We start from the raw sequence: 72,089 nt of genomic DNA, 5'->3' as shown, positions 1-72,089 counted from the left end.
AGCTCTTGTTGTCATGTTGTACTTATTAAAAAGAAGGAAAAAAGTGAAAAGAAAATTTTGGGTACACCCAATCATAGCCGAATGATTTTCTGTATGAATTTTCTAAGTGTTAATTGGTGAGTTGAGAAGTGATGAACTAAAGTTCTTTAATTATTTTAGAATAATAATGATTGGATTATTTATATAGCGCCGTTTTCACCATGAAAAATCACCTCAAGGGCGCTTAATGGCTTAAGAGAATGTCTATCGCTTCCTTTAACCATCTACTGGAATGAGTTTCAGAGAGCTTAACATATCAAAATACAAAATTGAGAAAGTGCATTTGTCCTGAAGAAAGGCTATCGATATTTTAAAGTAAAAAAACAATAACAACTCAAATATTTTTTATTATGTGTTTATTAAACTAATACGCTCTTCCGTGCATCTCATTAAAGCTTTAAAATTTAAAAAAAGTCAACTAAAAAAATAAAAATAAAAATTTTGATGTACAAAAGTTGTGTACACCAAGTGTTTTGTTTTTATTTAGTTAAAGATAAAATATTACCATACTCTTTCTTCGACCAGTGGTCCCTAGTGGCTGTAGTGGATGTATGGAGCTGTTCACACTTGTCCGACACGATTTGAAAACGGATCCGACATTTTTTGTCGGATGGCTCGCCTACGCAGCGCGTCCGTTTTCAAATCGTGTCGGCACACGCTCGCTCATAGTGTTGTATGGAGCTGTTCACACTTGTCGTCCAGTCGTTCCGGCAGAGTCCCCGCCAAACCCCGACCCCTCCCCGCCCGCTCCCTGTCGCAAGGAAGCAGGCACGCTGCGTGCTTGTATTTGGTTATTTTGTTAAGTAAATAAATCAAAACTACAATAATGGATAAGGAAATAAATCCCGAAAATTTAATACCACTGGTCGAAGAAAGAGTATGGTAATATTTTATCTTTAACTAAATAAAAACAAAACACTTGGTGTACACAACTTTTGTACATCAAAATTTTTATTTTATTTTATTTAAGTTTACTTTTTTTTAAATTTTAAAGCTTTAATGAGATGCACGGAAGAGCGTATTAGTTAAATAAACACATAATAAAAAATATTTGAGTGTTTATTGTTTTCTTACTTTAAAATATCGATAGCCTTTCTTCAGGACAAATGCACTTTCTCAATTTTGTATTTTGATATGTTAAGCTCTCTGAAACTCATTCCAGTAGATGGTTAAAGGAAGTGATAGACATTCTCTTAAGCCATTAAGCGCCCTTGAGGTGATTTTTCATGGTGAAAACGGCGCTATATAAATAATCCATTCATTATTATTCTAAAATAATTAAAGAACTTTAGTTCATCACTTCTTAACTCACCAATTAACACTTGGAAAATTCCTACAGAAAATCATTCGGCTATGATTGGGTGTACTCAAAATTTTCTTTTCACTTTTTTCCTTCTATTTAGTAAGTACCACATGACAACAAGAGCTTCATCGTCGTCCATTGCGCACCATTACTGAATAATGAGCAAATAACATGTTTTTGTTGAATCGACAATTATTTTTTTTCGTAGAGTATGGTCCGTTTTTAAAACGGATCCGTTTTTAAAACGGTAGTGTGAACAGGGCCATTGGCCGTCCGTTTTTAAAACGGGACCCGCCTCCGATTTGAAAACGGAAGTGGGAACGGGCCCTTAGACGCAACAATAGATGGTGCTTACCTAAAACAAAAGAGGACAGAAATTAATTAGAAAAGTTTCGTAAGTCGTTAGTTCATAATTTAAATACATTACTCTATCATCAAATAGTGTTGTAATCAAATGAATGTGTACATCATTAATATAACTTTCTATGTAAAATTCTAAATTAAGCATTTGATAGCTCAGAATTTCTTGGATTGACAAACTTTTGGATTCCACTGCGTAATACAAGAAGTCTGGATATATTTCAGTGCAGAAATTCTGGGATTAACTACCATAATACATTTTTGGGAAAGAAAGAGACACTGTCTGGTAAAATTTGATGGAAGCACCCACCCCAATAAATGCTCCGTTGAAATGCTTGGAGTGAGTATATCAGACCGGCTCAAGTATCGGAGCTCTATAGAAGCCCGAGTAAATCTAACTTCCAAGAAACTGGGCGCCTTACATAGGACTAGCAGACTTTTCAATAGTAACAAGCTGCTAACCCTATACAAATCTCAAATACGCCCAATAATTAAATTTGGGAGCCACCTCTGGGCTGGAGCCCCACAATACTTGATAGACCTACTAGATTCTGTGCAAAGAAGGGCGGTCCGTCTGATTGACAATCCAGTGTTAACAGACCGATTGCCATATCTAGTGCACAGACGCAATGCGGGCATATTGAGTCTGTTCTACAGGTATTTCAATGGAGTCTGCATTTATCAGTGTACGTGCTTGAACCTCGACGTACACGAGCGAAACACCCGTTCACAGTTGATGTTGGCTTCTTGAGAAGAGGCCGCCTCTTCGACTTATTTTTGTTTAAGACTGCTCGTATGTGGAACGAGCTACCGGCATCTGTTTTTCCTCCAGCGTTGTGCGGTGGGTTAAGGTAGGGGCTGTAAGGGCTTTATCAATGCGGGTCTTGAAGAGGCCCGGATTATTATTGGGCGTACTTCATATTTGTACAGGGTTATCAGCTGGTCACAATTGAAGAATGTTTTAGCCCTATACAACACGCCCAGTTTCTTGGAAGCTAGAATTACTCGGGCTTCTATGGAGCTACGATACTTGAGCCGGTCTGATACACTAGTATATGTACAAAATATACAGTAGTAATGCCCCCGACTGTAAATGGGTGAAGAGCGAATCCATTTGACAAGTAGGCCTACAATAGGCTGACGTAACAGCTATTATCAAGGGAGTTTGCCAAATCTTCAATATTTGCAAACCTTAGGAATGAAAATTATATCATACGTTAAAAAAAACAACTTTTCAATATGTATTCATATAATATATAATAATTTTTTCATTAAATTAAATGTGTGAAATCCGTAACTGAATTGTGGAGTATTTCATATAGTAATATTTTAATTTCAGAGAACAATAATGAAATTTCATACAGTAATAATTTAATACGTTGTCTTATTTATGTAAAGTGGTGGACAGTATTTAAGAATTAAATAATGTATTGTAATAATTTAATACATTGCCTTATTTATGTAAAAAAGTGGACAGTATTTAAGAAATAAAGTAGGCAGAGATAACGGACATTCAAAAGTCAATAAGTATGAAGAAATTTCAAGGAAGGCAGACTGGGTCAGCTTAAGTTATGTCTAATACCGGGTGCCGGACAATATCCCGATAGCCGAAATCCCGAGTTCAAGAAGAAATAAATATTTGTAGGTCGTACTCGTAATATACGTTTTTGGTTAGGTACATAAAAATGTGTGGGAGAGTTCTGTTTTTTTTTTCCAAATAATATCTCTTTATTGTTGTTGAGTGGTTATGATCAATATTACTAAAAATAATAATTATTAGATCAGGATCGCTGTATTGTAATTATGTTCTGATGTATTTGAGATTATGGAGAAATTGACATTTTAAATCACTGGCCAAATTTCGAAATACAAAACTGCAACGTTAAAAGTAGGATTTCTTTCAGCAAAATCGCCCTTGAAACGTGTTCGTAGGAAACAAGTTGAGACAGCATTTTGCTCGTTACAATTAGCTGTATCACCAGTTGTTTTAAATTTGAAACAACAAAATAGTGTTAAACTCTGCAGAGCCAGTGGTATCATCTCAATATAGCACTCCTAACTTACGGGATCTTTTGAAATTAAAGGAAAATTAGATTGGGAAAATGGTGACCAGATCTCGTAAGGAACGGCTGTTTTGTCTTTTTCATACAAAACTCAAATTGGGATTTGTCAAAATGCTCAACCAAATTGATTAATTATTTCTTCAATCCAAAGGTTTAGCATAACAAATATCCATAAAATCACAGAAAAATGAGCTAGTCAATTAAACTAATACTATCTTGATACAGGTAACCTTCATCACTGCACTATAATTAGATATAATTAAACTAATACACAATTGATACAGGTAACCTTCATCACTGCACTATAATTAGATACAATTAAACTAATACACAATTGATACAGGTAAACTTCATCATTGCACTATAATTAGATACAATTAAACTAATACACAATTGATACAGGTAACCTTCATCACTAAACTATAATTAGATACAATTAAACTAATACAATCTTCATACAGGTAACCTTCATCCCCACACTATAGATACAATTAAACTAACACAATCTTGATACAGGTAACCTTCATCCCTAGATTATAATTAGATATTCTTTTTTCGGTTAATCTTTACTACAAATCGGATTACAATATGAATATCAAAAAATATGCTTAGGATAAATTACGTTTTAAAAAATATAAGCCAAAAAATAATTTATTTTTTAATTAAAAAATTATGAACGCACATTAGAAACAAGTTGAAAAATACTGTTTTATGGCTAAGATTATTTGTTACTATTTTCTTTGATTTTTTCTTTCTTATATAATTATTCACAAAATAAATTAAAAACACTTTTGCGCTTAAATTCATTATTTCTACTCACCGCTTGTCAAGAGATTTTTTATGCCTATTACCCACATTCATGGTGATTTAAGACACACTAAGGACGGGTTTTTTTTCAGATAATTTGAATAATTTATCAAATTTCACAGTTAATTTTCAAGGACTGTAAAAGTTCTATTCAAGTTCCCTTTTTAATTCAATTCTGTGAAACATCTGGCCCATGTTGATATAATAAAAGCACATCAATAAGACTTTCACGGAACTTAAAAATTAACTTTGCAATTTGATGAATTGTTCAAATTTTCTGAAATAACCCGTCCTAATATTACACTACTTTTGGCTCGTGCATTCTCCTGAAAAGCTTCTTTCATAACGAATAAATGTTACACTTCAATCCACATACCGTTGGTCGTACTAAGCAAGCTACCCGCGGTGGCATCAATGCCTGTATAAACGGTTGCCAACACCATGCCATTCAGATCGTTGCCAAATTAAACTGAATTGCATCGGCCTTCAAAGTTACCTATCAAAATGCATTCATACTCTACTCGATAAAAAGCAATTTGGAGACACCGTAAAAAAGGTAACATTCGAAACAACATTAAATTTTTGAAAAAAAAACAAAACCGTTATTTTATTTTACAGGTAACCTTACTCGATTTTTTTATGACAAACTAAGTCAAGAGGTTATAAAATAAGTCATAAAGTCGTAAAAATTTCGTACAAGTCATTGATGAATTTTCATTTAGATGAGATAAATTCGTACCCAACCCTCGTACCTTTTATTTTCCCAGAACTTTCTCTCATATCTTTCCTTAAAAAGCCCCCCAGACAGCATCCCAAAAGATAACATAGGCCCTGAAGGAAATTATTTTCCTCAGAGCGCCCTGTGCACGGTTAAATTTAAAAAAAAATTGACATTTTCGACCGATTCAACAGATTCAGTAGTTTTGACAGATTTATCGAAATAGACAGAATAATGAAGAAGAAAAGAAAACATTTCAGAACTGGCTTTACGGCTCAGGACAATTTATCTGAATAGAAAACAAGTTCAATAATTAATTCGATGCTTCCATCTGACCACACCCCATGCAACTCTAACAGGTACACTGATCCCCGATATCGTGTGGCAGTCGAGCACCTGCCCTGATTGATACGCGCGCGTGTTGATTGATTCAGCCTGAATAAAAAATTATATTGGTTAGCGCGCTGGCCAAAACCGAAAACGATTCATCAAACCGGCATTATATCATTTGACAGCAACAAAGCGAGGATAATTCTTCGGCTGACAGCAAATTGTGTGAACGAGCCCTTACACGGATCAATATTTAATCCACCGACAATGTGTGTAATCTGGCTGACGGATAGTATAAAGAACGGGATTTTATCATTGAATAAACACCAATTATTACGAAAGATTTTCAAAGACTTTTATCAGCGGCAACCACATCTTGTCGATATTTAAGTCAAAATATAACCGAAAGCATTTTTTTTGTTTGTTTAAAATTATTTTTTCACTGCACCTGCATTCTATTTCGGTAATGTATAATTTACTTTGAGTACCTATGTGGGTAACGGACAGTATACAAAGTGAGATATTTTTCAAAGAAATATTTCTAAAACCGTTTGCGACGTTTTGAATGGCTCTTAAAAAGTGTACAGCGCTCTAATATGTCAACCATACGATACGACACGTTTTTACCACCCCAGCCAAGAGCACTCCTGTCCCAGTGCGACCGGTATACCAGGGGGCACTTATTTGCCAGGACTTGGAACACGTGCTCGGAGCACGGAAGGGAGATTGGAGTTTAATCGACAGGCATTCATGGCAACCTAATAAGTCAATATCGGAATTTAGGATGGGCACAAATACAGTAATAGATTGAGCGTTATTAATACTTATTTAGATCTTCCTACTTCTTGCCTTTTCATACACTTTCTTGTCTCTTTTTTACTCTTCCTGGTTCATATTGTCTTTTCTCGGCTCTTCTTGTCTCCTCTTTCTCCATTCTTTTTTATTCTAGTTTCTCTTAACTCTTCTAGCCTCTTATTACATATTCCTACGTCTAACAGCCCCTTCTGGTCTCTTCTAGTCTTTTCTTGGCTCTTCTTGCTTCTTCTTGGCTCTTTTTGTCTTTTCTTGCATCTTCTCGCCCCTTCCTGGCTCGTCTTTTATCTTGTTACTTCTTATTCAATTCAGTTTATTCATTTTAAAAACATTACAAAATTGTTAATTTTAATGTTTTTCTAAAAATACGTATGATAAAAAGAATTCTTACATTAATATAAACAGTGTGTATATCAACTATACCAGTAATAATAGAACTTGCCTTTTAAAGAAACGGCAAGCTTTTTTTTCGACCCATCTAATCTGTTTCTGTATTTTCTAGCCGACTTTCTTATTCTTGTCTCTTCCTGGCTCTTCTAGTATGATTGAAATAAAAGCTTGTTAGGTTTTTGTTTTATTTGAAATACTTTAATAAATAAAACAAAAACCTAACAAGGATATTAAAAACTCTCTGCACAATGATTGGAAAATAATGTACATAAACAATCAAAGTAAAAACATAAACAATCAAGAAACAGATTTTTTAAAATATGCTCTCTTAATGGCATTATTTGTGTTATTGTGAGATTATATTTTAATATTTTTTGTTTATATTTTAGTTGACAGTTGAATAATCTTCACCATCAACTAAAATATAAACAAAAGTTAATAGATGGAATTTTATCTTGTGACGTGTTTCCTTTGACAAATCCTTTGTGTTCACTATGTTATGAAGGTTTTTATTTTTTGTATTGAATTGAAATAAATTACTGAAAGTTTTCTCAAACGGTTATTTGGAACATTGTAAAATCAATATATTGTGATAAACCAACTATCTAAATACAAACTAATAATTATGCATAGGTACTCATCGATATATGGTCGATGTACATACTATAATTTAAACAAAACAAAATGCATAATTTTACGCATTCCTACTTAGAACGGATTGTTTTGGACAATTTGAACAATTATAACGTTCATTTTCAAGTTCTGTGAAAGATCTTTTCAAGTTCTGTTTTTATTTCAGTTCTATCAAGCAACAAGCATATAATGATATAATAATAGAACTTGAATAGGACTTTCACAGAACCCTAAAATGAACGTTGAAATTTGATAAATTGTTCAAATTCTCCGAAACAACCCGTCCGACTTCAATGCGATACACTGAATAAGTTATTCGATCTGTAAATGTAACAACGAAATGTAATCCTTTATGATAGATTTATTTATTTATTTTAATATTAACGGTATAAAATATACCATATACAGTAAATTATAAACAGTGACATCAGAAAATATACAATTAACAGAAACTCTAGATGGATATAAAAAGTTAGAGATACAAGTACATGCAAAACTTATAGGTAGACTAGGTTAGATTAGTATTGATTCAAATATATAAGGTATAGATACATGAAATAATATATTATAATAGTTTAAATTTATGCATTTATTTTCAGGTTTTGGTTGAAAGTAGGTAAGTGCCAATCAAGCTGTTTGTTCACCGTATTGAATATTATTAGTGACCCAAGTTTCCTCAGTTGCACCAGGCAGTTCATTTTATATACATATTTATTTGACTTTTTACGTAAGTATGAGTAGACATACATTTTATTGGTCATGATTTAAAAGATATGATGTTAAAGCCTTTTTGTACCTAGCTTCTGTGCAGTTAAACAGATCCGCTACATCTGCGTACCTATTACTATTTTCATGTAATCTAGGTACAAACGAGTGTTTGAAATGTTCAGTCTTAGAATTGGTAAGTTTTTAGATTCTCACGGCCAAAAGCATTTTTGTTGTTTGTTTTTGGGGTGTTATGCCGTGTTGCGCTAACTCCTTCTTTAGCCGACGTTTCGGACAGCGTTGCAGTGTCCATCATCAGGGCAGATCCGGTAGATCCGAAGATGTGTAAATTTTGGCTGTCGAGTTTGTGCTTATTTATTTTTACACTGCAACGCTGTCCGAAACGTCGGCTAAAGAAGGAGTTAGCGCAACACGGCATAACACCCCAAAAACAAACAACAAAAAAAGTCTTAGAATTGTTACAATTAAAGAGGGTTTTATACATTATGAATCAATAATTTAATTCGCAATTTTGTGTAAGAATTAGTGAGGTAATTAAATAAAAAAATTTGTACGTAAGTAGAGCTTAGATCAAATATTTAAAAAAAAACCGCATAAGAAATGCCTTATGGTCATGTTTCGTGATACAAATATTTGCCCAACTGGAGCTTAAATTTCCAATAAAAATGCGTTTACGAAATTCAAATGCGATGAAGATCTACGATGTCAGGCCGAGTGTAAGTGAGACAGACCGAAGAGCTATTGGGCTAAATGGAACATTTTTTAAACAAGGCACTTCTAGTTTTCTTCTTTATTCAGATCGCTATTCGATATACACGATCTGCAGCACAGTTTTGTGATGATTTCTTCCATGAAAACCACCCAATAGCTACTTGACGCTATCGATAACGACTGCTTGTATTGACAGTGTATTCTCTGTCTTATATTTTTCCGGAAAAATATTTTTTTAAATTTTTAAATTTGTAAACATGAATTATGATTTATGTCTTGAAACATGTTTAAGTACATACCTGCTCCATTTTACCATAAGTGACTAATTATTGCAATTATTATTTATCTAATACTAACATAAACATGCACTGCTATCAAATAACGGATAGCTTCACTTATTATACATTTAATTGACGCATTCGTGTTTTAAATACAAACGTTTTGTAGACATGACGTATTATTATTGCTTGTATTTTATAATCAAAACTGATAAAATCTTATCATAAATAATAGTAAGATGTGCATTACTGTATTTTTCCATCGATCAAAAACACTTTTATCGCATTAGCATAATAAATTATTTATAAAATAGTTTTATGAATCGATTCACATCAGCGCAATAAAATCGGAGTAAAAATTTTATACCAGTGAATAATTCAGGTATTGAGAAACAAAATTTGCCGTATCCGAGTTTTTTTTACGATTGCCAATTATCGGCAAACAGAGATAACTTTTATTCAATGAAAGTGATATGGAATTTAAAATGATTTCGGAAATAATTAGGATTTATTCAAAATTATTTGAAAATTGTCTGAAACAGTAAACTGATTGACGTAATTCTGTCAGTTTGACGTTTTGTTGTAATTTGACACTGAGGGGGCTTAAACAAAAACTCCTAGATGACAAGGTCGGGACACTCATTCAAAGCAGCCTCCTACCTTGTATGGGATTTTACAAAAATTGTGTTTTCATTTTTTTTTTTCAATTTATTATTATTTATTTAAACATCTGAAGATGGTTTAGTTAATTTAAAAAATACATTTTTAAGGTTACCGTACAAATTAGGAGGCTGATTTAATTCAGTGTCCCAGCCTTGTGATCTAGGAGGTTTTGGTTTAAAGGGGTAGGTAGGTACCTAAAATTATGGTATTTAGGATTCATTGAAATTATTTTGAAGTGTTCAGTTGAATGATAGAGTATACTCAAGAACATACAGATGTAACCAGATTGCTTGCGCAGTCGTGGTGACGTTACTGTACTAGGTATTGCGGATGCATATTTTAAAATAATAAGTTGTTTGCTCAAATCTGCTTCGCGGGCATGCAGAGAAGACAGACCGCCAAACAACTCGGTCTTTGCACTCACTTCTTGCCTAATTCACATTCATACATCGTATCATGCATACTCTTGTTATTCTGACTCTTCATGATCCGACTCAATATTTGGTTATATTGATCGTGCCATGTCTTCCCCGACCTTTCCTATCATTTACATTCTCTTCATATATTCTACTTCCACTCCTTTCTTTGCTCTATATGCCCAAGCCATCTAAGCGTCCCTTTCTTAATCTTAATCATTCTGGACATTTTTTGTTTTTAATGAGTTTTATTATTCACAATGTACATTTGTTACGTATAAATTTTATTGATTAACGACCGGTTTCGACAGGTCCGTGTCATTAACTAGCTATTTTAAAAAAGATAGCTAGTTAATGACACGGACAATTTTTTTTTTTAAATAGCTAGTTAATGACACGGACGTGTCGAAACCGGTCGCTAATTAATAAAATTTATACGTAACAAATGTACATTGTGAATAATAAAACTCATTAGAAACAAAAAATGTCTAGAAATTGTTACATAGTGAATGCCAAAGAAATACAAAAAAATAATCATTATGCTTACATCAGCCTTGCAATCTTAGCGAATCTCCGCATTTTTCACACGGTCAGACGTAGTTTTACACACATGTGCCTCAGGGATCTCATATCCACAGTATTCAGTCTACTTTCATCCTTCCTCTGCCAATTCGATGCCAATTCCATTCCTCACTGCCATACATCAAAACTGTACTTTTGCTAATAATTGCAAATATCTACCTAATGTTTAGCAAAACGAATGGATGGAATAAATACGCTATCAATAACGTGATATGATATGAAGGAGTAACATAATTACGGCTGAAGTGCTAATTGTTATTATTTATTACGAAACCTAGCATAAAGCCGGATAAGGTTATCCAGTCACCTATGCTAAACGAATATGTAATGCATCAAATTTATTAAAGTTATAGTAAAATTGCGAGTTTTTGAGTGGTTCTATAAACATGTTCACTATCCCACTGTTACTCTTCACCTAATATGACACAACAGAGAGAACGTATGTGGGATCGACCAAATGGGTCAGTAAAAAAGAAGAGGAATTCATACACCGACAACAACACCAACCATTTCAAGAATAATTAATCAAAAATATTTCAATGTTCACCCAACACAAGATTTGACAAGAGTTCAATTATAATTCCTGTTCTCTAATGCACAATAATGCACGATTTTTTTGCTGTTCCCAAACGTCTGGAGCCAGTGATTCTATGGGGTGTTGTGAGGCTGAAGGTAGTGGAGAGAGGAAGGGGATGGGAAAGAGGAAGGTGGTGAAGTATCTGGTTATTCAGACCTGATCACCAAATTAAATGCTTAATAAATTTGTTTCCATTTTTCATTTTAGTTTATAATATTATTTATACTAATATTTCTTTATATGTTTTTAAAATACAGGGTTTTCCAATAAGAGGTGTTATTTTGATATTCAATCGTAAAAGATCAATGGTTTCGTTGCTTGTGTGGCACGTAGCGCCGTTTTGTTGAAAGTAAACGTTATCCAGATTAATATCATCCAATTTCGGCCATAAAAAATCATTAATCATCTCTCGATAGCGCAATCCATTCACCGTAACTGTTGCTCCAGCCTCATTTTCGAAAAATTAAGGTCCATTGACTCCGCCGGACCATAAACCGCACCAAACAGTCACACGTTGAGGATAAGAGGCCTTTCAACAATAACTCTTGGGATTTCCGAGCCCCAGATGCTACAATTTTGCTCGTTGACGAAGCCACCGTGGTGGAAATGGGCCTCATCACTCAAGATGATTTGCATTTGATTCACTCAAGTGAATTTTAATAATTTTAATGAATTGTTGAAGCATGTATCGTTCCATTTTTATTAATGGCATAGTTTTTACTTGTCAAATGTTAAAAAATGACAGCTTCAAAGTAACATCTACTGAAATAACGTGGTATTTAAAATAACACCTCTTATTGGAAAACCCTGTATCTCTCCGACACTTACTTCACTTTCTTGAATATCAGAATCTTTTATGTTACAGTAGGTAAGTATGTAGATATTAATTTAAGCTCACTAAAATGAATGTTGATGAAAGAGAAGAAAGAAGGGTCCTGAAAACGTTTAAATTCGCTTTAATTGACAACACATATGGTTCAAAGGTAAAAATATGAAACTTTTTAAAACGACCGAATAGGCGACTTTGGTACAGGACCATTCGCATTCATTCTCTATAGCTGTAGAAAATAGGTCAACATCGCATCAAGCCATCCGTTCCATCGCATCGGTTGGATACATGAATTATAATAGTACCTAGTTGAATGTTCTTTGTGCGTGCATGAAATATTCTTTCTATTTATAGCCGCTAATAAAGAGATATTACTGAAGCTGAAACTGAGGGAAGCGGCAGATCAACGGACGATATGGACTTGCCGAATCACAACACATGAGAAAAATCACTATATTCACTGAGCAATATATACTTGGGAAATTGTTACATTATTCTTATGTTAGAATACTCTTGTCTCTACGGTGTAAAGACAGTGGCACTATATCACCATCGGGTTGGGCAGTGTTGCGAGGAGAGTTAAGGTAGGGACTATAGGTTTAGGATTTAATAATGCGGATATTGAAGAGGCACGGATTACACGAAGGTGGAAAAGCAGACGCCGTTAGCTCGTTCCACATGTGAGCCGAGTTACACAAAAACGAGTTGAAGAGGCGGCCCGTTCTCATGAAGCCAAATCAACAATCATTGAAATATCTGTAGGACAGACTCAGCATGCCTTAAGGCAGGGGTGCTCAAACGGTCGATCGCGATCGACCAGTCGATCGCGAGTGCTTTTTGAGTCGATCTCGAGAAAAATTTCCCATTTTTCATGTCTTCTTTTTTTATTATTTATTTGTAGTTTGTAGAATTCAAAATATCGCAATCGACTAACTGACGAACATATGTCATCGTGCTTGCGATTAGCACTCGGTAATTACGTACCATCGTATGAAAAGTATGCTGAGGACATGCAGTGCCACGCTTCAACATCCAAAGTCATTATTCAGTTAAGTTTAGAAACTAGAACTCGTTTGTTTTTTGTAAGAACCAATAAACTTGCAATTTTGAATAAATATAAACTTTTTTATTGACTTTTTAGTGCAGACCTCCACCTACCTTGACTAAAAAAATGCATATTGCCAACTAATTTCTATCGTTCCTCCAAATTCTATGTGGAAACGTGGCCATGCAATTATGCAACGTCCCTATATATACACTTATACCTGCGCCACGATACACCCTACCTACATAGATGACAATCCTGCATCACACATACTCGCAGCCTCTCAGAGTCGATCGATTGGAATCTAATAATATTGAGGTAGATCGCCAGCAGTTCCAGTTTGAGCACCCCTGCCTTAAGCAGATGGGGCTCTAGATACAACATTGACATGCAAAATGCACACATTCGATATCACTTTGACCTCAGCAAAAACAATCATAATTCAATAGTCTCCCATCAAAACACGACACAACACAGGTACATACAAAAATTTTCCTCCTTTATAATAACCTTATCAAAAGCAAACAATAACAACAACTTATGGGGTGGTAACCCTTTACTATAGTATTAATTTATTTATTAATGTAATGGGCTAAAATAATGAATGAATGAATTAAATATATAGTAGACATAAATTTTCATTTGAATGTTAATTTTAAAAATGATGTTTTTTTAACACATCATTGTCAAAACTTCTTTTAACTTAAGATTGCACCAAAAACGCTGGCGGGCTGCAGGTTCCCTACCCCTACTTTATAATGTCAAGCTATACGTTTCATTCAACAATAAATTAACGCTTACAAAGAAATTAACGCTTTTTAAATAATATTCCGCCGCAAAGATGCAAATCATCATGCTATTAGTAATCATTTCCAACACCAAGACCAAATGTTCAAAACAACAATAGGGTGCGCTGTACAAGAGGAGGTTAAATAATCATGTATATTATTATATTTAATATCCTCGGTTGTGTATAACTATATTTCAGAAACACGTGTAGATATTCAAGTCACTCTGTGCACTGAAGAGATAAGCCATTAAAAGTCCGTTGGGGGCGTGTCCGTACGCCCGAAGTTATTAAATGATATTATTCCAAATATCGAAATTCAATATTTTTATGTGAACTCGATACAGAGCCCTAAATGCTCAAAACTCCGGAGCCAGTGATACTATGTCACACCCATTTTGGGTGTATTGTAAGTCTTAAAGGAGTGGAGAAGCGAAGGATACGGGAACGAGGACATTTGGAAAGTATATGTCTACGCAGAACTAGTCACCAAACAAGCCATTTCAAATAATGATTCGATATTGAATTGTACACGAAGAAAAATGAGTATTGCTTATTTATTAAGAATCTTATCAAATTGTTGGTAATCCGGTTAAAAACGTGATTGCATGCCCTTAGCGAATAAGTTTATATTATTTTGATGTCGAAACACGTTTTCATAAAAATTCTTATATTTTCGCATTTCATTATTGTATATTATCAAGGCAAATACAGGCACAAACACGTGTTTCAATATATCAGAAATTTACTAAAAGTTTATCAGAAACGGCATGCAATCCCGTTTTAAATCGGATTACCAATAATTTGAAGAGATTCTTAATAAATTAGAGTAGGTACTCATTTTTCTCCATGTGGGCTTTAACCTTTGCGATACTGGTAGTATCAACCATTCTGAAACGGATAATCAAATTTATTGGCTTGCTTAAAGCAAAGGAGTTTAAATGTTTAATGTAAATAGATAATAGGCGAAATCAGTTTGCTTTCAAGTCGATGTAAACTTACAGATCACGCCACTAGGGATTGTATACAATCGGTGAGTCTTTGTATGCATGTGACTAGCAGTTTTATAAATACATTATATTGGGTCAACGAAACATCGATTGCTCGACGATATTGCGGCACGATTGCATCGAACCGATCAATGTTTCTATTTACGTTCCGGTTTCGCCGCCTTCTAAATAGATTCTGGAATCGATATAACTCCTCTCCTGACCCGTGCCATTCTTCGGTCCAATGGCGGAGACAGCATATCCCAGACTTCTTGTTTAATCTCGATTTAGCTCGAATTCACGCCCAAGTGCACATGCAAATCAAGAGAAAGGAGACATCTGATCCTCTCGAACTTATTTAGGAATTTAAGAAAGGCTAAGTGCGATTTCCGTTTGTCTGACTTGAAATTAGCTTCAACTGGACCCTTTGAAGATAATTCAGTTTCAATTTGGGGTTTATTATCACAAAATAACTAGTATTTAAGAAATAAATCAGTAGAATTTATTTGCATTTTTGGATACTTAAATGAAATGCACAATTTGATTCTTAAATACATCTATTTGAATTCAGATTTTGTTTTCATGATTATATGAATTAATTATTGATATGTTATCTTGGAAGTGGGAATTAACCCATCTCCCGACATCCGATCGAGCTGAAACTCGGCGGATAGACTCGTTGTCGATGACAAATTAATTATATGAACTTTTGGTGGCACTCGTGCGCACATACGCATTTTTCGAAAATTGGGTGACGTCACATTAAATAATTTACAGAAGTAAATAAATGCCAGTACTATCCAATTCGGATTTGGCTTAGGTGTTAACGGTGTTGACTCCAGTCCCTGGGGAGGAATATTCAATCCTCAGTGAAACCAATCCAAGAGATGGCGCAACTAAGTCGGAAATCGAAAATAAATCTACTATAGTAAAATACTTAGTGTTTTATGGGTCGATTGTTTTACTAAGCTGCCGGATAAATATTAATATAGGATCAGTTGACTTTTTACTAATCTGCCCGATAAATACGTGAATTTATTTATTTATTTATTTCTATACATACATTACAGTGTCTACATAATATTTACATTTGTATATAATTCATAAATTTAGAACTGTTGTTAAGATGGTGTTTTTTTTTATGCTGAGTGTGAGGTAGGTTTGAGTAGGTGACACTGTGGTGGGTAATGTTACTTGTTTCGTGAACACCTCTCTGGGAGAACCTGTCCTGAGGTGTTTACGTGGTTATGATTAAATGGTACATGTATTTATGTGTATTGGTTATCGGATAATACAGGATTGAATATAGGATAAGTTGACTTTTTACTAATCTGCCCGATAAATACGTGAAAATAGGATCAGTTGACTTTTTATTAAATCGGCCCGATAAATACGTGAATATAGGATCAGTTGACTTTTTACTAATCTGCCCGATAAATACGTGAATATAGGATCAGTTGACTTTTTACTAATCTGCCCGATAAATACGTGAATATAGGATTACTTGACTTTTTACTAATCTGCCCGATAAATACGTGAAAATAGGATCAGTTGACTTTTTACTAATCTGCCCGATAAATACGTGAATATAGGATCAGTTGACTTTTTACTAATCTGCCCGATAAATACGTGAATATAGGATTACTTGACTTTTTACTAATCTGCCCGATAAATACGTGAATATAGGAGCAGTTAATTTTTTACAAGTAGTTACACTGATTGGTTTAATTTAAATAAAGTGGATTTAGTGTGGGTTGTTTCAGAGGATTTGAACAATTCATCAAATTTCGAAGTTAGATTTTCAAGTTCTGTGAAGGTGTGTTCCAATTTTGTTATTATATCATTATTGGCCAGTTCAACAACTTCGTACATAATTAAAGTCATGCATCTAAAACTTTTTATTAAATCTTAAAATTAGGTACACGTACGTTTATATCTAAGTATTTTAGATCACGCATACATAAATACTTTTGCGATCATTTCATTGCCATTGTGGACTTTTGACTGATTAGTCATTGTAAGCAATGCTTTTCATCACTACGGATCATTAGTCACTTACAAAACTATTTATTCATATTAATATTTTATTCATATTTTTATGAATAGATGTAATACGATTTTTTGGTTCAACCGAGGATTGAACCTTCCTCCTCAGGAACTGATTCTTAACTGTTGTAACTTTTAATACTTAAAAAAAATAAGTCCAAATTCAAATAAATATGAACGATTGACATTGACATCTGACAAAACAATCTTTATCCAAACATTAAAACGGCCACCATCTTGAACCGGAAACGGAACGTACAAACTAATTTACGAAGAGTTCAGACGAATTGCAAAACGGTCGAGTTAAAATAGAACTTCGCTGCGCTCAGTCAATAAAAACGAGGAAAACGAAAACAAAATAAAACACTTAATTTTTTAAGCATTTATATGTTTTGAAAATAAATAATGTCTCTCAATAAATGAGCTATCACGAATTCACTTAATCATTTATCATTACTTGTTTACCTGATCTAAAGTGGTGGTTTTTTTACTCTTCCGGCATCTTAAACAAACAAACCCCAAACCTCGATTTATGTAAAGTAACATCAACAAACAATGTCTTAAAATCCTCATGCATACGAAAGGCATATAAATCTCCACTGCAAGTAAGTTAGTCTATGGCAGTGGTGTTAAACTTAAGACTCATGCGGGCCGCAAACGTAAACAAGAAGTATCGGCAGGCCTAACCATTGTATACCTTGTTCTAACCACTTTTTCGTCTACTTCGATACTGAAATTCTAGCAATATAGTTGATTGAAAAAACAATATGCATTGTCACATTTATTTAAATTTCGATTGTTATTTTAAAGCGCCATATTAATGCAAATTACTTAAAAATCTTGTGTTTTTCTAGAAATTTTCAAATAACCAGTGGTGGATACTTATATTTACAATAATATACCAAAAAGTTTGACATTTTCTTGTAAAGTGTTTGTTAAAATCGAAATATGTTTGACGAACTACCATTTGTATTAGTTGTTCTGTGAACAGTAGACTTCGCGTAATATTGATTATTCCAATTTGACAGCTTGTGCGAAGGATCGCATGAGCGAAATAAAAAATAACTATCAATCACTGCTACCATCTTGTCAGGATCGATCGAACCCGGAACACACAAACTAATTTACAGACAGACGAAATGCAAAGCGATCGAGTTGAAACAGAACATCGCTACGCTCAGACAATTAATATATCGGTGTAGTTTAAACGTTCTACCAGGCACTCATTGAATATTAAAAAATAAAAATAAAAATAATATCAAAAATCAACAAAGAAATAAGTGCCGAAAATCTTAGGTATTTTTAGTAAGTAATTGGTATAGGGATGGATTAAATGCGCAGATATAATATGCTACCGTTACACGCGACGCCATTTTAAGACCACTGTTGGAATAAACAAGAAAATATAGTGAGACGTTTGTATTACAAATGAGACTTTTCTATTGTGAGTGCAAGTACCTAAGTTATTATGAATGTACCTGAGTATGATAAATGGAAGATGGGTGCGCCAAGCAAGCTGGAAACCGGGACAACATATTATTATGTAACTTTTGTGTTAGAATGATAATAACGAAATAGAGAAAAGGCAAATAAATTTAATAGAACATATTATATCATGACGGAATATTTTAAAATATTATATTTTTGTGCTGGTTGGACGACCAACAACTATTGAAAGCTTAATACATTTTTGCATTTTGCAAAGGTGTGGTTACCAATAATTATTTTTGATAACATTCCTATGTTCCTAATTTTTACAGATTATCTAGCAACGATTGAGCGCTGCCGTAATTATATGCTTAGATTTTGCAGTAGTGTGATTACGTAGCAATGATTTAGAGCTGTCGTAATTATATTCTTAGATTTTGCAGTAGTGTGATTACCTAGCAATGATTTAGAGCTGTCGTAATTATATTCTTAGATTTTGCAGTAGTGTGATTACCTAGCAATGATTTGCAGCTGTCGTAATTATATTCTTAGATTTTGCAGTGGTGTGATTACCTAGCAATGATTTAGAGCTGTCGTAATTATATTCTTAGATTTTGCAGTGGTGTGATTACCCAGCAATGATTGAGATCTGTTGCAATTAAATTCTTAGATTTTGCAGTGGTGTGATTGCTGAGCAATGATTGAGATGAGAGCCGTCATTATTATATTCCCAGTTTTTGCAATGGTGTGAATACCTAGCAACGATTGAGAGCTTTCAATATTAAATACTTAAGTTTTGCAGTGGTTTTTTTTACCTAGCAACGATTGAGAGCCGTCATAATAACATATTCTTAGATTTTGCAGAAATGTGATTACAGATAATCGAATCAGTAATAATTTTGTATCCCTCCGTCTTATGCCTGAATTACTCCTGCCGAGTGATCGGCCGAGACAGTGCATTCGGCCCAGTGCTCAGTTGTTGTGATCAGTACAATCAGTACTCGGCCAAGTAGCGGGCGAATGATTCAGACGAGACAGTGGATTGAAGTCCCAATGCCTCGGTCGAATAAGTACCCCTTCCACCTGCATTCTCAACTCAGCACTAAACTCGCTCTCCACTCGGTCAGCGCGATCAGCCGAATCAATCAGTTAAAGAAAGAAAATACAAAATTTTAAATATTTATTTAGTAGTGTTTTACGTTTGTTTTTGTAAAAATCTCTTAATTTTTCTACTTTTCCTCGTTATCTTATCTTATGTTATCGGCACTTTAAATTAATCTCAAGGAATGACTCGCCCACTGTCTCTACTCTCCAATGAGTCGCTCGGCCGAGCAACAAAGCGAGTGACTCTGAAGAGCACTCGGCAGGTGTAATTCGGCATTTAGTGTTTCGTTAACTGATGACTGAGAACCTTCTCATGTAATATTTATAGATTTTGCTATGATGACATTATTTATCTACTTGTTGCAGTTGTTTGACTTTGTTAGACTAGCAATAATTTACTGCATTCCTTAGTTTTGCAGTGGTTTGATCAAGGACGTTTTAACGTGAATATCGCACAAGAGTCTCTACTGTTCCCACCCGTCCAGAGCCAGTGATACTATGGCATCCCTAATACAGTACCACAAATGCAAAAATACATTACTGGAAAAGGTCACATGAAACGTATCTTGACTAATGCGTTTTTTTAGTAACTCTGATCAATATCAATGTAAAAGGTTGGAAACAGTGAAATTGTAGTGAAATTAAAAAAAAGTTTTGCAGAAGATTTGACGCTCTTCTTTCGTGCCAAACTTTCTTGACATTTAATATAACAAAGCTCCATATCTCTTAATAAAAACGTTCTTACAAGTTGAGAATATACTTGTTATCTTGTAAATTCTAGACCGACAAATTTCATTACGCTAGAAGTTAAGAGCACGGACATGTTACCTCAGATTTTCTGCTTTGCAGTTAAGATTACAAGTTAGTGGAAATAATTCAAATGAATGAACCCTGTTGATGAGGTTCCACGGAAGCGGAACATTGATGGACAATGCCCTACCTATATTCCGTGCGTATAAATAACAGATAGATAATTCCACTGCTGTAGAATTTGTGAACTGATATCTTTAGTGAGTATTTATTGCAGTGAAGACACAGATAGGAACGAGTTATTACTCGGATAACGTCGGTATTTCGTTAATCGACGGCGCATATTTCCTTCCGACGCATTGTGGAAATTCCAACGAAATTTTCCACAATTTTTAGTCCAACAATGTCGAGTTTATTTAAACTTGATGTGATTTAAGCAGATCGGGACATTTAAAAGTGTCTCATATTTCGTGCAATTATTCAAATGCCCAACCAAATTACAGTTAGCGATTTGTGTGGGTAAATTATGTCCGCGCTGACGTATTTATGAAATAGAGTAGGTGTTGCGGATACGAAATTATTAAAAGATGTAACCCTTTCAGACCTTAATTAAAACTGGCATTGTTAAACAAATAATCGATGCTTGATACCTTGTAGAATTGTGTGAAATATTTTGGTGCCCTTAGTTATTCAACAATTTAGAAATTATTGCTACGCTCATTTTGAAAGAGCTTTGGTCTTTATTTAATATGGCAAATACCTTTACATTGTATCTTTAGGTACAAAAAATGCAACATATTATAATTATTTTTAAATACATAAAATAAAACGAAAAACCACTTCAAAACTTACACTCATCCAAATAACTTCAAAACTTACACTCATAACAATAATGTCAAATCTTACACTCATTAAAACAACTTCAAAGCTTACACTCATAAAAACAACTTCAAAGCTTACACTCATAGAAACAATTTCGAATCTTATATTCATGGAAACAATTTCAAATCTTACACTCATAAAAACAACTTCAAAACTTACACTCATGAAAACAATTTCAATGCTTCCACTCATAAAAACAATTTAGAGGGTGCGAATACTGAGATAAAATACAATAGTCACCTTTCAAAACGTAAATATGGTTAACGCTTGAACGAGTAGCCAGCATCCATCATCCAACGAAAAAAACAGCACGCAAAGCCAGTATTGCCAGCAATTGGAAAACGGAAATAATATAAAAAATCTACGGTACGGTACGGTCCGAAAGGGTTAATATATTTACGATTTATTTAGTGCTAACACGATACTTTCTAGATACATTATAATTAAGATCAAACAATGCGAATAAAAATTCTTAAAATACATTTTTTCTCTAGTGATTTATGCATCAAATTTAAGAGTAACATATTTGTATTTCGGTTCATTAAAGTCGGAAGAATATTGGAATCACTTAGCGGGAGATCTCCTTGATGATATAGTTTAATGCTTGTTGTGACTCTTCCGTTGACAGACTTACGGCATGCCAGCTACCACGTTAAATTATAAGAATGATCTGCGGCGTGTCACTGGATTGTTAGAAATGCTTGTTTCTTTGTAACGGATGTCGTTATGCATTAACGGTTTTAGAACTTAGTCAATTGATATTTTGTTGATTGAGATCAACAATATTAACTTTAAGGATAAATTGGAAAAAATGCTCTAAAAGTGGTGATGTTGTATGTTGGTTTTATCAAATGTTACCTACTATTTTCAAACCCATAAATATGTTTTCCGAAAAAATGTCAAGTTTTGGCATAATAAGTTCACGGCTTGTCAAGGTTAAAATAATATATACAAACAAATTAAATGTTTTTAAAAAGAACAGATTTTTTATATCCACAAAATTTACAAAACCAAACGGAAAATTAACCGTGGCCTAGTATCATTTTTACAACATTATTTTACTTACCTTCTGTGTTAATATTCCAAACATTAAATTATGAAAAGTGGATGATAATATTGCCACAATATTTAAATACCAAAAACCGATATTTTACCTATCCGTTGATATCTCAAAGAATGCACACGCGCTAGTGTATATTCCTCAAACTTGAGAGGAACGGCTGCGCGACCTTTTTATAAAAAACAATTTGAATTTGCCGACAAAATAATTAACCAAACTGAACAATTTCTTTTGTTCAAAAATTATAGCGGATATAGTGCGGACATTTCCTAATTTATTTATATGTGTTTCAAACTATAAAATATAAGTAATTAATGAAATCGATTTTTACGTTTTAATGAGCAACTTTTGCGAATATTTGTGAGTTACTGAAAATCAAATGAAAATATTTTTTTTCCTACCGACCCAATTTAAATATAAAATAAATAAAAATTATTACTAAAAAATAACATTTTAATGGGTTTAGATTTAAATTAAAAACGACCGATTTACTTTCGAACACAAGTTTGTCACACATACATTTAAAATCTCGACCTAAAAAACGCTTATTTTAGAATGTTTTATTTTTATTTAATTTTATATTTTATTATATTTACATAGTAGATTGGGCAGGATTATTTTTTAAATCATTATCATTAGCTCACAAAATATTTGTCAAAGTTGCCTCTAAAATCAAGAAAAATTGAATTCTTTAATGGTCTGTATTTTATAATTTAAAACTCAAATAAGTCTAGTAACCCATATCCATACTACATATTCATGATACCTTTTGGTTAAATGAATATAAAGTATTTTGGTCTCAAATCCAAATTTAAGTTTTCTATGAAAAAGGCCGCACAGCCGTTCCTCTTAAGCAAGCTCCAACCTCCGCCTCGGGCTTCACGAGGTTAGCACTCACAAATTGAGTTGGCAAAATATGCAAGTTTATTTATTCACAGGATAAGCGATTAGCGAGCAGACGGGACCGGAAAAGGAATAAATCAGGAAGAAGAATAAGCAAAAGACGAAGAATAAGATTACAAAGTATTTCGAGCAACTGCAAGAAAGTGTCGAAGTAAAAGAACAACCGTAGTAATTGAAAATAGCGACGTAAAAAACGAAGAATGTTTAATGCGAGCAGCTTTATCTCGGCAAAACGGACTTGCGCATTCTTTGCCGTTAAATAGCGACTTCTAAAATAATCACCTAATTCAATTTCCCGATCTGAGAAAGAAGCGGCCGTTGGAAAAGCAGAACGCGTTACTTTGAAAACAAATCGAAGATAGGACGATACAATAAAGAAGTTTTTATTCGTTTTCTGCAGTTGAAGTTGTGGCTTTCAAGTAGGGGTTTCAACTAATCGATATTTAGTTATTTTTATAACCGGATAGCCGTTATAAGAGAATAAAATGCTCATTTTTTAAAAAGAGAAACGATAACATTCTTAGGTCTGCCTAGCCATACGCGTTTCCTTTTCAAAAAATATTATTTCCACGATAAATTTGCTTTAGAAAAATCTTGGCAACTCTTTCAATATCCATACAGTGTCGCGTCGTCCTCATGGATTTTGATGAACTAAACTGTTGCGACGCAACTGTTGCCCGCAAGTTAAGTTGCTCGTGTGCGCCTGGGCTTGTATTATGTTTTAGTCCCGGTTAAGAAAAGTTAACTCGTGTAAACTTAATGTTTCAAAAGGTTAACTGAATCGGTTTTCGAAATCTTTGGATTATTCCATTATTTTCATACTTCTTTGAACCGGTTAACCAATTTTGGTATAATATACCGATTTAAAATCCCTACGCGAGAAGTTCACTGAAGTGATAGAAAGGTATTTTGATTTTTTTTAATAACAGATACCAATAGTTTTTCTTTTAAATCGGGTAGTGAGGTCTAACTTGGAAGAGAAGGTACAGTTTACCTGCCAAATAATAAACAATATTAAATGAATAAACATTACCGGATATCGACCATACTAAATTCTACAAATAACCGGCTAACGGGTATCGGTTACCTTCTCGGGAGCATTATGTAAGTACTTTTCACATGTCTTTAAATTCGTCGTAGTTCTAGAGCTTACCATACAAACTTACATATATATTTATCCATCCATATAACTAAAACTTAAGAGAAAATTAATTGTTTTAATTAACTAACTCTTAATTATTTTTTTAAATAACCAATTAAGGATACTTTTCGAAAGCCCTGCATGTAAGTGGGGTTCATTTTCGCCTGCCTATAAATCCCTCAATGTTCCAGAAATCAGTTTACTTGTTAAACAAACACAATTATCTATCTTTTCATCCAAAGGCCAAACTAAAGAGAAATAAACGATCTTTCGGTTATATTTTAATAATGTTTATAAACGATTGGCTAGTTTTTTGTTGTTTAACTCTACATTAAGGCTTAATTTGGACGGAAATGTCGTGCTAACGTGACTATAATTAACGAATAAAAATAACGGTTATCGATTGTGGTGTTTTTTTTTTAAATAACCGGTTAACCGGTTTGAAACCAGTTTTGGTAGCCCTACGTATAAGTAGGTAAGTACTCTTTACCTGTCTACATATCCTTCGAATTCCAGATCTCGCAGCGCGCTGCAGCGGACGCTCTCCGCGGACGGTACCGCGATTCGCGCTAATTGACGGTGTCAGACATTCTGTTTTCAATTATTTAAAATCAACACGACCGACAATGTGGATGCAAGGCTTAATGTCGGCCTGCCATTACCCGATTCTATTTAACAAGCCACTAATGATAAGGTCGGATGTTAGCGCACAATAAATGGAGCCCGTGTTGGTTTGTGATAAAACCTTCCGGATTGGGAGGCGTCACTGCGTGCAGTATTCAATGATATGCAGTTGGATGTGCATCTTTGGGTTAGAGATATCATCGTGTTCAGTTATTATACTTGTAAGAAAATGCAATTGGAAAATGCATCTATAGTCCTTCCTCTGAGCCGCTTTATTATTTACATATTGTTTATGAGTCTTCATCACTCGATTCTGCAGATATTTTGAACGCAATACGACAGTGACAGATGATAGCTGAAGAGTTCTTCATCATTCCAAACTGGTATTCAAAAGAAAAAAAATTCCAAACTGGTATTCAGCTCCTCTTATCAAATCATCAAAGAAAAACAAAAACTTCATCAAAATGGAAATCCTATAATAATCCAATAAATTACATAGAGTTCGCTATCAAACGTACACATCAAAAACACCTACAGAAGTATTGCTATAGTAAATATATATGTTCAGTTGAATCTAATATTCAGAATAATAACAAAAAACTCTGGAATTATGCTAAAAACAAAAGTAAAACAACTGGCATCCCACAAATCATGCACCTTAAAGACGAATCAGGCACCGGTGCTCATTAAGTATGTCAATTATTCTCTAAACACTTTCAGTCCACCTACGTAAGCGATATGGGTACGAACAATATCAGCACAATCGATAGTTCTACTTATGTAAATAATGATTCTTCGATTGGTTACATAAATATTGACAATCTAATGATCAATAAGGTAGTGACGGTATCTCGCCATATTTCATCAAAAAATGTGTCACAAATCTTTCTTACCCTATAACTAACATATTTATAATGTCACTAAAAGAAGGTTAATTTCCCACAAAGTTTAAAGAAGCTATTATAATCCTTATTCATAAAACAGGGTCAAAAATTAACATTGAAAATTCAATCTCAATACTCACGGTATTGAGTAAACTTTCTGAGAGAATTGTCTACGATCAAATTTACACAACAATTGTTCGTAATATACAAAACCAACAACACGGATTTCTTCGAAAAATATCAGTTGTTCGAAGAACGAACAGGGGTTGGAATAGCCGCACTTTAAAGGGCTATTCCACACAGATAAAGTATAAATGAATTATATGGCTTGTGACAGGCGATGCAAAAACACAATACATAACGTTAATTCACAATCAACTTACCGGGAGGAGATGGTGAAATCTGCATAGTGAGCATCATCTGTCAGCACTGGGACGTTTAGCGTGGTTGTTAGCACTCGTTATTTTAGATTAAATTGCGATAAAAATACGTCTTATGATTATTCCGATTAGACAACCGGCGATCGAGAGTTGACAGGACGAACCGTTTTTGTGCAACTGCTCGGCCCACGGCCTCCGTGGATCCAGCTGACATGTGCGAAATTTAAACTATACAGTTTAAATTCTGACGGTACGATTGGTTAGTACACAGCCTGTCAAAAGCAATCAGCGTTACGGAACATCAGTACTAACAAACTAGGTAAATTATACGGAATATTTAACGTGCAATATGGACAATAGAAACCAAGTAAATGTAATCTACACTGCTTACTCTAAGGCCTTCGATAAGGTAAACCATTTCATTCTAATTCAAAAATTAAAACAATTAGGCATCCATGGTGACTTACTCTGGTGGCTCACTTCATACCTTTGGAGTAGACTTCAAAGTGTTTTAGTTGAGGGAACAAAGTCCAGCTTCTTCTCTGTGCCCTCCGGTGTACCTCAAGGTTTTCATTTAGGCCCATTATTATTTAATGTGTATATATACGATATTCACAATTTTTTTTACATGCTAATTACCTAGCATATGCAGATTATAAAAAAATATACTTAGTTATTAAATCAATCAACGACTGCATTAAACTTCAAGAGGACCTCAATCGTCTTTTATCTATTGTGAATTAAACAAACTTGTTATATAACATCGCAAAATGCAATAAATTAACATTTACACGTAATAAAAATAAAATATCCTTTGTATACACACTAAACGGCACACACATCAATGAAGTAAAATATATCAGGGACCTTGGGGTAACACTGGATGTTAAATTAAACTTTATCCAACACACTGATGACATCATTAACAAAGCCAATAAAATGCTTGGATTTATAATTCGCATAGCAAAACCCTCCTACAACATAAACACTCTATATTCCCTTTACACCTCATATATTCGCCCGCACCTGGAACACTGTACAACGATCTGGACTCCTTTATACCAAGCCCATGTCGAAAGAATAGAAAAAATTCAAAAAAAAAATTTTAACACATAAATTATAAACTAAAATTACACTTCTCAAATTATACCGAATCCATTAAATTTCATAATTTTAACTCCCTCCAAATACGACGTCTAATTTTTGATCAAATCTTATTGTTTAAAATTCTAAATAATGGTCTGGACTCACCAGAACTTACCAATTTAATAAATCTTCATATTTTGTCTATATCAACCCGACAATCTGATTTATTTTATCTACCCTCGTGTAGAACAAACATTCGAAAAAATTTCCCAATTCTATGTGCATAATATAATACAAAATTTTACAGCATCGACATTTTTGGTAATAACCTAAAGAAATATCGATATGAAGTTATGCGTACGATCGATTATTAATATGAGAGTGTGGAATATATCGGGAGCATCTCCTATCCTCTTCTTATTTTCTTCTTCTTCTCCCCTTCGTTTAACAGCAAATTAATTGTAAGATATTAAAACTTCATTTCCAATGAACTTTAGCATAAGAAACTTCTGTGGCTTGACTTCAGTTAACTTGTATATTTATATCTATCATTGTATATTATGTAAAAGCTGTTTTTTTTCTTACAAAATAAATAAATAAATCATTCTATGGTTAAACAATAGATAATTAGTGAAATCGTAAACTTGAGTTGCGCCGTGAGAGAAGCTTAGTTGCCAACCAGTTTTATTTAGTTTCGGTTTCCCCATAAGCGAAGGGCTTAATAGCTCTGTTACAACCCATATTACAGTGTATGAAAGATGGAGATGTTATGACAAATCTATCAGTGGTACATTCATGATTTGCAGTAGGATGATGTGTCGATTGTGTCAACGTCGTCTTTCGGAAAGATATAGATCACAACGGAACTCTCAATGGTATAGAATACCACACTTATAGATAGATACAAGTGCGATGCAATTTATGCAATACTTCATTGCTGCACTGATCAAGTGAACAAAATATTATTATTATCATTTGAGTGTCTCTACATTATTTTTTAATGTTTACTATGATAACAAAATAGTAAATTATAAATATGTGATGGTTTTACTACACGACTTTGTTCGAGGTTTTAATAGATTAAGTATATAATATAATATATGTATTATTAAGAAAGAGAAAAGCGATAGTCTAGATCCAGCGAATAATAAATCACTTACATCAATCATTTGCTTCTTGATTATGATAAATAAAGGAGGACTTGTTTACCTGAAACAAAATAAAAAAATCATTAATACATACATAATATTTTCACATAAAATCGCTTGTTTACAGCCCGATGTTTTTAATTTTTGTTTTCTAATTTACGATTTTTGATACATGATTAAAACAATAATGCCTGCCTATTGACGAGTCGTCGCTTGAAATGTCGTGTTTGGTAACCAGATCTCAATAGCCAGGTTCTTCCCCACCTTCCTCTTCCTCATCATCATCCTCTCCCCATAATATTCAGCCTCACAACATAACCACACAACATAATAGATTTTTCGATTTACAAGTATCGTTAAGTTGGGGAATTGTATGTAATACTGGTTTATACAGCGAAGTCGCATAAAAATATTATTTTGAAATGTTGTGTTTATCGGTTGTAGGTAATTGACAAGTAATTTTAATAGAAGAATATTTATTGCAATAGATTTATTAATAATATATATTTTTTTAATTTTTCATTTAATAAAAACGGGTTAATATTTAAAAGTAAAATTGCAAAACTTTCAATGTTCCAAAGTAGAGAATACATTTTAAAATTAACTCAAAAACCATATTTTATTTGGCAAATTCCCAAATTAGATATTATGAATCTTTCAAAAACATGTCATGCAACTACTAATAACATGTGAACACAACAAGAGCAGTGTTTAATATTAAGAGGTATACGTATATGTATTGTACAAACCTACTCGTGCATAGGCAGTAATGTGTTACGCTTAAAAACTTCTTCACAATATTTTTGTAGTTTATTAATTCGACAGGAATATCACCATAAATATTCATTGTACAGGATGTCCGGTGGTAAAGTGCGCTAATTAGGGTGATTCTACATGATTTTAGAAATAAAAACGAAAGATTACTTTTTTCAAAATTCAAATGTAAAAAAGTTAATTTTTTTGTTTGGGAAAATAAATATTCTTCCACAGAAAAACAATTGCATGGGAAAATAAGCATACGAATTTCGATAAAAGTTATTTATGTTTTTTTTTTCTACCATCATGTATTCTCTCACACCTGAATCTTGAATGATGTATTCATATATCCGATGTGTGTAGGTAACTACAAATGTACAAATGTCTTAACATATTCTGTAACGAAAAGGATGATTACTTTCGTAAATGGTAAAACGAAAGCAAAGTAGAAAAGATCGGTTTATAAGGGAAAGTGGAAGGGTCAGAGAAAAGGTTGAAGTTTATTTTAGGTTTGAATTATGTGTTTGGGAAATATTATTAATTTGGGTTTAAAAAAAGTGAATATTTTATGATAAAAAATCACAAAGATTACAAATAATATGAACGACTTATAAAAAATAATGCTTTAGCTTGTAGATATTTGTGTGAACGTAAAGGGCGTTTACAAATTGCTTAAAAAATCAGTATCGCCCTGGTGAAGGACCAATCAAAATTGAAACTGACTTGAAATGGCTTTAGTTGTGATCCGTATACCCAGATACTTCCACAATTTCTTTTTCATTATTTCTCCTCCCCGCTCCCTTCAACCTCACCACATTTATAAGTCATCCCCAATTGGGGAGGCCATAGTCCCACTGACCCAGTGCAGTTGGGTCTCTTGCTTACTATTTAAATAAAAAAAATAAGCAAACTATATGGTGTGAAGGAGAACATTTTATTTCATATCTAATTCAGTGCAAAACAATTTCTAGTGAAGTGATAATACCGAAGAGTCTATGTACCTTACCATTAATAATTGAAATTAAATAAAATATCAACATGTTGCCTATAAATGTGTAATATTCTTTTATCTGAACTCACGAAGAATTGACGACTGCCCCGTTAAATTTATGGTTGAATTCTTATTTTAAGTGACGAAGCCGTTCATCATCTCACAGAAAGAAGATTGACTGTAATTAATATGACATATCTTACAACAACAAAAAACACTGGAGGAGTGTGTAGTCCGGACCCCCGCTTGTCAGCTTTACGAGCCAACTGTTTCAGGTACCTATACATAATACCTACGTCTAAGGGCATACCGCTGATAGCTCTGATGTATCATCTCCTTCTTTCACATAAACGACACGTACAACAGAAAGAAAAGCTCTAACGAAGCTCTCAGTGGCAGGATCGTTCAGCGGTTAAAGGCATACCTTCGGTTGCTCCGTTTTAACATCTCACTATTCTTCATAAAGCTGTTAGCAGTAGGACCATGCAGTGAGAAAACGCATTCGGCTGACTGATTCGTTGTTACATGTCTCTCTTTTTTTATGAAGGACGCAAGAAACAAAAAGAGGGGTTACAACCACAGACTACAACGGATCTCCCAGCGACAGGCCCATAAGTAGTTAAAGGCATATCGCTTTTACAGGGTGTCTTGGGGTAAAGTGCACAATCTTTGGGAGGTGATTTTACATTATGGTAGAAGTAAAAAAGATCGATAATTTTTTTCGAAATTCCATTGAATTTTTCTCATACGAAAATATTTTTCCTTACTAACAATTCAACTTTAGAATTTCGAAACATAATATTTTTTTACTTCTACCAGCATTTATTTAATTTAATTAGAACAATTTCTTTATAACATTACAGATTGGAGTCTAGATAATTATAATTTTATGCAATGTATTGCAGTGAAAAAAACTTTGCAAATCCGTTGTAGGACATGAAAAACATATCGATATTTTGATCACCTACATTTAAGAAGTTCGTGGCTCTCCCCACGGGTGCGTTTATGAACAATTTGGTGCAGCTCGCTCTAAAATAAAGGAGGTCACGGACAAGAAGTTTTATAATTGAACAATACAGTTTCAATTCATCTGCCAAAAGTGCGAATGATTGATGACTGAATAAATATCGTTAATAAATAGCAGAAACAAAAGCGGTCCAAGGATAGACCCCTGACGAACCCCAGAAAAAAACTAAGAATTCGAGAGAGCTGGAAACCTTATAAAAAAGAACTGTACGATTTCAGAAATATAAAGCAAAAAACGGAGTAGTCTTGTGGAACAACCAAACAAAGCTAACTTGAAGAATGTCGATGTCAACATTGAGAGTTGGTTGAATATTTTTGTACACAGATGAAAAAAAGGTTGAAAAACTGTTCGATTTCATCATTAGTAATCAAATCCTCTCCGTAAAATGTGATAAATTTAAATAAATTATTAGATTTTTAAGTCCTTAATATATGTACTTCCGAAATTGTTTAGAATTGATCGACAGTTTTTTCTTCTATTGAAACTAAACGAAGAATCAGCTCCCGAAGTTTGTGCACTTTACCCCCAGACACCCTGTAGATCCATTGTAATTTGTAACCTCTGAACCTTTTTTCTCTCGAATTCGACGCATGATAGAAAAAAAGGTTACAAATGATCTCTCAGTGACAGAACGGTACAAGATTCGCTGTAACATCTCACTCTTTATCACAAACCACGCATGTAATAGAAAGAGAGGTTACAACGGATCTCTGAGTGGCAGAACCATATAAGATCCGTTGTAACTTATCCCACTCCATCAAAACGACACAAGCAAAAAAAAGAGAGATAATAACGTAGTTCTCGGTGGCAATGCTATACAAGATCCTTTGTAACTTCTCTCTCTCTTTATCCCAAACGACACGTGTAAGAAAAAGAAGGGTTGCAACGGTGCTCTCAACGGTAGAATGAAACTATCTCAATTCCCTATAAAAAGAATAAAGAGCTACAACACTAATAGGTACGAGGTGCCACGTGTCCACAAAAGTACGTAAATAGTCTCGCGTTTAAAATAAAACAAATATATTAGGACGAAAAGGTAGTTCCCTTGCGGGGACCGAAGTATAAATACGGCGGTTGTTTGCGTAGGACGGGGCGCACGGGGGCGCCCAGGGGCGGGGGTGGGCCGGAGGGTGTGACGGCGTGAGGACAACAGACTACAATCAACCGTGGATTGGGCCCGGGCCCTTGTATTGTTAATTTGTATGAACTGGAAGATGAAAGAGTCGGCCAGTGCTCTGAAAGGGTTTCCATTATATCGAAAAGAAACCTACGTGATTTAATGATAATTCGACTCATTTTGTAAACAAATGAGTTGTGCACATCCAAACTTATAACATTATCGTGGTTAATTTTTAGGTTGTTATACCATATTGCACTTCCTCCTTATTTAGCAAATGTTCCGGATGGCGTTAGAGGTATCCACATCAGCACAGATGGACGCTAGAACGCTGAAAGTAGGAGGAAGCGCAACACGACATAATGACCCTAAAATTACCAATGATAATACCACAGGCCGTGAAAAAAATTAAATCATAGCCGAATTATGTATGTGTTTCAGAGATGTGCTTTATTTCAAATAAATCCATTTCAAATGGAAATGCAAAATGCAAAATGGGTATTTTCCATTTTGCATTTTAAATGCTTTTCTAAAAACCATTTTGCATTTTGGATTTTAAATGCTTTTCTCAATGCATTTTCCATTTAAATGCTTTTTGCAACATTCTTCCTACTATCTCTACTCATCTTTTTTTCATAAGCCCCAAATATCAGTCGGTCCTCAACCTCGCTATGAGAGATAATTTCCATTTGTCAAGTTGCTCCCTGGTAGGAGCCCTGGCAATTGAGTGAAACCATTACAAAAAATACTGATTCAAATACTGAACATGGGGCCATGACGCTGTTATATTAAATGTTAGATATAGTTTCTATGTTTTTACGTTGGCAACATTAGTCCCGCGCAAATTATTTGTGGTTTCATAATCTGTAGTCGTGGTGTTTTTGGATTTACCATCATGTATAATGTTTGTTTTACATTGATGTCCATTATTAAATGACAAAATTATTTGCATTTATTCGCAAATTATTTGTGGTTTCATAATCTGTAGTCGTGGTGTTTTTGGATTTACCATCATGTATAATGTTTCTTCTATATTGATGTCCATTATTAAATGACAAAATTGTTTAAAAATTCTATAATTATTTTAATTGTTTGACCTGAGAAACCATTTTGCATTTTCAATGCATTTCGAAAATGGGTATTTTGCATTTTGCATTTGAAATGCTTTTCTAAAAACCATTTTGCATTTTGCATTTTCAAATGAAAAGTTTTGACCCATTTCCATTTTGCATTTCAAATGGTTTTGGGTACCCATTTTGCACATCTCTGATGTGTTTTAATAAATCAGGGTATATTATGGAGAATATGCGTTAAAAATAAAGGAAATTGGTTGACATTCGCCGTGCACAGAATTTAGCAAATAACTACGCGGAGATAAATGAGTTTTGCTACATTATTAAAAATCTCGTCAAATTACTCGTAATCCGGTTAAAAACGGGATTGCAGACCGTAATTCATTAGTAAATTCCCAATATATCGGAACACGTGTTTGTGCATCTGCGTTTATTTTGTTAATATAATATAATGACGAGATGCGAAAACGTTAGGATTTTTATGAACACCTGTTTATCAGGAATCCTATCCCTACAATCTACAATCAAGCAACAATCCCATTTTAAACGGATTACGAATAAATTACAGATTTTAATAAATTAGCAATACTCGTTTTTCTATGTATAAAAGAACATTGTTGACAAATTGAACATATAATTCACTAGATATAAACTTAAAACTTGGTCACATATATTTCATTATTGAATAAAGTACCTAACCTTGCTTCGATTTATTTTATATGTTATTCCATATATTCGTTTCATTATTAGCTACTTTATAATCTTACTATATGGTTGCGAAGGTAACAATTAAAATATTCTCTGGATTAAATGGTGATCATTTAATTTACATACAAAAGTACTTCTAATTAAATACTTCTAATTTGCTCCAGATTATTTTTTACTGTTACCATGCTATTTTTATTATTTTCTTTGTTTTGTTTTTACTTGGATTTAAATTTATACTGGTAAATTACAGAATGTATTACTTATGCATATTGTACTGATAAAAATGTTAATTGTATAAAGTTCAATTTCTGCGGATGTAAATAAATAAACATACAAATTAAGCACGCGAATGTAAATGTTACCATCTTCTAGATTCCAACGTACGAACACATTGAATTATCCACCATCTTTAATACCCAAACTATTTGCCATTCAATTACTTTAAAATTAGTACCAACCTGGTGACTACCATCTCATCAAAATGACAGTTTAACACACCTACAAAAGGTGATATAAACTCATGAAAAGTGATGAAACAAAAACTAGGTTAAATAGGTTATTAAATAGGCATTTAACCTAGTTTTTGATTCATCACTTTTAAAGACTTAATATCACTTTTTGTAGTGTGTTGAACTATGAGATACCCGGTCACAGGGTTGGGTTTCATGACATATCATCAAAATGACAATTAAACACACCTTTAAAATAGTCATTTTGATGATATATAATGGAACCAAAACCAATTTTTGAAACTGTTGAACTGCCAATTTTGAATATTTTGTAGTGGTAGCAAATAGTTTGTTTCGTTCGACGAAAAGAAAAATACTTATAAGGTTTGCTGTACATATTATCAAAAATACAAGTAACCTGAACACCTTTTATCCAATCTGACCTAAGCCAAGTAACTACGAAGTTTCTTGGTTGCTGTGTACATAATAAGTAAAGATATATTTACATAAAGGCTAGTTTATAAAATTAATATGTATTTTATAAACTCCCCTCCTTTGATAGAGTATAGATAACACTGTGTTTACTTTAACATTTGTGAAGAGTTCGTGATTATTTTAAAATGTGAGATTAAAAATGTTCCCATAAAAGATAACAACGCTTCGAATAATATAAAATCACCCCCAAAAGCTCAAGAGCTCTAGCTTGTGTACCCAAGTTCAATGTTTGCCTATTTGCCAAGATAAATAAAATCTTATGGTTTTTCGTGTTATCGTATTTTTGAAAGTATACTTACTAAATAGTATCGTCCAAATTTTTTATCTCTTATATTATCCATGAAAATCTGAAATGTTACGTCTAAAAATATATCTTGGTGTTGTAAATCGTGACTTATATTTACAATTGACTAATTTTGATTTTGAATGATGATAAGTGGTGGATAAAGATCACTTGACGTGGTCTCTGATGTATATTAAACATCCTATAGACTACTCAATTTGGTTGATTCAATCGTTGTATATCAACCGTTGAGTATTTCGTACAGACGACGCGATGGTTGATTCAATTTTAGTCAGTTGCTCCAATGCGAAACACGCGCAGCATTCCTCCTACATTATCAAAAAAATAAAAAATTTCAATTGCTTTAATAGCATCGTAGAAAAAAAAAGTGGGCAAAATGGCTAATGGAACGAAAAAAAATTTGTCACATGATGCTAATTAAAGAAAAAATAGCTTTTCAATACATTGGATCTGCTTCAAAAGGATCACAAGAGCTCATTCCTAGTTCCTCTATCAGGATACATCTTGTTTGTACTATCCCACAAGCAAATTAAATCCTTATATAATATTTAAAAAAATCAGTCAAAACTTCATGATCATTAGTCATGCCTGACATTTTATTTATTTTTATTCGTTAAATGTGCTCACAAACAACTACGCACGACGCGACGGCTCCCTTGGCAGACCGAGTAGTAAGTAAGTAAGTTGAGTCAACCGCTCAACTACGCTACAGACAATTCAACTTGGTTCGACGATTGGGTGGTTGGATGTTGGTTGGATGTTCTGGCGGTACAATGATTCGAGTTGATAACCACGCCTCCTTATCGCACTCAACGCATCTCCACACGGTTGAACTTTACGTTCAAATCAACAAGATCGATACAACCGCTCAACCAAATTGAGTCGTCCGTAGGGCTCATTAATTTAGAGCAGATAAATCTCTTTGGCGTGCATGTTTACTAAGTATAAGGTAGTTAGGGTAGAAGCGCTCCTGTGATTATTTTTTCACAAAAACAACGCTTTACAAATTATCAAATTATTATTATAGCAGTTAACAGCGGAGCTCCTACTATGAGATCTAGAATTTACAAAGGAGGGTATGAAGTAGACTAATTGCAGAAATGATAAATATAATAATTTATTTTAAGAATAATTTTTTAATCATTTCTAAAGCGCCGTTTTCACGAGAAAATCGAGACAAATAATAATAGTATAACCTAGCACTTACACTAAATAATACTAGTTAAATGAATAATAATGCTAGGGATAAATAATAAAATAATAATAAATAATCTAACTTGACGATAAACAAAATATTATTTCGAATAATAATATTCCGTTGCCATCTGAATCAGATATGCGCGATTTTTGGACTAAAATTTGGAGTAAAGATATAAAACATAACGAGTCAAGTCCCTGGATAGAAAATGAAGAACTCAATTTTTCAGGCATTGAACAAATGAGTTTTTCTAATATATCTGTTGAATTGTTAACCAAAATTATTAAAAATACTCATAATTGGAAAGCCACGGGTTGCGATTGGATACATAATTTTTGGTACAAACGTCTAACTACTTTACATCCTCTTTTGGCAAAAAATCTTTCAAAATTTGTCAGTCAACCACAAAATTTTCCAAATTCTCTAACTAAGGGCATTACTTATATGTTGCCCAAAAGCGAAAATATTAATAATCCCTCTCAGTACAGACCCATTACATGTTTACCGACAATATACAAAATATTAACCTCTTGCTTGACAGATTTAATATATACTCATTTAGATGAAAAAAATATTTTATCTGAACAACAAAAAGGTTGTCGCAGAAAACATATGGGATGTAAAGAACAATTAGTTATTGATTCTGTAATTCTAAAACAGATTCAAACTCGAAAACGTAATTTACATACTTGCTATATAGACTACCAAAAGGCTTTCGATAGTGTCCCGCACTCGTGGCTGATCAAAGTATTAAATATATATAAAATTAACCCCATTATTATTAGCTTTCTGGAAAATATTATGTCCTTTTGGAATACCAATTTACTTATCAATTTAAAAGGTAAGAAAATAGTAATACCGGGCATTTCAATTAAAAGAGGAATTTTTCAAGGAGACTCATTGAGTCCTCTTTGGTTTTGTTTAGCATTGAATCCTCTATCTAAAATGTTAATTAAAAGCAAGTTTGGAATAAAAGTTAAGGGTAATACAAGGGAGAGTAGTACAATTTCGCATTTATTATATATGGATGACATAAAATTATTTTCGAATTCTGAACAAAATTTAGAGAAAATGATCGAGGTAGTTAAAAACTTTTCAGATGATATCAAAATGACTTTTGGTTTAGATAAATGTAGAACGATCCATATAGAGAAAGGCAAAATTGTAGATGGGGACGAGAGTATATTTAGAAATTTCCAAATTACTAGTATGAAAAGGGATGAGGTTTATAAGTATTTAGGATACCCACAATCAAATAGATTAGACCATAGTAGTATTAAAAATGATATTAGGATTAAATTTCAAACTAGGATCAGGAAAATTTTAAAATGCAATCTATCTGCTAAAAATTTAGTAAAAGCAATAAATACTTGGGCAATACCTCTATTAACGTACTCATTTGGCATAATTAAATGGTCTAATACAGATTTAGATAACTTAGAAAGATTAATTAGAACTACGCTAACAAAGTTTAATTGCCATCATCCAAATTCAGCTATAGAACGAGTTAATTTACCTAGAAATTTAGGAGGTAGAGGTATAATCAAAATAACTTCTTTGAAACATAATCAGGTAGAAATGCTAAGAACTTTTTTCCATAGGAAAGCTCATAGCTCAGAAATGCACAAAATAATTTGCAAGGCAGATAGAAATATTACACCTTTAAATTTATACGATGAGAATGCCAACATTTTTATAAATCCCAACCAGGAATTATTAGATTCCTGGTCAAATAAAATTTTACACGCAAAACACTTCAATTATCTCAACCAAACGTATGTTGACAAAATTTCGTCAAACAAATGGTTGAGTATTGGAGAGTTGAGCGCAGAAATAGAAGGATTTATGCTTGCCATTCAGGATAGAGTCATTAATACTAAAAATTATAGAAAGCATATAATCAAAGATACAAATCAAATTGATGATTTGTGTAGAAAATGTTTGGCTTTTCCGGAAACTATAGAACATATTATATCGGGATGTTCTATATTAGCACCGTCCGAGTATACATTTAGGCACAATCAAGTTTTAAAAATAATTCACCAAAATTTGGTAATTAAACATAACTTGATTGACTGCCGTAATGTAGTACCATATTATGAATACGAACCAAATTCATTTTTAGAAAACGAATTTTATAAAATATATTATGATAAAACTATACTAACAGACCGAGCGATTAGTCATAATAGACCCGATATAGTTTTACATGACAAAATTAAAAAAATAACTTATATCATTGATGTCGCTATTCCAAATTCCTGTAATATTCAAAAATCTGTTAGTGAAAAAATAAGAAAATACACAGATTTAGGAAATGAAATAAAAAGAATTTGGCATTCTCAGACTATAAAAATATTACCATTCGTTATTTCGGCTACTGGCATTATACCTAGCTCTCTAATTAAAAATTTAGGCGTATTAGATCTATCAAAAAAATTATATATAAAGATGCAAAAGTCGGTCATTTTGAATACATGTAGGATAACAAAAGATTTTTTAAATATTTATGTTGAGGGATCAGTAGGATTTATAGGCCCTGTTAGAAGTTCTACCGAGCCGAACCCTCTGATATGAAAATATCTGGAGACGGTGAATTTTTTTTCCCATTTGATCTCTGGTGATTTGACGTGTTGTTCTTGTATTGTTTTGTATTTATTTTGCCTATATAATGCACTTACATAATGTTGATTGACTAGATGATCATTTGTGGAAAAGTGAGTGGAAGGGTTAAGTTTTTCCTTTGGGGAAGACTTAACCCGGACAACTAAATCGGAAGTTTTAATAACAATAATACTACTAGGAATGCACAAATAAAATCCTAAAGAATTGGACCCTTCGATGATTTTGACACGTGGAGAGGATGGACGGAGAAACGAAAAGAATAATTCAGACAAGTATGGTACGTCATTCGTAACCAAATATTAGAATGGATTGTGTAAGACGTTGTAAAAAAATAATACATTGAAACTGTGTAGCGTTTCATATTTCATCATAATATTTCATTACGGGCAAATGTTGTATTTTTTTACTGAATAAGATGTGCTTTTTTTACTAGATGTTTCATGTATATATCCAGAACGATTTCGTAGTATGTTCCTTTATTAATAAATTGACAAAATAAGACGCAAATGATAACAATGTAGCAACTTAATCCTTACAATTCAAAGAAACCCACATGTTTCTGCTGGCAATTTACTATCAACTATTCAACAAAAGGTAACCTAAGAAATACAGGGTGTCCGGGGGTAAAGTGCACTTCTCAACTTCTATAGATGATTCTACATGGTGCTAGAAGTAAAAAAGACAAACTTATTCGAATTTCCAATTTTCTTCCAAAAAAATTTACAATATTTTACCAAACAAATAATTCAACTGTTTTACCTAAAAAGTACCGCAAAACGTTGGAATTTCGAAAAAAGTCTTTTTTTTGCTATCATGTAAAATTACACCCCCCCCCCCTCCCAAAGTTAGCGCACTTTACCACCGGACACCCTGTATATCTGTAACAATTTTACAATGTAAATTAATTTTTATTTTGCATATATCCCACCAATGAAGTTAAGGGGAACTTAAAATTCTTTTCAACATTTTCCAGAATATTTTAAAACAAAAAGTACAGCCAGCAAAGTTTATAAACCTGTTCCACTATAACTTTTGAGCTGCATTAAATTTGAATAATTACGCGGCGGTGGATGAAATAAAAGTCACCATTAATAGAAATAGACTCCAGACAACCGGGTTATCTCCCCGTCAGAGATGAACGAATATTACGATATTTTTAATAGAAAAAGTCCATCTGCATTGACGAAAATACCAAGAGTACAGAAGTTATTGAGGATCTCAGAGCAGAGGCGCCCGCTATAAAGCTGACTATCTCTTGTATTCTAGTACCACTCGGGGAGCTAGACGGCTGACTGACTTACGTTACGAGCACCTGCTAGGAGTTTTTTTACGTATGGCTACAATCATCGCGGCGCGTGTTATGATGCGGGAAAGCTATTAAACTCACATTTTACTAAATGGATACCACCAGGGTCGGATCCAAGCCGAAATAAAATGCCGAGAACATCTTCTGTATTCCGTGGCAGCTGAACAAACATTATTAAACATAGTCACATAAATTAAAATACGTAATATTTACATGACATTCTGCATATCAAATTTTATTTCCAATAATTACTCTAAAACAGACAGAGATTATAGAATGCATAGAAATATGTTGACATTTTGGTTTATATTTGCCAAAATCATGTACTTAAATAATAATACCTAATGTTATGTATATTTTAACAACAGTTTCAACTAGTTTCAGTCCAAACCGTAAAGCAAGAAGTAAATGAAATGGAACACATATATGAAAAGTTAATGTAAATTACTTTGTAAACACCACTATTTAATCAAAAAGGATCAAATAATGTTAACTACTAATAACTTATTCTCCATGCATGCATTCGAGAAAGAGTTATAGCTGATTCAATATTAATTTGAAAGAATGATATATTTTTAAGTTTTAAAAATGTTCTACCGTAAGTAAATAACCGAATAGAATTCATTAATAGGTGAAAATGACAGAATTTGTAAATTTTTTAAGGTCATTTCATAAAAATTCTCCAGCCCTAAAGAGTCCAAAATTCCCCATATTTAAAAAAAATATATCAACTATACTTTTCCAATCATCTTCTAATAAATGGAATATCAATTGTAATGGAGAGTAAAGTAACAAATGTAAAATCAACGAGCAATGTTGTAATTTTTTTAATGAAAGTATGTTTATCTGAAGTGACATGCCAGGTATTATTATTTTTATTATTATTTATTGGATAATTTTTATAGCGCCGCTTTTGTGAGATATCACCTCAGGGGCGCTTTACAGTTAATGCAGGTATTACAGAAAATATAAATATTACAAAAATAGAGTGAAGTAAAGTAAAGTAAAATGAAGTATAGGAACAGGTGACACGAAGATAGAAGATGGTGACTCGCAGCAAGAATCCTAGGTTGTGAAGAAACTGGACCAGTTGCTGCAGGGAGAGAGTCCACCGCGTCCACCAACAGTGCCAGCACGAGGTTTGTAATCCGTCCAGGTATGTGTCTGCTGCTAATAAAGCGCTGACATAATATCCTAACATAGATAACAGACCTTGGCAGCACCGCTGTGACGTTCGGCGAGTCCATCATATCTAGTCTCTATTAATAATAATACTAATATAATATATAATATATTTGGACGATTTATAGGTACAGCGCCGCTCTTGTTCAAAATCACCTCATCTCTTCTAGTCTATTTTAGTCTCTTCTAGTCACTTCTTAGCTATTCATGCCACTTACTGCATCTTCTCGACCCTTTTAGACTCTTTCCTGGCTCTAATACCTAAATAAAAACCAACAAAAAAATTAAAATTACAACTTCTTCTATTGTGTCGTGATCCAACGATTTCACACCTCTGTCTCAGACCTATAGGGTTCGCTTATCGCAGGCTATCATAAACAAAATCTTGTACCAAAGTCAAAGTGAAGTGTATGTAAAATAATGTATGATCGTGTGAGAAATATGCAAATAATACCAGACTTGATGTAAGAGTAATGAATAAGATTAAGATAGGCAAGGGCTTGGGGCATTTGGGCATGTAGAGCAAATGATCGAAGAAAGATTTGTAGAAAAATGGTTGAAAAAGTGGTAGAAAAAGTGGTATAAAAAGTGGAAGACAAAGTGGGGGAAAAAATTGTAGAAAAAATGATAGAAAAAGTAGTAGAAAAAGAAGAAGAAAAAGGGGTAGAAAAAGAGGTAGATAAGTGGTAAAAAAGTGGTAGAAAAAGTGGTAGAAAAAGTAGGGACGCACTAGGTAGACATTGTGGCACGATTAAGCCAAATACTAAGTTTGGTGATCGCGCTTTCGGAGTATCTGGGCCGAAGGCTTGGAATAAACTCCCTCCGAAACTAAGATTCATAATAAGTCCAACAGAATTCAGGTCTAAACTAAAAACTTACCCTTTTAAGCTGTCATACCCTTAAATTAATATACCATTCCTGAGAGAAAGTCCAATTATATCCAATTTTACAATTATGTCCTAAATCGTAAGTGACCTACCAGTTAAGTATGGTAGGTACTGTATATTATCTCCAAATATAGTTAGTAATAACATAATTCATTGTAGAAATGTATTATATATTTGTAAAGCGCCCTTGCGGTGATTTTGCACAAAAATGGCCCAACACAAATTATCTAAATAATCCAAAACATCCAAAACGGCCTGATCATTTTGTCAATGGGCCTGATGGTTGGCTAGTTAGTTTTGTTAGTTTTATTATGTTTGTTTATATTTTTATACAAATATATTGTTAACAAAGGCATACTTATTTAAAGTGTTATGGATAATAAAACAACAACAATTACGAATTGTTATTTCACAGTTTTTTGATTGCTTGTCAGCATTTTTGATAAAAACAAGGCTTTTCTTCCACTGCAGGCAAGAGGCAAATACCACATAAAACAATTTTTTTCATACATGAGGTGATTCTGACCATATTTATTATACAATGACAGGAAGATGAGAACAATGGACCTAGTTTAAAGGATTTAAAGCTATTGCGGTAAAAATGCCCAGTGGAGTTATAATTATTATTTTTTAAGAAAGACAAACGTTCCCGGGTTACGAATAACCTGACAATATTTGAAAATCTCCTACTGCCACCACAGTAAGTGGAAAAGTTTCTTGCTTGCAGCCGAGCTGTTGAACTCACGAACGAGTCTTAGAAGCGACCCGTTCTCATGTGACAAATGTCAACCGTGTACATATATATATATATATATATATATTTTTTTTTTTTTTAAAAGAAAGACCAACATTCCCAGGTTACGAATAACCCAACAATGTTTGAAAATCTCCTACTACAATATGTTGGGCGTACGTTTTGCGTGTTTCCCGATTATGCACCGGGGCCGTAGGGATCAATGATTCTAGTTCCTCGGAGCATCTTCCATTGTAATACCGGTAGAACAAGGACAACATACCTACCTGACGCCAGTGCTCTAACTATTGCAATCCGTCTGTTTAAGATAAGAGAATCTATCAATCGGACCGCCGAGGATTTTTTCAGGTATTTTGGGGTTTCAGACCAGAGGTGACTGCCAAATTCAAAAGTGGGGCGCACTTGCGATTTGAGCACGGTCAGCAGTTGTGTACTATTAGTATCTCCGTGGCCTGTACAATACACCCAACTTCTGTGAGGATAACTTGACTATGGATTCGATGGAGCTTCCGTGCCTGAGCCACACTAAGCATATCAATGAAAGGAATGTTGAGAAGATTGATTCCGTTAAAGAAGACTAGATTGTCAATTCGAACCATTTTAGACGTAATCAGACATGATTGGATCTTTGAAGCATTAAATTCGACTAGGTTTTTTTTACCCCAAGAGGAAACCCTCTGGAGCTAACCGTCTAATCACTGCTTCAAAGCCCTCTGAGCTGAAATAGTTTGTGTATCCTTTGGGGTTTTGTGATACAAAACTGTTATCGTGAACTGTACTATCAGTCACGAAATAGTAAATTGGTGCACACGACAAAAGGTCATTGATGTGCAACAAAAACAAAGTCGGAGACAGAACCGATCCCTGTGGCACGCCAGCATTCATTGAGCGTGACGAAGATGTGAAATCATCGGCAACCGTCTGAATCGATCTCTCCCTTAAAAAGTCGATAATCCACGCATACAAGGATGCGGGAAGACCGTAAGAATGCAGTTTGTTGAAATTCTGGGTGCCAAGCCAGGTCAAAGGCCTTGGAAATGTCCAGTGCGACCGTTTGGGTCCCACCGTAACGTTCCAGACACCGCACCCATTCATGGACATTTTGAAAAGCTTCGTCGAAATTGGAGTTATTCATGCAGCGCACTTCTGCAATACCAGGGCAGGTATTCCGTCAGGCCCGCTAGCTTTACTAACATCGAGCCCCCGTAAGACCTGAAGTACATCCCTCAGCTTATTCATATAGAAACAGCACCGCGATCAAAGCACCAAACAGAGGGACACCACCCCAATCATCAAGGGTCGAGTACCTTACCTATACGATTATACAATTCTTGTAAGAACGTTCATACTTTTAGTTTAACCGATAATCTGATATTATTAATACTCCAGCGTCTGGACGGTGTAGGCCCTCTGATTGGTCAAATTTAAATTGTCTGTTTCGGGTAACTTGAATATTAAGACACAATTCCATACTAAAATAGGATCGCCTCATAATAATACGAGATTTCTTCATAAGCATCGTTTCTCCTCATATAATTTTTGGATAATATCGAAGAAAATATGTTTTAGAAAGTTCATAATCCATTGGAATAATTACATTACAATGAAAATTCTCCACAGTTACGTGATTATGTTTGACGTTTATAAAAATTCACGCGTTTCTTCAAGATGGCCGACAGAGCGCACCTCTGGCGGTTTAAAAACGAACCAAATGCCTGGCGCGAATATTTAAATATGCAGCTAACAATACTTGACTACTTACCATTAACAAGCGTTTTATAAGAAGATTTCTTCTGGAAGCTTATCACTTTGTAATGGCATTTATCATTATTTTTTATATATTTTTTTCTTATTAATTATATCTGATTTTATATTGGCATGTTTTCTAATTTCTAAAATTGCAAAATTATTTATTTGCGATGCTTTATATCCTGAGTGAAGTATTTTAAGACCTGAATTTTTATCGAAAGTGTGATCATTATTTAAAAGATTATTTGCAAACTCAGATTCACTATTTCCATTTATAGCCCTGCGATATTCTTTAGTTCTGACTTCAAAGTTTCTATTGGTTCTACCTTTGTAAAAGAAATTACAATCATCTCAATTGAGTTTTTAAACTCCTGTTTTTTTTGTTTGAATTTTGCTATCATTATTATTAAGAATATATTTCTTCATTGTTATTAGTGTAAAACGCCAGTTGAATGGTACCAGGATTGTTTATATATATATAATTTTAGAAGTATCGTTATCCACAAACAGAATTCTACGCCATTGTTTATTTCTATCTTTAGAAAGACCGTTTGAAGAGAATGTGTTTAATTTTTTTATTTAGTATTTCAACTATCAATTTATTAGAATAACCGTTATTAAATGCTATTTGTCTTATGAATATATTGTTTTATGGTTATATGCTATTTGTTTTTTTCAGGTCTTAAAATACTTCACTATAAATAATTTTGAAATTTTAGAAATGAGGAAACATATTAATATAAAAGCAGATATAATTAACAAGAATTTTTTTATAAACTCTCTTTTAAATATTTTCCCACTCAACTGGTCTTTCCCGTCTAACGATATTGTAATTCCTAATTATTATAAACCCAGCCTACTCTTACTCCTCCCCCCTCCTTCCACTTCTTCTTTCCCAATTGCAATCTATATTTAATTTTTGACTTCGGTGTATACACAATAAAATGTAAACATTATATTTATTTATTTATTGGACAATTTGCATAGCGCCGCTTTTGTGAGATATCACCTCAGGGGCGCTATATTGTAATAATCTACCTTTATATATAGATTTTTACTCTCCTGATGAAGGTGTATATATAATCTAGCTTTAAACTTTATTAGATACAGTAACAGTTGTAGGTAAAGAATTACCACCAGTTGGAGTAAAATTAACACCTTTTAATTAAACCGACTGCTAATGTCATCGCACAATTACCCTCCTTTTATTCATAAACACGGGTACAATTAATCAATATGTAATAATCTATTATTTACGTCAACTTTGTTAAAACTATCTTTAATTGTGACAAACTAAACGATATTGATTCAACTTATAGACATTGACGGTTGTAACACATATTTAAGCACTGCAAGTCTCCTATGAGCTAATTATATTAGGTACCTAAGATAACAGTTAATATCAGTTGTAGACATGTAGTCAATAATAGTGTTTCATTTGAAATAATCCATCACAAATACGTAAAATTTCATTTATTCAAACAACTGTCATTCTTATTATGCGTAAATTTAGAATGTTATTATTAATTAACTCCTTCCTGTTCCGTGTTTTAACAATATATATACTCACCCTCTCTCTGTGAATGTTCTAATATCTATCTATTAAATGTAACTGTTGTTAATATCACTTAAAATGGGCGAAGCCCAAGGAAGAGCCGCCCGCAGGGCCTAGCAGAAAAAAACCCGCGGAGCGGGTTTTTAACTGCTAGTCTGATAGTATTAATACTCTTGCGTCTGGACGATGTAGGCCCTCTGATTGGTAAAATTTAAATTGTCTGTTTCGGTTAAATTCCGCTAAATTGAAAATTAAGACACGATTTCATACTAAAATAGGATCGCCTCACAATAATACGAGATTTCTTCAAAAGCATCGTTTCTGCTCATATAATTTTTGGATAATATCGAAGAAAATATGTTTTAGAAAGTTCATAATCCATTGGATTAATTACATTATAATGAAAATTATCCACAGTTACGTGATTATGTTTGACGTTTATAAAAAATCACGCGTTCCTTCAATGGCCGATACGCACGGCTATAGATGGCCGACAGAGCGCACCTCTGGCGGTTTAAAAACTAACCAAATGAATGGCGCGAATATTTAAATATGCAGCTCACAATATTTGACTACTTGCGATTAACAAGCGTTTACTAAGAAGATTTCTTCTGCAAGCTTATCACTTTGTAATGGCATTTTTCATTATTATTTATATATTTTTTTGTTTATTAATTATAACTGATTTTACATCGACATGTTTTCTAATTTCCAAAATTTCAAATTATTTATTTGCGGTGCTTTATATCCTGAGTGAAGTATTTTAAGACCTGAATTTTTTATCGAAAGTGTGATCATTATTCAAAAGATGATTTGCAAACTCAGATTAACTATTTCCATTTAGAGCCCTGCGATATTCTTTAGTTCTGACTTCAAAGTTTCTATTGGTACTACCTTTGTAAAAGAAATTACAATCATCCCAATTGAGTTTTTAAACTCCTGATCTTTTGTTTGAATTTTGCTATCTTTATTATTAAGTATATATTTCTTCATTGTTATTAGTGTAAAACGCCAGTTGAATAGTACCAGGATGGTTTTTATATATAATTTTAGAAGTATTGTTATCCACAAACAGAATTCTACGCCATTGTTTATTTCTATCTTTAGAAAGACCGTTTGAAGAGAATATGTTTAATTTTTTTATTTAGTATTTCAACTATCAATTTATTAGAATAACCGTTATTAAATGCTATTGCTATATACTGAAAGTTCCGCTTAGAACTCCGACAGAAGAAATATTCAAAAACTTCAATGTTTACAATGTAGTATGTTTTTCTGTGTCTGTTTGTAAATAATAAAATTAGATTAAGCCCAGGAACGTAATCAATGGTACAGCGCCCTTGAAGTGATGTTGAACAAGAACTGAGCTTAACAAATTATCCAAGGATTATTATTATTTTATGTTTATATTTCTCAACATAATCAGTAGGTAGGTATTCCTGCCAAGCATCCACCAAACTGAACAATCTTCACAACTCCAAAACTATATTGAAATGCACAGAAAAATGTCAATATTTTCATATTTTTGCCTGTTATTTATTTATGTGAATACCGCACAAGAGTGCTCCCAAACGTATGGAGCCAGTGACACTATGGCATCCCCAATTGGGGTATGTTGTGAGGCTGAAGGTAGTGGGGAGAGGAAGGAGATGGGGAAGAGAAAGGTAGGGAAGTATCTGGCTATTCAGATTTGATCACCAAACACGGCCAAAGCCATTTCAAGCAACTTTTCAATTCTGAATGGTGAACTTACGCCCGACCGATACTGAGAGTATCGTCCACTGTGGAACGTGCCGCAAATATACTAAATATTATTTGACATAAGTTAGTTGTAAAATAACAAAAATTAGTCAAATAAAATTGACTTGCGTACGCCGGGATTTGATTCCGTGAACTCCGCGGCTTGCGAGTCGAAAGCCTTACCCCTCTACCACGGAGACCGTCAAATAAATACAATACAACCGACTAAAAATGTGTACGAATATACCGCTTACATTGTCTGTACCACATTACCACTCGTAAAAATTTTTGTAACATATTAATGTGAACATAATGTATTCCAGAAGTTATACTGTGGTAACGCGATGAAATAGCAGTAAACCTTCTTGTGTTCAATAAATTGCCAGGGAGTCCTGGTCTGCTCCTTGTGTATCCACTTCTTCATACAATCATTATAAGCGTCGGTGTTCCAAAATACATTTTGTGGAGATTTGGATAGCTGCTGAGTAATAAACTGTCTCTGTTCGCCATAAAACAGTGCCGCCTGATCGTTTTCCATAATTTTCAGTTAGCAATGTTGTGACACGTAGTTTTTATTAAATATGACATGATGTTTGACAGCTTTCCACGACTTAATGGAGGAAGACGCGCATTCATTTAAGAATTTTGAAAATATTGTTAAGTGCTCCTTTTTTCGTTTGTAGTCTTTGATCGGCCCGATTGTCGTTATTTACATAGTAGTAAGGTTTCTGAAATCGTATTTCATATTTTTAATATGGTTTTAAAAGTGGACTAAAGTAGGTACTCTGTTCCAAAATTGAAACCGGTTAAAACCAAACTCAGTTCCAAATTACTATAAATGAAGTATTTGACAATTTGAAACTTGATGAAAACATTAATATGTGTTATTCAAATTTCGTTACTTCAAAGAGGTCAAGTTGAACTATAAAATATTTTATTCCAAATTTGAAACAAATTCTAAGCTCAACCGAAATAAAGAAAGATAAATCACTCAATATTTAAATAAAACATTTCTTAGAGAAAATTTTAGGTACATATTTATTTTAGAAGGAAAAAAGAAATGCTTTCTTTAGCAGTTGATTATTTTTACATGATAAGTGGTTCGATAAAATATTCCCATCTTAAATGTGCTTGTTGGTATACCTACCTAAGCCAACATCAGAATCAAGATGCAGTCTTAAATAAATATAGCAAGCTAACCCACGTCTCAAATTCCTATACAGGGTGGTCTTGTGTTTTGTAGATGTAGATGGTTGTCATTAGCACGGCATCCTAAAATGCCCCGTATAAATAAACCGACCCAGTTTTGAATGAAGCAGAGACCCGTTTTTATAACACCCTAAAATCTTGCCAGGGGAGGCTGCCAAATGCGTCTTGGAGTAATTACCGTTCCCGAAACTGACCCCTAAAAACAGAAATAGACAAGACAGGTTGTAATAAAGGAACGTTATTGATTAAAGATTACAGCTTAGGTGCTATGTACTACAAAGATAAAATAGATTAAGTGTGGGAGTTTATCTTTAACACAATATATTGGTGGTTACTTACATTGTAGGCACGATTAACTAGATGACTCTAAATCTAAAAAGGAGGTATAAGATAGGTATATTGATTAGGTAGTAGGTAGCTAATACTAGTAGTTCTGTGAATGTTGGACTTCGCGTAATGTTGGTTATTCCGATTTGACAGATCGCGAGCCCGATCGCGAGAGATTTAAAACAAAATTAGGTACCTATGTTTAATATTGTGATGCGAACCGCACACGAAACCCAATTGCTCAGAGTTAATGGAAATATGGCATCTCCATGTTGGTGATGTTGTTAGACTGAATAATGCTGCAGAGGTGATAAAGGGAAGTGAAATGGCACTAAATTGCGCTATATAAATGCTATTTTATTATTATTAATCGATCTGGTCGCTAAACAAAGCTAAAACCATTTCAAGTAGTTAAATTCTGATTATTTTTCGTCTATTCTGTGAAGAGAAACAGTTATGTAAACTTCACAAATTATTAATATTTGCCCATAACGGGATTTGAACCCATAGCTGCTATATGAGAGCTAATGACCGCTCTGTGGGTGACGGGAAACAGAGATTGCCAACAAATAAGATGTACTGAGAAAATCAATTGTTGCTAAACTGGAGGTATTGGTGGTAGGTACTTTAAAAAAGGGTAATAAGGAAGAAAAATAAGCATCGTCCAATCTTGAGAATTCGAATAAATATCTGCCCACGTCATAAACAGTAATACATCCATATATTTAATGCGATGTTATAAAATCGTATATTTCAGATTAGTAGATAGACACTCATTTTTTTTAGTTGTAAAAAGGTAGTGGGCAAAACCTAAGGCAGTCATAATAATCTAATAATTAATTGGTCGTTAAATGTTTATAGCTTAGTTTAAATGTGAAACGCAAAGGTACCTTTCAGTTAATAAGTGTTATAAATTTAAAATCTTGTAGGTTTTAACGACCTAAGTGCCATGCTAAATACTTATCATAATAGCATATATTATCTAGCTTCTATACTACATAGCAGTAAAATATGATATAATAATATTTAAAACTTAACGCAAAGACGTGCAGTAATCTTCGATGAAGATAAAATTATATAAGAGGGTTGATTTTTTTACACTAGTATTTCTGTAAATAGAAGACATATCGTCCGAACAAGTATGTTTCTAATTTTCTCTTATCTAATAAATCAAAATCAAAACTTCCTCTGAAATTGTAACATTTATATATATTTATATACCATTAATATGTTGTACGTAACATTTTATTTCATTTCAAATAAGGAATTATACAATTTGTCCAAAGAAACGTCACTGATGACAATTATTCTTTCAAACTTTCTTCAGATAGGTAGGTACTAGGTACCATACATTGAAAAATTACAAATAAACTTAATGATTAAACAATTAAAAAAAGAATCTTTACTGAACCATTAGGATGGCCACTATCTTGAAATAAAAATGGAACGTACCAACAAATTTACAGACGGAATCCAGAAATTTCCAATCCTCCAAATAAATAAATATCTAAAAGAAAATTTGTTAATTCCATGCATATTCTGCTTTTCTAAGTGTGTTCTGTTTTTTTTTAATACATTCAAATCCATTCTTTGCTGAACATAATAATATGTCTACACCTAGTATTAAAAAAGGCCTTAGATTAGAGGCTCCACTATTTACGACATGAAAATGATCCAATCTCTTACTGGAAAATTGTAGGTTATTCCCGATTCTACATAGTAGGTACTGAGTACTAGCTAGTTCTACTATGCAGTTTTATCTTGCGGATAGCAAATGGCGGTGATTATGATTACCCAAGCACTATTATTTGCGCAAGTTACGTTCCCCGGCATAATAACCGCATCGCCTACTTGTATCAGCAGCCGGTAGCAAAGGCAAAAGCTTCGCATCCCGTTTGCTTACAATTTGTAATGTTTACGTTCGGCTGGATTCAATAGATAAACCCACACATTATCCAATACGTGCTGCTTTACTAATATTAAACAGTGCGAATCTGTACATTAAGGGAGTGCATGATATTATGGTCTTGATCACGATTTTATAATTACTATAACTGCTCTAGATCAGTGCAGGCTCACATTACTTCCAGAAGGATCATGATACTGCACTATTGACTTGAGGCTAGGTGCTTTTACAGATAATGTGTGTTGCGGTAATGTAGTTATGTGACTATAGTTATGTAGTTATATGACTTTACTATGTTAAAATTAGTGTATTACAATTATTACTATTAGAATAGAATATTATCGAAGGTTGATATTTTCAGTTGCGAACTTACCAAATACAAAAGGTCCATAAAAGAATATTTCTCTCATGGTTTGTGAATAATTTTTATGTCTCTATTGTTAAAATCTCTATTATGATTTGATTTATATCTACCACCTCTCTCCATGGCTATAAATGTATTGTTTTGTTTTATATAATCTTTTGTTTTGTTTAATTTTTTTTATTCATATTCCATTCTCACAAATTTAAATAACTTATTCCATATTATGTTGTCTCAGTAGAGGTAAAATCACAAGGAGGAAATCCATAATTGTTTTTATTTTACTATATATTACGTATGTACAAACTGATTAAATTTAAACTGTCGATTTCCCAAAAAAGAATAAATAAATTAGTAATATGAAGTCACCATTTAACGCATTAATCAATAAATTACTCGGAGTACAAGAACGAAACAAGCATTCACAGTATTTCACAGTAAATTTAATATTGGCAGCAAGATAACCAGTTAAATTGTTTGTGTACATAGATATTAATATGAATCCATTCTAAGAAACTGAAAAGATTTTGAATATTTATAAGAAGATGGTAATTATTGTAGCGGATAGCAATAATAAATACATAATTGTTTCAAGCATTTTATTTCAATTTACGAGTTTTTTAAAACGTACCTAATTAGTAAATTCCTGGAGGAAACAACAAAGCAAAATAAAGCATTCCAAGAAAATCGTCTTTTCATTACATCGCGATTGAATTCCAGAAAATTAATCTGAGTATGAAAAATTAAACAGAACGGAGCATGTCGTTAATGTTTTGGTTTAGACCAGACGTCCCCAAACTTTTCTATTTATTTATTAATTTTAGGTAAATTGACAGTTTACATTTAATCAGTTTGTACATAAGTATTACATCACTAAAATAAAACCAACTATGGATTTCCTCCTTGTCAGCATAATATGGATAAAGTAAATTAAATTTGGAAGAAAGGAATATGAATTAAAAAATGTATAGAAAACAAAAAATTATATAAAACGAAAAATTTACAAAACAATACATTTATAGCCATGGAGAGATATTTATAGCCATGGAGAGCCTATCCCGTAGGCAACGTGCCGATTTTTTCCGTTTTGGGTGGCCCCTTGTTTTCCTAATACAATTGATTTTTTTACAAAGAAATATCATTCAATGTGTTTTTGAAGCTGACACTTCAAGCTTACTTTGGAGTGGAAAATTTTCAAATTAATAAACAAAAATTGTTGTATTGTTTTCTTCTCTTCATAACAAAATATCTAGCAATCCTTACATAGTTAATGCCCAATATTTACAAAAAAAGTTGCAGTTTAATAGTAACACATTTGTAAGACAAAAAAAAATGTTGCCATGGTAATTATAAAATTAAAGGGTCAAAAGTCTCGTTATATCATAATGTTTGATAATGTGTGACATCTGAATATTTTGTATTTCAAAACTCCCTATCTTAGCTTGCATATATTATGGCTACCACTAATCAACTAATTATATTTTTGGAAACATTTGCCAAACACTTTTCTGCTTATAATTCGTGAACCAAATGAACAGTGTTTGTCTCTGACATTCTTTTTATACATAAATAAATAACAAGTCCGTACAAGCACAATTGGGTCAAATCTGCGCCATATTTGCAAAGCTCTTGTACACTTTATTGGTTAAACGTTACTGTTGAGCGTATAGGCGCAACGCTATGTCACCACCCGTTTGGGCAGCTTTGTGAGGCGGGAATATGTACAAGTTTCACTCTTGTCGACCCCCAATTACTTCTCATGCTCCCCCAATTTTTGTTTTCATCGACATGGACCCCCTGCAGGTCGAAATCGATCCCTGGGGGGTCGATATATACCACTTCGGGAATGACTGGTTTAGACAAGATAAAACTTTGTTTAGAGAAAAATGCTTAGCTCTTTGAAGGTTTGAGCTTTTTCAGGGAGATAATTAAGCATGAATATACTAGCAGCACCTACAAAAATTACCCCAAAGAATCCGGATAGATACGTATAAAATTATGGGATTTGAAAAAGTTTTTTTTTTCTTTATGAAATTGCACGAAATAGTCAAAGCCACTATAAAGATGTCACCTTTTTAGCAGACCATGATGTACATTTTGAGGTAGATATGTGAACTAAAGCACAATTGTATGCAGTCAAGTGGCACATCAATCAATGGCTCATCTAGGTACCAAGAAAAGTTATAAAAATATTGACCATTAAAATATACACAGTTTAATCCTTTTCTATCTAATAATTTTTACCCGCTACTTGAATATCGTACGTATTATGTTGAAAATTAATATTACTTGGCAAATAACTTTCTTTGTTAATTAAAAACGGTGTCACGGCATGATGAATGGTGACATTCTTGTTGTCTTAGGAATTTTCTTAAGTTAATTTAATCACACGAGCCTGATTTCAACAGGACTAAAAAGGGTACTCCTTTAAATATAATAATATGCATCTACCTACCAGTTAAAGTGTCTCCAAAATATCCTTTTCAATAACGACTATTTTTCTAGGGTTTGTTTACTTAAGTGAGATTCGATTTTCTGTAAGTACCTATATTCTGGTTTGTACAAAAAGACAACAGCGATCGTAGATAAATATATTATGTCAAATTTGGACAGACGACAAATCGGAATTTACTTCGGTAAAATGAAGTTTATTTTATTTTATTATAGACGGGCTAACCTATTTAGATAATCGAGAGATATGGTACAAACATAATAACATGTATTGTATTACCAAATTGTTGAAATGTGGACTATTACCTTCAACAGGTACGTTTGTATTATAAAAATATGATTAATATCGTCTATTTTCAGAGTTCTTAACTAATTTAGACACCTTTCAAAATATTTTGTGACCATTATTTTATTGGAAGAATGCACATTTTTTTTATTGAAACCGCAAGTAAAATTGTAATAAATTGACTAATAAAAAATGGTTTTAAAAACAATATTCAATTAACTCCAATAAAACCGACAATATTTTTTCTTTGTTAACATCGCAGCGAGCCAATGGTATATTTATCACTCAATGCCAATGCTATTTTTAATTTGTTTACTTGGAATACCTACCATTTTAAATATATAGGGTGTCCGAGGGTAAAGTGCGCTAGCTTCGGGAGATTACATAACGGTAGAAGTAAAAAAGAAACATTTTTCCAAATTCTATTATGTATTTATTTTACCATTGAAAAATATCTTTCCGTAGAAGAATATTTATTTTCCGACATAAAATATTCATCTTTTTTTCCTAAAACTACATTCAAACATTTAAATTCCGAAAAAAGTTTTTTCTGTCTTTTACTTCTAAAATCATTTAGAATCACCCCTCGAAGTTAACGCACTTTACCCCCGGACACCCTTTATACTAAACTGTAACTGTATCTACATAAATAATAGTATACGTCTATGTGTTTGTCCGTATGTTTGTCCTGTGCTTTTATTTACAAATCACAAACTCACAAATGTACCATATTTTGTATTCCTGCACTTTTGGGGTGATTAGGTAAGTAGGTTAAAGTAACATTTTATTTAGCTAAATATGTTATATTATTTATTTATATGCCTCCATTAAACAATTATACACCAATATATTATAGAGATTTTTTTTTTTTTATGTGACACCTCACAAGAGTGTCCCTGCCTGTGCAGTGTACAGAGAGGGGAACTATGTCACCACCCGGTTGGGCGGCGTTGTGAGGCGGAATAAGGTAGGGGCTGTAGGAAGGGATTTGTTAATGCGGGCCTTGAAGAGGCTCGGATTATAGGAGGGAGGAAAAACAGATGCCGGTAGCTCGTTCCACATACGAGCCGACTTACACAAAAACGAGTCGTAAAAACGGCCCGTTCTCATGAAGCCAACGTCAACCGTGAACGGGTGTTAAGTTCGTGTCCGTCGAGTTTCGCGCACGTGGACCGGTGCATCAGGAATCAATGCTGCTAGCTCCTTGGAGCAGGCTCCATTGAAATACCCGTAGAACAGACACAGCTTGCATTACAGCCACATGCCTACATTGCTTATATGCATTAGAGAAGGCAATCGGTCTGTTAACAACGGATTGTCAATCAGACGGATCGCTCTCCTTTGCACAGATTCAAGCAGGTTACAAATGAAGAACACATAAAGCTACAGTAAATGAGAAATGGGAAAAAAAAATGTAAACAAGTACGATTATAACAAGTAAAGGGAAGTACTTATGTATAAAGTTGGATATGATATACCATTGGACCAACATTCATCGAAATACAACAAGTTTGAAATGCTTTAGCTATGTTCAGTAAACTAATCTGAAAAGCCAGATAGTTTCTAACATTCCTCTTCCCGTTCACCATCACATTGTAATTTACAGCCTTTGAATCAACCAGAAAAGCAAGCTCGGCGGGACAATGTGACAATGAACGGGAAGTGACTGAGGTTGAGGAATCCTTGATAATGCCATGATCCATGTAAAGGTAATGGCTAGTTATACATTACACCACCTCACCAGTTACACAATAAAACAAAATAAAAATTCATAATTTATCGAGTAAGTCAAACGGTAAGTAAAATGAAGAAAGGAATACTTAAAAGAAAGCCTCGTCAATCATATCTTAGAGCGATATTTCACGCAAAGAGATACTAAAATGCCTTTCAGTAAAATGCGAAAAGTTTTGAAAATAGGTCAACCTTTATCACGCCGCTAAATCATATCAGTTACCTAGATACATCTCGTTTTACAAATTGGCTTATTTATTAGCTTCCACTTGCTCCGAACAGGTTTCACAATTTAATGTAAGTAAAAAAAGATTCGAATCGTTTCGTTATGGGCGGCGCATGCGTCCAGTGGGCGGGGCTTGCGAGCACGTGGTCCGGAAGAGAGGAGGAAGAGTGGCAGCAAGTGGGGGGAAGTGGGAGGAAGCCGGAGGAGATGGGGGATGTTGAGGGGTGGGGGGACCCGCCGGTCGGGTCAGCTGATCACCGACGTAGTGAAAGAATTATTATTACGGGCACGCGAACAAAGTTCAAAGTTGAATCCGACGGATGGAAATCCGTTATGTTATCAAGTAAGAATCTCGAATATGGTACGTAACGCGGCCGACGTAGGTTATCTACAACGCCCAGTTGATCGACTGATATGAGTGAACAGGAACGTAGATAAATTTATACGAACGTGAATTTCCACAAGGTAATTTAAGCTCATCAATATACGGTTAGATATCTCAGATTGTAAGAAGTATACTTTACAAGACATCATTTTACACGAAAACTGTTAGGTAATTGTAATGCAATTCAGCATTTTTCTTGGCATTAGCTATCAGTACTGGTGAAACAAGTAACAGTAGTATTCAGACAGTAAAAACCGCAACATAATTCTTACAGTAGAATAGTCTCTTCTCCCTTGCAAATACAACGTTCTAGACTGAATAAGAAAGGATTACACAGTAATCCAACTCTAACGTGAGAAAAATCTACCTCATGCATGGGGGATAACACTGGGAGACTAGTTAATTTGTATTTTTAATAATATAAAAGATTTGGTCGCAACTAGGAATTGAACTCAGGACCTCACTTTACTCTACCACTAGCTTTTTCGACCCTATCAACTTCGGTCATATTTAACTGTATCATTTTTTACTAACATTTTGTTTGGCTGCTATCTTAATGCATAAATATATTCAAATATATATATTTTTTTATATGGAACATCAATTAATTTTGTTACCTGAATGATGAATATTCATTTTTATCGGCTAACGCCCTAGGTTTAAATACTAGGTCCGACCAAATCTTTTTCTGATTTTTCTGTTTCCCATTATTATATTCAATTATTAAACATTACAATCTGAGGTTTAACTCATAAGTTATTCCACTATAAAAATATATGAAAAAATATTTTTGCTTAGTCATTGAAGACGATATAAGCACTCATGAACGAAAGATGTGAAACAAAAATGACAGAAAAAAGATTCAGTCGCATCTAGGAATTGAACCCAGAACCTCTCTCTGCTCTGACTACTGATCTAATTCGACCATATCAACTTAATAATTTATGTATGCGTTAAGAAAAAAGAAGATAATGTTGGTTACTCTCAGTCATGATACTATTACTCGGAGAAAAATGAGTATGGCTGGTTTATTAAAATTACGTTAAGACGAAACAATACCCCGAAATAAACACAGAATCTTAACGACGTAAGTGAAGAAGCCGTGCACAAAAATATGCGATGCATGTCCCTGTGTATTGGAAAGACCTGCGGTTGAATTTTCCCTATCAAATCTCTAAAATAAAGTGGAAATCTTAACGACGTAAGTGATGAACTCGTGTACAAACAACATTCTGCGCGCCGAACGGATGGTTGATGATTCCTCATAAGAAATAAGCTAAAGAACTACAATGGTATGACAGAGCTGTGATCCTAATAGATGTTTATTTGCGTTCCCATGTTGTAAGTAAACATGCCATAAATAAGTAAACATGACATGACACATAACAGAAGTCACAGAAACTGTTCTTTATACTAGATTTTTTGTGGACACAACAGAAAATTCAACAAAATTAACAACGATTATGGTTCTCGATTCGCAAAAAGATCAAGTTTTACGATATAAATAATACTTATATCGCGGTGCCCAAACAATAGTATAATTTTACTTGTTATTTTGTTGTTATTAAATATTGTATGGACTTTATTTTTTCATATTAATAACTAATTTATATATGTACTTATTTGTCTATACTTATTTCCTTATTTGTCTATTCTTATATTTGTTAATTTTCATTATAAATGCATCCTGACGAAGAAACCATATGTGTCGGAAGTCGACTATTTAGATTAAATAGTTAATAATAATAATATTCGTCTAATTCATATAGCGCCGTTTTCGTGAAAAATCACCTCGAGGGCGCTGTAAAAATATATTTCTTAAATAGTTAATACAAGAACTACTGACTTAAAACTAGTGACTTACGACTAACGCGTATAATTACTGTCTTACGATTAAGGCCTATAACTACTATCTTAATGACATATATATTTACATATGTAGAAACTTACAACTAAAATTAACATTAACAATCTAATTTTACTAGCGCCAGAAGAAGAAGAAAGTTCTATTATATTAGGGTGTTCCATTAAATGAGTTTTTATTTTTTAGTGGATATATATATATTAAATGGTGTTTAATAAGTAAGTTATTTATTTCCATAAAATTAAAATGACGCCCCAAAGCGAATTTTGCGATTTTCGAATAATAATTTAGCTTTCACGGAGAAAAATGTGTATTGCTGATTTATCTAAATCCTATTAAAAATGTGATCGCAGGCCATTTCCTGATAACATTTTAATATATTCATAATACATAATGTTTTATATTATATTTTGTTCTTTGTTATTGTTAAATATTATGTTGTTTAAAATGTTTCTTTACGCCATATTCTTCAAAAACTACTTGTATATTTTTTTAAAATTCTTCACTTTTATAACTCTTAGTATAAATTCTAACTCGATAACTTATGTAAAACTTATTTATAATCTATGTAAAAGCCCCTATGGGCGTATAACAACAACAACAATAAACAATACGGAACATGTTTTCATGCACCTGCGTTTGTCCTGATAATATACAATCACGAAATGCAAAAATTTTGGAATTTTTATGAACACATGTTTTTCGACATCGCAATAACACATTTGTGTTTTACTGAAAGTTTACTAGGAAAACTATCAAAGCATTCGGTAAAGGTTAAAAAATACAATTTTTAGCCGGATTGTGAATAATTTGAGGGGATTCTTAATAAATTAGCAAAATTTTATAAGTTTTCCCTGTGTAAGTTGGTGTAATAATTAAAGTAGGTGAAAAAATGCAGAATATATAAAAAATAAGGTTTTTTTATAAAGCTTCACAGACAAACTGCATTTAGAAAAATATGATTATATATGCCACTGACAAGTAATAAATTCAATGTCGATATTTCCGACACCATCAGTTTGACACTATTTTCTACATGGAAATGGTGATCAAAACCATTTTCTGTCGTTTTAAAAAATGTTTTATACACGAAAATAGAATAGCTTTTAGAAAGAATGTAGTTGGTGTAAAATTGCAAGAATAAAAAAACGAGTCACAGTGCGTCCAGTTTATTCTAGACTCTCCATAACCTGACTAAGTTTTCATGTAATAATTCTTATAGCTTGTGCAATGAAGGAATGGGTAGGTACTTATCAGCTAGAAGGGGATTGGACCGGCCTAGCCCTGATGCCTTGAACCACTTTATCATGAATCGAAAAAATCGTGATTTACATGTACAATCACTTAAAATAACATCAGTATTATTGAATGCAGTTATTCCAATTTTCGTATAGTTCAAGTAGGGTTGTTCGTAAGTGACATCAAATCATTAAAAAAAATCCTTCTCCCAAAAGTAAAAATAATAATTTATTGTAGATGAGCGTAATCAACTGGGTGGGTATTCTCTATTCTCAGGCTTTAAAAGATGTCTAATTTATTGAGTGAGTAGAAGTGAGACATTCCACATTCAGGCGAATGTCATCGTAAAAGTCGAGAATTATTTATATTTTCCTTTTGAATAGAATGAGTAATGTGCATTTGGACGCGTAAACGTCACAGAAACTAATCGTTCATTTTGTCTTACACTCGGGAAAGAGCTATTTAGAATCCGACCTGCTTCGGCCACGTTCACAGATGAAAGTCAGAGGTGCTTTCTTTATTTAAGACGTCATTAAAAGAGGAGCAATGAAATAAAACTGGCAGTAGTAAATGTCGTGCTGAGTTAACATAGAAGAAAGGGGAACGGAGCATTTTCACGAGTCCAGTAGCGTTTATGGTCGCATAAAACAACTGTCTAATGAGAATTGAAAACATTCACGAATTTACAGACGTAGTACAAAACTTGCAGATTGCAAGCAATACAAAACATGCAGATTGAAGTAATACAAATCATGCAGATTGCAAGCAATACAAATCATGCAGATTGCAAGCAATACAAATCGTACAGATTGCGAGCTATACAAAAACATGTACCTACGGGTTTTTCAATAAGAGGTGTTATTTTGATATTCAATCGTAAAAGATCAATGGTTTCGTTGCTTGTGTGGCACGAAGCGCCGTCTTGTTGAAATTTAACGTTTTCCAAATAAATACCATCCAATTCCGGTCATAAAAAATCATTAATCATCTCTCGATAGCGATCCATTCACCGTAACTGTTGCTCCAGCCTCATTTTCGAAAAAGTAAGGTCCAATGACTCCGCCGGACCATAAACCGCACCAAACAGTCACACGTCGAGGATAAAGAGGCTTTTCAACAATAACTCTTGGGATTTCCGAGCCCCAGATGCGACAATTTTGCTTGTTGACGAAGCCACCGAGGTGGAAATGGGCCTCATCACTCAAGATGATTTGCATTTGATTCACTCAATGAATTTTAATAATTTTAATGCATTTTTGAAGCATGTATCGTTCCATTTTTATTAATAACGTAGTTTCTACTTGTCAAATGTCAAAAAATGGCAGCTTTAAAAGTAACATCTACCGAAATAGCGGACTATTCAAAATAACACCTCTTATTGGAAAACTCGATTGCAAGCAATACAAAACACATGCAGATTGCAAACAATATAAAACATTCGCATAGCAAGCAATACAAAATATGAGTATTGCAAGGAATACCGAACATGCAGACTACAAGCAATACAAAACATGCAGATAATAATTTTAAGAAATACAAAACAATATGTAGATTGTAAGAAATGCAAAACACGAAGATTGCAAGTTACACGATCAGCTTTTACGACTCGAAGTGAGCCAATTAATTTATTGCGTTTCAGACAGTACTTGACTACTCAGCTACTTGATATGATTTTCGGTTTGTTTTTTCGCATTTCACGCATGAGAGTCAATTATAAATGCATATTTAATGCATATAAATGAATGACTTTCAAGCATTCCTCTGCTTTGTCCTCCGCAAAGCTGAATTCTTAACAAACGAATAGAGAATAAAATGTCACAAAATTGTAGTAACAGTTGTGAGACACCAATAAAGATCCCGACTACACAGTGTAAACTAATCCTCTACCAAATGAAATACAAAGAAATATTAAAACACAGGAAATAAACATTTATTATTGTTATTAACATGACAACGTATGTGATTTTAATTTTCAGTACGTAACACTATAGGATATTCCCAACGAGACACAGAGTTTAATGTCGCCAGGCTTTACGATTGCGTGCGTTAATTCCTGCTTGCGTTATTAGGGCTAGGCAGTTTTGGAAAATCCGGATTTTCAGATTTCTCCTTATTCTATCCGGATTTCATAAAATACTTTAATGACCACTTCCGGAATAATGTGAAAGGAATACCGATAGGCAGGTGTCATTTAGTAGATTAAAACACAGTTAAAAATGGTTCACATAAACTAACAAGTTTAGTTATCTCGACATCTTACGAGAAACAATATGAATTTATTTGTCAGATCTTTATCAAACTAACGAGGTACTACATACATATTTTAATATTTTTCTAAACATTTGCTTATATATAGATACTATAATATAATATGCTGATACAATACACCAAAATTTAGTGTATTGTTTTATTCCCAATAAAAAAAATTATGACATATGTTAAATATGTTTTTCTAGCAAAGAAGTTAGCGAACTTCTCTGTACTAAATCTGGTATATGTGCGTGATGTGAACATTCGATTGTTCGTTAATTTAATTTTTAATTTAACCTAATAATTATACATTTTTGTCCTAGAAATAGGTATTGGATGCGTGCTAACCTGTTGGACGCGTTAATTTTATAGGACATTGCATTGCAAATAACCTGTTTTTTAGTTTAAAATCCGTATAATTTGGATTTCATGTTAAAAAATCCGGTTAATGTAAAAATCCTAAAATCCGCATTTTTTGAAATCCGGATTGCAGTCTCTTATTATGGCCTATTTCTAAGATCGCACAAACTTCAGCTTAAAAGCGAGCGACGTAATCACCTACCGTGAACTCGTGTCGTGAATCTGTCGCAACTTTCAGCAGCAAAGGTTCAGACCAACGCCGCAGGAAGAGGGAATTAAATTAATAGACTTTTTCAACATATTCAAATCATGTTGAGTGGTGGAACTCGTTATATGAACGATTGTTCAGTTTAAATTCGTGGAACTCAAGAGAGGAAAGGATGTATTAGTGATCTATTGATGAGAAAACTCAACAAACATAACTTAAACTAATCTACCAAATGTATACCAGTAGAAAACATATTAATAATGTATGTGCAAGAATGGATCTCCCGATCGCAGAAAGACCATTCTGAGATATTTTAGCTCTGATTTCTAGTTATCATGGATTCAAACTGTAGTCCAGCTTTTCCATCAAGAAAAAAACTGAAGGTAGTATGAATGCTTCGGAAAATTTAAAATATTTGAGAACAAGTTCCTTTTTAGCAGCAATAAATGAGTGAAGTAAATGAAAAAACTATAAATACACGCTTATTTCAAAATAATACCGAAACTTCTAGAATAACACGTCAAAACAATCTCACGCGTGCGTAAGCAAAATAGCAGACGTATTTCAAAATGATTATTTCTTATTTTTAAATATCCTATTTGACATATTCCATTTCACTCTAATTGTTTTTATAATTTAATAAAGCAATACTCGAAATAGTATTTTCGGATAAGCATTTTTTCAATACCACTCAAGTTATAAATATTCTATTAGTGTTGAATTTCGATATATTCGAAATAAAAACAAATTCATTGTATAAAAATCACGTGTTATTGTGTTTGAAATGCCTAACCGATTTCAATGAAATTTTGTGAAAGTGTATGTTTGGTTCCAGCTTGAAACATAGGTGGCGCTGTTGTCGAGATGTGATTTTTTGTTTTTAATTTTTTCAACGAACTTTTTTCTTTTTTTTCAGCTTTATCATCCAAAAATACATACAACACAAATTTCAACTTCTACACCCCCCTCAATATTTTTTTTAATGCGATTTTAACGATTTTTTATAGGAAAAAGGATCGTAATATACTTTTAAGTTGTGTAAGCTTTATCTATTCATATTGGCAAAAGACGGATTGACAAAAAATATTGTTCACCAAATCACTACATTAAATTAAAATTCGTTTATATAATTTAAAACAACAATATTGTTTAGACTTAAGAATCAATCTTTATTTACCTCATTTATAACATCTAATTTTTCTTCATTATCAATTAAGAATGTTCGTTTTATTTATTAAATGAAAAAATGTAAATCGAAAGTGTTTTCTAAGGATCTTATTCATACGGCAATCGGTCACACTGAAATACATATTCTTCAAAGCAGTTTTAAGGGTGTAGAACGGTATCGGTCGCATTTTTACTTATTTTCTATCGAACTGAACAATAATCACAATCTGCTGAAATCATCGATATCAAATGAAACGTCTACAATACGTACGATGAATGTAACTTGCGCATTCATTATATGTATATCAAATGCATAAAATATCCGACAACGGATAAAAAGCGGTCTACATAAAATGAGGTCTATATAAAAAGCGGTCTACATAAAATGAGGTCTATATAAAAAGCGGTCTACATAAAATGAGGTCTATATAAAAAGCGGTCTACATAAAATGTGGTCAATATAAAAAGCGGTCTACATAAAATGAGGTCTGTATAAAAAGCGGTCCACATAAAATGAGGTCTATATAAAATGCGGTCTACATAAAATGAGGTCTATATAAAATGCGGTCTGTGGCAGGACAACGTCTGCCCGAGCCCACTAGTATATATGTATATAAAAACGACAGCAATAATTTTACGAGGAATTATTGCTTGGCTGTGGAGGAAACATAGAAGTTTTACCGAAAACTTAAACCGATTAAAATAGATTTCGGTATTGTCATTATTTACACACAGTAGAAGTTTCTTTTATTTCCTTTTACGCTTAGATGGGTTACTCTGCAGCCTAGTGATGGAACTGTGTGTATTCTAAGTCAACAAAGATGCATTTTAGTCATTCGTTTCATTTCATTTATCACTTGTTGGACATAATAAATACAAGATTTATTTTTACCAACAATAAAATGCATTTACTAGATTAAATATCACTATTTATCCACGATATATTGTTTATAAACGATACTTTCTTATAAAGAGAGGTTTCCTAACGATCTTGACAATTAATTCCTCGTAATTAGGTTAGGTCACAAAAGGTTAAAAACAAAAAACTATATTTACGTACTTGTTTTAAGAGTGGGCTTTTTTTCATGAGCCAGAAATTGTCGCCACTCCTGATGAAATCAATTATTACTTTGGTCAACAAAAAGTCTTATATAATCATTTTATAGATGGTACTGAAGGCACTTCTAACAAATTGACTGTAACCAAAGGATGTTCATTACGGAAAGGACGGACAAGCTTAGATTCGACAGTTGAAACGAGCAATCGCCATCGTAAAGACATGGACGATTTGATTTATTTTTATTACTTTGATTTGATGACGCAAGTTATTATGAATCGGTTTTTGGTGCCATGTTACCCTCATTTAAGTTTTTTGTAGGCGCAAACATATTCATACGATGTCTTATTGCTAACAATATTCATTTTTTCATGAATTATATATATTTTTTCAACAAACTTTCGTCCTTTGAAAACCTGAATTGATTCTTGTATTTTGTATATTAAGATAGGTATGTACAAACCTTGACAACACTTGACCTTTAAGGGGAAGGTCACTGCACATTTTATTTTAAAACTGCTTAAAGCCCAAGTGACGCCGAAGACTTAAGCTAGCAATAACATGAAGAAATGAAAGTCAGAAAGAGTGGTTCTTCGTTATGTTTTATCGATTTTCTGTATGACACGCAAGCAGAACACTAAACCAAGCATTGACATAAAAGAAAAAAGCCTTCAAAATGTAATTAGACACATTTAATACCCTGGGAAGATATAGATACTGGTGACCGGATAAATCATCAAAACGATAATTCATCACATTTTTAAAAAGTTATATAAAGTCATGGAAAGTGATGACACAAAAACTTTATTAACTGGGTTAAGTAGGTTAGGTTAGGTTAGGTTAGGTTAGGTTTAAATTTATTTGTTTCATCGTTTTTAATGACTTTATATCACTTTTTAAAAGTGTGTTGAATAGTCACTGTGTTGAGTTATCATGGAACCATAGATACTTAAGGCATACAATTAAGATCAGACCGACCGAATAGTTAATATAGAAGTCACGACAAGAATTTATAAAATAAGGGTATTTTTAACACCTTGAAAAATCATAAATGCAGTGCTACACAAAGATATGCAAATGTATGAATCAAATCACGCGGCGAAGTTAGTATTAACTGAAAGCGAACCTCGTGGCTTAGGAATATCCATAAGTTATTTAACCGTAGCAAGGCATATTACGGGGTGCATTGTAAATACCTCAATGTCAGTAAATACCCATTATGAAGAGGAGTGGAACACGTAGAACAAAAATAAGCAGAAATATAATATAAGTGCCTTTTAATATTATGACATTCCGTGTCGTTTACCAATGTGTCACCTGATTATGTCTTGTATTTACGCATTACTAGATGCATACTAAATCAAATAAAATTTTATTGACACCATTTTTTCAAAAGTGTAATTTTGATATTTTACAAAGAATCGGTTTTCTTCGTCCTCTCCGCTCAATTTATTTATCTTCTCCGTATCGAGACGGCTTCCAAATCTTTATTCAATGGCTTCAACCTATCAGCATATGAAATTCACGTGGTACATGCTGAATACTGGATACTAGATGAGTTTATTATAAATATTACATTCAACTGAATTCAAAGACAAGCTGTCTTTCCAGATGTGTACCTAGTACCTACCTGTTTTGGTAGAATACAACATCTTTTGAATAACGATTGTCCTAAAAACAAATTTATTTAAGGTATTATCGTTACCGGAGATAGGAGATTTTCTTTTGTCTCCTGCAAACTATTAAAAACTCGCTTTGCATAACAGTCTTAAAACAATTATTATTATTTATGAATGATTACAAATTCCCGCCTTAGTCTACCCTACACAATTCATCACACCTTTGTCATTTAAATGTTTTCTTCCTTTGAACAACATGTTAAGAAATAACTTAAGCTCCGTCTACGTTTGAATGTTCCGTTGTTTATTATTTATTGTGATTCGAATGCATGTGTGTACGTGTGCACTGTACACGTGCATGTAAAGTACAGAGTACACTGTATATTTGTACCTAGGCTCCAGAAATAAATTATTTACAAGCCATTAATAAACAACAAAAGACGGTGTCATTATGACATTTTTACGCGCCAACGTTATGTTTGTTGGATAACATTAGACAAGTTTAACATAATACATTAACATTATTATTGCATGAACTGCGGTAATTTGTATTTCAAATAAAAGACGAAATAATAAAGTGTACATGCTTTGAATTTCATAAGGAGATATGTTGTGCCGTCGTTTTACGAATTGCCTATGTATTTAGATGATTGCCATTTACAGGCAATTTAACCCTCGTGATTGAGGGAATGTCTCTTGTTTATATTATTATGTGAATCACTTGCAAATTTTTCATATCAAATACTAGCGAGCAGTATGTTCTCTATATATGTATATTTAAAGCATTGTTTGTACCTACTGTTTGGCGACGACTGCCAATAAAGTGGAGTTTTGAGAGAGCTGAGAAAACCGCTGTTTGGTTGGTAAACATCACTGTGGTCTAAGTATTGGTAACACTTCTAGAAACACGATAAAAAGCAAATTCAGCAAGGGCGGCTTAATACCAATGGAGATCTAACATTATCAATGTTATCATGACTACCGTTATTCCTTGATGCAACTCTAACTATGCACACGTGTGAAGCATAAGTAACCTAAATGATACCGTAATACCAAACACAGTTTCTTTAACGACAGTCTTCTGGCAAATATTATTTTAATTAATTGTCTCCACGATGTTAATCATGTTGTTTTTCGATGGTAAAATCGTGTTCTTATTGAAGTGTAATCGTGTTGTCACGGCACGGTCAAGTTACAAAATGAAACAACTTTCGAGATCAAGTTCAAATAGCTCGTAAATCAGAAAGGCAACGAGGAAAGGAACATCTGGTGTCATAATTTTGTATCTGAAGTGATCGGTTAGTACTGTCTTTGTAGTTAGTGCCAAGGTATACAGACGGCTACAGATTGCAGAGCAGTAGTCTTACTTGCAGTGGGGCCTGTTTGATACCGTTCGTTACCTTTCCGTCACGCGGAGCTCATTCATTAGTCAGAGACACTCTAAAATTAGACGTAAATAATAAAACACAAACTGACAAAGGTGAATATACCCGGCACAATGGCGATGCTTCCCTCCGTTTCTAGAATCGGTCTTTGTACCAGTCGTAATAGGCGACTTCCTGTCAGTGATGATGCCTTCTACAAAAAAGAGCCACTGGCGACAAACCTCCTTAAAAAAGTTTCCTAACAATATTCAGCGGCCGGCGCCATGTTTGGATTAAGTAGCCAATGTATTTGGGTAAGTTTTTAGATTCTCACGGCCAAAAGCATTTGCACAAAGATGTGGCACATCTTCGGATCTACCGGATCTGCCCTGATGATGGACACTGCAACGCTGTCCGAAACGTCGGCTAAAGAAGGAGTTAGCGCAACACGGCATAACACCCCAAAAACAAACAGTAAAAAAGCCAATGTATTTGTTCATATTCGAGATCAATAGTGGATTCGGCGGATTGTGGAATGAAAATAGGACTTGGACAATAGACAGCCGATATCCGCTGAATGCTGCAGTGTCTGCGAACTCTGCGATAGCGGAGCGATTTTCATTTTTTGAAAATACTTCTCATATTTTAAGATTATTGACGCATAGAGTGAAGACGGTACACGTGTAGAATTGTTAGAAAAAGTGCGCGCACGGCGGCGATGACAGTGGTCTATTCCTGTAGGCATATAAGAAACACATAAATAATCATATTTACTACAGATGACGAATGAGCGTAGTAATTATATATTAATAGTTAGAACTGCCAGCCCGTCCCTTCCTAAGTTTTTGAGCAAATATTTCTGTACAAATGATCTGCTTCGAAGGATTAGAAATAAAAGCCTCGTTTAAAATTATGCCTTCAATCACGTTTCACGCATTTTCCCGTAAAGAGAAACAAATGTATGAAATCAAAGGAATAACTTTAAATGGAATCTAAAACACATAACCTAATTTCCAAACAAAACGCGAAACTAAGGCTATTGCCTTCGTAAGTTCTCATCTCGAGTCTATTACGAGTTTAACCCCATAAGAAGAGAACACGCCCTGAGTTGAAAGTTTAAAATAAAGTTGAGCGAAGTTACATACAAAACAATATAAAACCATCCAGCCAGTTTACAGAATTTTAATGCTGCAATTACATACGCTCTCTTCACTTGTTTGAATTAGATTTTAACTTACTCGCAGAGTAAATACACTTTACATGACTTTATACTGGCATCGTTTTCTAAGCGGGCCGAATTAATAATGCAGTGTGGAGAGCATTATGTTCCAGCCAGCTAGCGTTTAACATGTGAACTAACATTAGACTTCTAATAGTTATACGAGTTGATAAAACAATTCACATATTCATTCGTTGTCTAGCTTAGCTGCTATCGAGAGCTATTATTTGTCAGATGCAAGAAACTGAATTTTATTTTCACTATAATAATAATAAAATTTTATACCAGAAGGTATGCAGAGGTACTGAAATGCAATACATTCCAAAATTAATAGTAAAACATAGTAAAAAAAACGTAAAATATGAAGGTAACTATTATTAAACAGTTTTATTCAGAGATTGATGAAATTTTGTACACATGACATTCAAAACCAGAGGAAGATCACTGTCTACATCTGATTTCGAAAAATCAGCCTAAAGCCCGGGCAGCACCGGGTACTTCAGCTACTATTTTATATCCTGTGCTCATCGGCATTAGATCTGTAATAAAAGTTTTGGTTTTCGCTGCTGGCTGAATCACTTTCTGTGGGATAACCGCTCTTGAAAAGTAGTGCCATAGCGATCATTCAACAGTAAACTAATATATTTTGGCCGAAATCCAAAATCTCTCTATAAAATGCACTGCTATTTAACAACCACTTTTTACTGCCAATGATGTTCTCTTCTGTAACTGCCGGATAGATAAGTTGTTAGACTGATTTCATCATAAAACCATGAACTCCAACATATACTCCAACTGCGAACTAAATTGAGACCCTAAAAATACAAGGTTCTACACATAAACAAAATAATAATATTAATACACAAAATCTTCAGTAGTTATATCTTCGAATATAGCGTAACAAAAAATAGAAAAATAGCAAACGAACAAATTGGGGGGCATATCAACAAATACGGCGCCCGTTTACAAAATACGTACCTACAACCAACGACCAACCGGATAATTTTTTTTTAAATCCATCTATTTTTGGAATTTATTTTTGTTTTATTTTATTATACATTAATGCAAACCCTTAAAGCGGAAAGTAACCCACTTCCCGAAATCATTATTCGGGTATATTGAATAATATTATACGTATAGCTCAGAATATAACATTTTAACCCTTTACAAAAAAAAACATTTTTACTAATGTAGCGTAATACATTACGCTATACGATTGTGAACAGTGTGATAAGAAAATGGATAGTACTAAATAAACCTTTCTACTAAAAGGTAAACGGAATATACTTACATTGAAACCAAAAACCTACAGAATTTCAAATGCCAGGCCAAAACCTTTGCTTTGTGGATATTCTATCGCCTTTTCACATATTTTCTTTCAAGTTCACAAAATGAAAACTAGAAACCTTTAGGCGGACGTAATAAAACATTAAAAGGATTTGAAAATTCCTAAAATTGTGGCAAAGACGGTTCGGGAAACATGAAGTCCTCACAATAATATATATTATTCCGGCTGTGAAATCCTTTTCTCTTTCTCAGTCATTGTTATGTTAATATTGTCAGTTAATTTAAGAGTCTTTTCGGGTATTTATTCCGTGATGATATAACATGGGGATAAAAACGTGATCCGGCTGTAGGTTAGGCTTTAAGCTGTAGTAAGTATAGTACGGGGTAGGGATGATGGGGGATGGGAAGAACTTATTATTATTACCATTAAATAGTAAAAAAAACAAAGAATGGCCGCGTAATTTGACTTTCTTATAAGTAATGTGCACTTATTTAAACAAAAAAACCTTTTGAAATCTTTAAAATTAATAGAAAATCGCTTTAGAAGGGGGGGGGGTGTATGTGTGATGATAGTGAACCGCACACTATCAAAATTGGATTAAGTTATATCATGAAAACGTCAAATGCCTGGAGCTAGTAGAACTACGATACCCATACCAATCTATTATTGAGTATGGTATCATAGCATGGGGAGGCGGCACTTCATCTGCACTAGACCCAATCATAAAGGCTCAAAAAACAATTTTAAAAATAATTCTAAAATAATTACAGACTCGAATCTAATTTTTAATATTATGAATGTGTTTGATGTTCGGCAGCTATATGCAAGTTCAAATACACGATGTAGGTACTCAAAGCAACAACAAAAAACTTACTTACTACAAATATCGATAACACATACTATGTTTGGTCAACGAAACTTTAAATACTTTGCGACAAGACTCTACCTACAACATTCTTCCAGACAGCATAAAACAATGTGATTCACAAAAAAATTTCATTATTTCAATTTTATAGTTGGATCAAAAATGAGAATAGGGCCTTAACCGGTGCATTCACCCAAATTCGCAGTTATTGAAGTCATCACATTATTGAGCGAATACATCTTAATTCAAGTATAGGTATGTTCAAAGGTATTAGGAACTAACACGAAAAATTCTGC

This window comes from Hesperophylax consimilis, chromosome 8 (assembly GCF_061612785.1).
Source record: "Hesperophylax consimilis isolate HC1 chromosome 8, BYU_Hcon_1.0, whole genome shotgun sequence".
Lineage (NCBI taxonomy): Eukaryota > Metazoa > Arthropoda > Insecta > Trichoptera > Limnephilidae > Hesperophylax > Hesperophylax consimilis.
The sequence above is the reverse complement of the archived record's forward strand: the minus strand, read 5'-3'. Positions refer to the sequence as shown.